The sequence below is a fragment of the Paramacrobiotus metropolitanus genome, unplaced genomic scaffold (assembly GCF_019649055.1).
Source record: "Paramacrobiotus metropolitanus isolate TYO unplaced genomic scaffold, Prichtersi_v1.0 Parri_scaffold0000120, whole genome shotgun sequence".
NCBI lineage: Eukaryota > Metazoa > Tardigrada > Eutardigrada > Parachela > Macrobiotidae > Paramacrobiotus > Paramacrobiotus metropolitanus.
The window spans coordinates 19,034-79,981 of NW_026570340.1; the positions used below are offsets into that span (position 1 = coordinate 19,034).

A 60,948-nucleotide genomic window follows, 5' to 3' on the forward strand; every position below is an offset into this window, starting at 1 on the left:
CTTGTTACATGTAGTTCACCTTTACCTGATACAGCAGCAACTGAAATGCATTAAATACAAATGCACCACTTCAAGTATCGTTGTTCTACATCCGCATTGCTCCTCCTGTTTGTACATCAGGATGTAAATCCCTGTGTATTTTACTTTTACACTAAAAAAGTGTAAAAATAAAAGCAAAACCGGGTTGGAAATACTTGTAATTTATTTTTAAAACTGCACCAACTTGACCGCCCAGGGCTGTATATACCCAGACTTCATCAGCAGTGCCGGCCGGTGGTACCAACCGGAAACGAATGGTGGATGATTTTAAAGCTTTACATAACTCTAGATGTGGCTATAGACGCCACTTGGTTTTTTGTGCATAATGCGCAGGAGATAACGACTGGTAACGTGTGTCATCACGATCCGGAACTTTACGCTCCGAATGGTCAAAACAACCATACCGCACGTATTCAAGATACCGCGCTGCACAGCTCCGTTTTTTAACATACCCGTTCTTATCTCTATGAATCATAACTTACGCACCATAGTTCGCTGCACTGGCCGTATACCAGCCAACAGAGAAAGATGCCTGACTTTTCGTATTGTTGTTTCCCAAAAAATTCCGGATTTTTTATTTGGTTTTTATGAGTGTTTTTGGTTAAAATTGTGGGCTGCATGACACGTTGTAACGATAAAAGCCGGTTAACTTTTAAATGTAGCTCACATACCGCTCTTTCAGAAACAAAAATGATCCAGATCAGCTTTTAATGCGCTAGTCAGAAATATGGCCTCATTTACTATGCTTGCGGAATGCACGAGAATTACTCGTGCGGAGTTTCAGTTATTCCGTGCACTGGCCAAATACGGTTGCTAGAATATGGATGTTCCTTACTGTTAAAAAAGGAGAAACTCTATCCGAAACGGTAACGTTTTTTTCCACCTATGTTCTTAATTTCGCATCACCGCTTTCAGAAGGTTGGCCATTTTTTGTGCTTAACATTGGCTATTATGCTTCATGGTCGTAAGTTCATAACAACTGTGCAATTGATAATAATTATAACAATGACGATGCAGTGCTATGGTTACATAACGCAATATCACAGTATTTTTAAAATGGGTACCTGTAAGTAATAAAGATGGTGTAAAAAGGGGTGCTTATGTAGCTAAAATAATTAACAAACCTGGGCGGGAGGGGTGCATATAACCGTTGCTGTTTCACATCGCCCTCACTCTCAGTATTACATAGTATGTTTATGGTTACGCGCGCGAGCCTCCCGCGCTATGAGTTTCGGCTACGCGCGAGAGCATCTCGCGCTATGAGTATTGACTACGCGCGGGAGTTTTTCCCCGCACAAAAAACTACTAACAAAAAGTTTGAATTGTGTATCCAATACGACAGGGCAACTAACAATTACGGCAAGGTCACCTTTTAGTGATGTAAAACCAAAATCTGACCTTACCGGCGTTTCACATTTTTTGATAATTTGACTTTTCACAACTCTCAGCCGTTATGGCGTCAGAACTTAAAGTGGGAAACAGTGGAGCAAAGGAGCCAGCGAACACATCAAGTGCATCAAGTCGTTATAAATCCTGGCGGCAATGCCAAAGCATCAACGACGCATCCGCTTCATGACACGTTCCCGGGGAAGGCTTTCTTGTGGATAGTAGTCATACTACCATCCTTACGTTCCGCCTACAGCTCAGTGAAGCCGGTGTGAAAGAAAGCTGGCGCTTACCGCCCACACCGGCGGAATTCAATTCCCACAAAGAAAAAGCATTACGATAACCCTGAAAAGTTACTGCCAGGCGATGGTGCGTCTTAAGCTTGTGGATGGCGTGATGGATGTCACCAGGGCAGCCGAACATTCCCGAAGCCGCAGCAGAAGCCGATTTGCCAGAGCCAGAGCATCCTACTGTAAGCAACGTTTTCGCCCCTGATTTTACGACGTTCAGAGTCAGACCTCGCGGAACCATTAAGCCCCGCTGTCGGCCGTCGAAAGAAAGGCGCCATGAACGGTTCAATCAGACAGCCCAAACGTCATCGCAACCAGTCCAAGCCATGCCCCAGCCTGCCGACACACCGGTTCCCGCTTACTCAAACAGTCCCTCCGCAGAAAGGAACGATACGAGCATGGCGAAAACAAGCGGCTCGGATTTGCAGCTAAGACTCCTTAACGCATGGATCTATCTGCTGCTCAATCTAATTTCCTCAGAAAGGCGGCCTAGAACTTCCTGCAGAGTTGGATCTGTACCAAAATAACGACCTGTGCTTCCCAAGGCCACGTTTCCACATGCGGATGCATGGAGAAAACCTTGTGCAGTCCACGTTTAACGGTTTAACGGATTGTTTAACGCACCACTATGTTTGCGCGTTGTACAGCTGTGACATCCCCGGTCTTGTCCGGATCTACTATTCAACGGGTCAAATGCCCAGACTTGCTGAAACTACAGTGGCATTTCCTGTTTGCCCATCTGGCATCTGGAGAGCAAGGGTCAGATCAGCATCGAGTACGACCCAGTTTACGGGCAATCACCTGGAGGAAATAAGTGCCTAATATGACTGTATGCTCGTTTTGCCTATGACCTGTTATTGGGAAAGCAGATTCAAAACGCCAACTACGCCCGGGAGGACGAACTGCGCCACTGGTTTTTAACCATGATCGAAACCGGCACATTGGCGCCTCCTCCCAGATCGCGGGGTCGTAATCCGTGAATGTAAACCACGCTGAGAGGTCATAACTGCACAGCAAAAGCAGCACATACGGTGGAAGTACGCCGGCGGTTGCATCTGCCCAGCGGATACAGATCAGTTTCGCTGTGAATATTGCTCTGTAACTAAACGATACAATAACTGTCGGTTCTGTTTCTTAAATTCACCATCTCAAGAAATGATGAATTCGACGTACGTAGACGTATGTTCGAGAAATGAACTGAAAAACCGTACAATTTCCAGTTTTTGCCATAACTAGTGGTCGAAAGTATTCTGCAAGATATTCTCGCGCAGTCTACTGTAAGATAATCATGACTCCAGTCTATTCTGTTAGTATTAATTAAATTTCAAAGAAATCGAAATCCAGAAAAGTCACGTTTAAATTCCGAATATTCGGATTTTATTTTACCGCAGTTTAAATTTCGAATACTCGGAATTCATATTGCCCCATTTTGAATTTCGAGTAATCGGAATTCAAATTGCGGCCTTTTAAATTTCAAATATTGTATTTGAAAATCTAAAAAAATATTTTTAGATTACTTGGAATTGCAAATACTTGAATTTGAATTCCGAGTACTCGGAATTGGTATCGGAATTCTTTCGCATGCAATTTCGAGCACTTGCGGCAACACTACTAAAAAGTCTAAACCTAAAACAACATGGTCCCTGTCGAAGGTGGAACTCACCAGTATTGCGTGTTCAAAGGCCATCCCAAATTCATGGATTGTGACAACAACCGAAAGCGGTTCGATTAACTGTCTTCCCTGGTAGGCCGTGTGAACGACTCTGCCTTTAATGTGATCGGGGCACCGGTGAATATTTAATTTCAAATCATTTGCCATCTTTAATGACATAACAGAAATGCTAGAACCGGTATCTAACATTGTTTTCACCTTCTGATAGTTTATATCAATTACAGAGTACCAAGCTTGTGCATCCAGCGTCGGCAACAAACATACATGATCTGCCAACGGATACTGCGAAAAGTCCTGGACTTCCATTTTGTGGCATTGTGGCGTCGGCGACGATAGGCCTGCCGGTAAATCTAGCTCCATCATATTTATCTGTTGTTGCGGATTATTGTATCGAGCTAACAATTCTGCAGAAGGTTCATACTGACGAGGAAGTGCGAACTGATTCGTACAACCTGCTGCAGGATGTAATCCGTGGCAGCGGAAGCAAATTTCAATCCCACGATTTGTTCGCCATTTTTCTTTCTGGATATTCCGCTCGTCAAAAGGGGGCTGGCTACTAGCCTGCTGATTTTGTCGGTAATTCTGATTCTGATTTTGATTTTGTTGACGATTATTATAACCACCACGTTGGTTATTGTTTCCACGACAATTATTATTTGGGCGGTAATTCCCACGATTATAACCGCCGTTATTATTATTATTTACAGGACCATCCTGCTGATACTGCGGATCGAAATTCTGGACCGGCTGCTGAAATTGCGGCTGCATAACCGGCATCATCGGATTCATCATCTGTACAGGGACTGGCATAGCAGCTTGCATCGGAATGGGCTGCTGGAACGTCTGCGCAAATTGCACTGGATGATGCTCGACAAATTGCGGTTGCTGATATACCGGGACCGGGACGAACTGTGGCTGGGGCACACTCAGGACAGGCTGCACTGGAGCCGCGGAATTTTGTTGCTGTGGAATCACCGTTTCAGTGTATGAACGGGAATATCCTCCGCGGGTATTCCCATAATTTCCACGACCTCCCCGATTCGAGTAATAATTTCCTCTTTGGAACGAGCCACCGCGGCCGCCTCTATTTTCATAATTCGAATTGTTATTATTACTGCCCGCACTTCTCGGTTCTGTGAATGCACTTTTCTGCGTCGATTCCGGGGCTTTCTTATCTTTATTCATTCGCTTCCACAGTTTCTCACAGTCTTGGAGTTTCTTTTCAAATTCTGAATAATTCTTTGGTGATGCGTTGTAGATCTCGCGGAACCATGCTGGCCGGTGATCTTGTACACCCTCCAAGAGCGCTTCAACCTGCTCTTCGTCTGAAATTTTTAGCTCCTCGAACCATGGGAGGAAACTATCCAGGTAAGCACGAACCGGCTCGTAAAGATCCAGCTTACAATTATTCATTTTTCTGCGAATATCAGCTTTAGACAATGAGCCGTTAAAATGCTCAATAATTGCCGGTTTGAAAAAATCAGACCATGATTTGCCTTTATTGTCCTTCCAGAACTTTTCGAACCACTGAAAGGATGCTCCGGAGAAAGCACCGGTTACTCTACGACAAGTGACCTCATCATTCCAGTTATTTGTGGTTCGACATTGCTCCACGTTCATGAGCCACTTCTGGATTTTTTCTGGATGAGAATCATCGAAGGTAAGTAATTTCATACTGCCTTCAGTTTTATCATTTCCTTTTTCCGCAAGCTTCGAGATTAATTCGACAACGCATTCTTGTGTAAGCGCTGCTCTATCCGATATTTGCGTTTGCTTGATTAACCATTCTTCCAATTGTGCACTTCTGGATGTGGATTCGTCACTGGCTGTGCTACTAGGACGACGGTGTTCGTCATCGGCTAGTATATCATCCATCAGATCGTTTTCGATATCAGAACCGTCCCTATTTTCAGATCTGCGCGCATGACGAGTAACGTCATCGGACGTCCTTTTAAATATCTCTTGGCGCAAGTCTGCTGACCGGTTTTTCTTTTGAGTGGTCGGCGCGGTTTCTTTTGGAATCTGACTTTCAGAAGACGAACGAGGCGTAGCGTGAGCTTCCGAAAATTCGACCCGTGATTCCTGTCTGGGCTTCCGAAGGATGCCAGCCGGATTGGTTACGACAGCTGAAGGATGTTCATTGGATGTGGAGAAGTTCTGGGGATCAAACAGAGAAAGAGGAGTGGACCGCAACACATCACCTGTCGCTACCGGCGCCTCTCTTTCAAAATGTCTTTGACCTCCTCCAAGAGCAAGACCAGAATTTCTGAACTGGAGAAGTTCGTTGCACGCTTGCTTAAATTCATCCTCCAATTTGGTGAGTTGATCTTGTTTTTCGTACCATTCATCACGAAGCTGTTTGTTTTCTTCATATAAACGGTTACAATTTTGATCTTTCTCGAAGGCGGCAGCTTGTGCTTCCTTTTTCGCTTTAATCGCTAATTCACAATTAGCGCATTTTTTATCATTCTTAATGTCGCTCAGTTCCTTCTGGACTTTGCGATTATTTTCCTTTTCAGCATCCAGTAATCCTTCGAGCCGTTCAATTTCTTTTTGAGACTGCTCGTCCTTTTCCTTAGGAATATGCATCGGGCCAACCGTAGACAATTTATTAAGCTGTACATTGGCTTTAGTTAGATCCCGCTGCAGGGTATCCTCTTTATCTTTAGCGCGCTTCTTTTCATCGTCTAGGTCCTTAGAAAGCTTTTGGGACAGATTTTGCGCAACCGCTAAATTTTTACTGGTCAATTTATGCGCGTCTTTTTCCGCATTCAGGTCCAGCTGGGCTTTTGATAATTTCTGGTCTAAATCTGCAACCTGCTTCGCCGTATCAGGGAGTGTTTGGGCTTTAAAGCCGTCGATAGTAGTTCTCGCTGCCGACAGCTCTCTGTGCTTCCTCTAATTGTTTTTCCAAATGCCGATTTGCATCCTTTAATCCGTCACGCTCATCTTTCATAGCATTAAGGGCATTTTGTGCGTTCCTGCCAACATCTCTTGATTGAGACAAATTGTCGGCCGCAATGCGCAATTCATTTACTAACCGGTCATTCTCGGTTTGTTCGTTTTCAAATTTAATGCGCATTTCATTGTAATCTGATTGGAATTTTAATTTCAGATTACGTTCTGCATCCACACGAGCGTCCAGGGACATGGAGTTCCCCATTTCATCGACTTTTAATTTCGTAGTCGCTATCCATGTCCGCAGACCCTGGAGCAGCACGGGCATCGTCTTCCGGGCGACTAATCCCACATCTTGATCGGTTTGTGTAAGGGCTAGAAGCTCATCAACTTCCTTCGCCTTAGTTAGGAACTCTTCGTCAGGATGTTCGAAGTCTTTTTCCGAAACAAAGGCGTGTAATTTCAATTGAGACGGGTGGAAGGACATTGCGCCACCCATGATGCTTTTCTTTCTTGCAGATGCTTCCAAAGCTATCTCCGTATTTTCGCCAAACGCCATGTGAATAGGCGTATCATCCTCTGAATGGCTATCCAACTCGTCCATACTGAAGTTTGGAAGAGGTTGTTGCTTATCAAGGAGACTTTCCTCTGAAAGTGGTTCTACGAGCTTAAGTGGCTCTGAATTTGGTTCACTACGAGTAGCTTGTTCTGGTTTCTCGTTAGTTTTCGGCTTTGCCGCTACCGCTCGTTTGGGTCGATCGTCAGAAACGGACTCCTTGGTTTTTACTCCAACTTTTGCAGCTGCCTCAAGCGCAATAAGAGCCGCTTGTCTACGATCTTCCACATTCTTCTTATACTCGGGTAACCACTTATAAGCCTTTTTTACTGCTTCGTTAAACTGTTCATCGGTAATATCCAGATAGGCTTCCGGAATGCACCGTTCAGTCTCATACCATCCATTATAATAGAAGGGAGCCTTTTTGTTTGGATCCACTGACTTCCCCAATTCTTGGAAATCTACCCACGCCTTACCACAGTAAGCTCTGGTTTGGTTGGGTGCCTCCAAGTTCAAGGCGAAGTACATTAACCCCAATGGAATTTCATCCGGTTTGAATTTAAATCTGGTTTGTGTCGCTGCTGCTTCATATGGGCCGATTATGACCTTATCTTCGGGAACCTGGCTTGACGCCTTGTTCCTATTTCCTGGATTAGACATTCTTACGGTGCGTTCAGTAACTATTGTGCTACTGACTATCATAAGTTTCAAAAATTGCGATTGTGCAATTTAATTTCGCTAAACAGTCCTCCTTTAAGGTTTGAACTGTTCCGCGAAAGACTTAAACACAGCCGACCTTTGCGGTTCGACTGAAGAACTAAATGCTAAAATTACTTTACCGCACTTTGCGTGCTGCCGTAATTTTAGCTTACAGGTCAATCACCGTTTGCCGGTGTTTACCTTTTCACGGTCACCTATCTCTAGCTGCTGATTTTTGGCTACCGCTTGCGGCTTGCCTTTATCGAACTGCTAGAGATACAGTACTACAGTACCGAACTAACTAATTACTACTGTCGACCTTTGCGGTTTCGACTATAGTACTTAATTTATTAAAATCAATCCGCTGCACTTTGCGTGCTGCAGTGATTTTAATTTATATTTTCCACACAGGTCAGTCACCGACTGTCTGTGTTTACGTTTATCCGGACAACTATCTCTGGCTGCTGATTTTGGCTACCGCTTGCGGCTTGCCTTTATTCAGCTACCAAAGATCCTTATCTCTCCAAGCCACTAACAATGGCCCAATGCTCACTATCTGATCTATCTGCTGGCCAGGTACACTGACACAACAGTTCACAGTTTATTCGCCGCGGTTACTGCTTTGCGCAGACAACCCGGAAATTACCCACAAAACACCACTCAATTCACACAGTCAACCTTTAAGGTTTCGACTGTTTTCCCTACGGTCCGATTAAATTAAATTTAAATTTAATTGGCGAGGAAGCTCACCAGTGAGGAAGCTCACGATTGCGAGGAAGCTCGCCAAAATAAATTAACTAGGCCAGGTCAGGAACGCTGACCTCCTTCGGCGCACCTTTGCGGTTCGACGCCTTTCCTATACGGACCACTTTTACTGTAAATTACCACCAAACTTTCCACCAATAATTTTCTGTTACATCGGGAAAATTAAAAGACACCGGTGGGCGCCATGTCGTGTATAAGCGTTCACACCGGTTAAGGTTCCATGAACAATCTTTACTCTTCCACGCCTGTAATGCTCAATCGGTAGGCAACTCTCATCTCAACTGTAACAGATCCTTATGGTGGAAATGACGGACGAATCAGGAACACGAGAACTCAGGAATCCCTAAGCAGGAACGGTCTAACCACAACTTCCGGTCGTAAGTCCTGTGAGGATCGGCAAGAGCTAGGACGATTGTGTCGCGAGCAAACCTGTGTACTAAGCGATAATCCGGGAACGACTATGCACTTCCGTAGGAACAAGTATTGCTGCCTCTTTAATCCAATTCACAACACAGTTCACAACGCTAGGAAATCGTAATTAGAAAACAGTCTCAGAAGTCAAGTTAGCGACTGCTGAACCACTCGTGCCGATATTAGTGACAACCAGAACTTATATAGACCTCGCGTTATGACATCATATACACCGCTAGTGAAAGAGAACAGCAAATCACAGTAGAGATTGACTAGATTATCTGTTATGTTGCAGGTGGAAGGCGGACAGTCAGCATCCGTACGTACATCCCGGCGTGTGATCCTACTCCCACACGTCAGTGTTGTATTTGCACTTGTAATAAACATATTAAGAGCGATATTATCGTTGTAAGTGTTCTGCGCCTGATTGTCCCAAAACCAAATTTCCGAAAACGAAATTTCCTCGCGACGAAATGTCCTAAAACAACATTTCTCAAAACGAGATGCCCGCGCGACGAAAAGTCAGAAGAACGCGAAATGTCCTCGCGTCTGGATGTCCTGCGACGAATTGTCCCACGGCGTAAAGTCGCACTACCACTTGGGCGTTTGGGCACTTGTCCGTGTGCGGTACAAGCACTCGTAGTAGTACTCTGTCCAAATGCAACGGGAAAAAGCCATCCAAAAAGCGATATGTGTTATGGGTACAATCCCCGAGCAGGATATCATTGAACAAGTGTTTTGCTATAGATCTCGTTTTTTTAGTACTCAGTTTGTACTTACATGTGCTGCTCATTAAAGACCATGCAGCGTTTGTCCATCGTGAAAAAGCATACAAAAATATGTAATGTATGCGATAGAATAAGCAGGGAAGCCAAAAAGCGGTAGGCGGAGCCTTTACTAACTATCTGTTCTACATTGTCATTGAAGCTTTTTCATTGCTATGTCAACTAAACACACATCAGTTTTCTAGTATTTAGTACTAGTAAAGCACGTAACAACTCACATGGTAACCAGTATTAATTACCATCGTCAACATCACAAAAACGCAATTCATTGGTAAAAGCTCTGGAAAAGCTGCAGAATTCAAACGACACTGCATCATTTTGTTTCCGTCGTTTTGTTTTCAAAATGAGATCAGTCGAGTGAAGGAACGGAAAGAGTACAACGGGAGTGTATTAGACCATCCTGTATTTTAAGATATTCGAGCACATGGGTGAACAATGTAGGCCCGCGCAACGAGAAACTGCGGGAGCTGCCACTAGGCTCTCAGACGCGGTAGATTTCGTTGATGCCGTAGATGGCCATGCGGCTGAGTGTGCGTACATCCAGTTGGCGCAAGTCCACATGCTTCCACATGTCCACATTCCCCTCCGCGTCAAACCCGCTGAACCTGCAATGCAAATAGACGCAGGTCTAATTTCAAGCGCTACCAACGAGTAGCCGCACCGTCTATAGGGCACTCACAGGATGATGTAGGTGTGGATAGATCCCCACTCCTCGGGATACTTGAGAGTGCGCACCCAGCGCGCGTGCACCGCCGTGACCTTTGTCAGCATCTCCTCCGTGACCGGCGGGAAGTGGACGTTCAGCGCCTGCATGAGCGCGCCGACATCTTTTCGCGGACTTCGCTGCATTTCAGAAGCAGCCGCGGAATGGTGATTTGCAGTTTGTCAATGTCCAGCGCGTGGGACTCTGTCGCCAGGGGCAGCATGAGGTCCTTCTCGCGGGCACGCAGGAGATGAGCGGGTTTCGGATTCGTCAGGTGCGGATCGCACTCGAAGGCGTGAAACATCGCCCGGCCAAAAAGGTCGCTGACGGTCCAATTGATCAGCAGAATGGCGTCACACAAGTGTTCATACTCTATTGCAATGCCCGCTGCCGGATGCTGCGAGAACCCTGTCGGGGAAATGCAGGAAATGGTGACCGGTTTGTCGCTAGTGCGGTCTTTGAAGACGATAAATTGCAGATGGGTTTCGCTGTCGTTCAGCCAGGGCAACACCAAAATGAAATGTTGTCGAACGAGCACTGGCAGAAAGGTGAGAGTGAGGGTGGCGGAAGTGATGGAGCGGCTCAAGAGAAGGGCCGCTTTGAAGCAGTTGTCCGCGTCGGATTGCAGGTCGCAACAGCTTTCCAAGGAGATGCTGACGTGCTCCGCCACGCGGGCGTCGCTCAGCAAAAAGTGCCACAACGCGCAGACCCTGTCGCAACAGTCACCACCATCAGGCATCAGTCACATGCGAGAGGCCTTAATTATCTTTTAGCACGTGGTACGTTTCTTTTGTAAATGCCGTTTTGTTCTGGTGCATAGTTTGTACTTTGTACTCGTACCATGATACTTATTAAAGGTGCTTCTAGTTATAAAAAACGTAACACGACATTTCATAACTCGACATTTCACAACGTAACGTTTCACAACGTACATTTGATGACCGTAACATTTCATGACCACAACATTTCGCAACCACAACATTGTGGTTGCGAAAAGTCCAGGTTGTGAAATGTTACGCCATGAAACGTTACGTCTCGAAAGCTATTTTATTGCTGTACGAAATAGATTTTGTAATTTTTGGATGTAAGTGGATTAACAGGTATTTGAGAGGGCTTTTCAGAAATAATAGTAGTACCTACCATAATCTCCGTATTTGTACTGTCAAATATTAATTTTTTTATGTGTGGACAGCATGGTTAGGCAAAAAAAATTAACTTTATTGATTCTACCATTTGCCAAAAGCAGTAAAGATAATGTTGTTTTCTGCACTACGCAAAGTGCACTATTCTTTAATTGCGGAATAGAAGTTCCGGCTTGGTCATGAAATGTTTCGGTTGTGAAAAGTCCAGGTTGTGAAATGTTACGCCATGAAACGTTACGTCTTGAAATGTCGGGTTGTGAAAAGTTAAACAATCATAAAAAAAGTACGTTAATAATCGACAAACTTCAGTAGTTATTTAATTAGTGTTACCGTTTGGTCCTCATTCGGGAATGCACATCGAGATGACCCAAGATTTCGCTCTGCAAACACGGCGGCAAATAGCCAATTCCCGCAAACGACCACTCAGCATCGCTGCTCAGATCTGCAGAGACGACAGGCAACGCATACCAACTGTCACAAATAACAACATACGAGCCAGGTTACTGACCGGCATCCGGTGGGCGGGCGTCTCGCCAGCTAATCGGCGGCAGACTATCCCGGCTCTGCAAATGCGTCCGCAGTACTTCGGCCAACGTTTCCTCCGTCTTGTGGGCCGTCTCCGCGTCCTTTGCGTAACTGGCGACGATGAACGTGCAACCGTCCTTCTCAACGCGCATGTGGAAGCGACAACGGTCGAGGAGGAAGTAGGGCCCACTGGACGCGTGTTGCCGCTTGAAAGCGTCGCGCAGATGCTTGACAACGCGGAATTTGTCGGAGGCGTCGCTGAGGACATTTTGCGCTTGTTCCAAGGGAATAAAGTGTTTGGTGAAGAGCAGGTCACTATCCCGCTCCAACAACGACGGACCCGGCGGCGGCCAGAGACCGGCAAGTTGACCTTTGTGTACTGGTTGAAAGAACTGGATTGTGTGGTGTTCGAGACAGAGGTGGTGTGCCTGACAGTCGGCGCAGTTGGCAACCAGCCGCGTGGTGATGTGGAACATTTGACAGGATCTGGCACAACCATTAACACAGCACCGCCAGGAGGCGCGTCGGAAGCAGAACGGTCCGTCAACTTCGTGACGCAGCGCCACGTAGCATTTCTGGTTGCCGTTGGCGGTGCCTGCCTCGCTCTCCCGGTAGAAGGGAAACGGCCAGATAGTGCCCATGTGGATCCACTCGGGCGGTGTCGTCGTGGAGTTGAAGTGGATGAGTGCGTGGTTGAAGTGGATGTGGGCGTGGTCGACTTCAATGTCTTGAATGTATCCCAGCCACCAAGTGTCGTCGTCCCTCTTCACCGCCACCGTGTTCTGGTAGCTCATCCAGTAATCCTCCGCCAGTAACGGCCGATACATCCCCATTTCGGGTTGATTCATTAATTGTCGATCTGCAACAGCAAAGCGTTCTACTTTGCATTTTACGCTGCACCAAAATATGCTAAATACGGACCTTTACGAAATAATCTGCGAAGCAATCTCGCATTACCTTCCCGCCTGAAAATATCGAGAATACCGGGGTATCTGTAACTACTGTATTGTTTTCTCTCGATGTTTTGGTAAGACAATGCCAGGTTGTGGGTTCGGTAAAATATTATTCAGTGGACAAATATTATTCCCCGGTTTCTAATAGGGTTCCAAAGGAGTCAAGTCAGTCAACGTCCTTTATAAGCGGAAAAGGTAGGTATCAGGCGTACGAGCCTGCGCCTGGTGCTCCGCCCATACTTGGCGTACTTGCACTCACTTACATGCCGTATTCGCTTCTCTTATGTACGTACGTGTGCTGCTGCACTGCACTCATCCGCTACCGCGTGTGCCACACTGACCCGTGAGCTGTACCGTAGGGCGCGATTCAAGTATTACGTAACAAAAATTTTCAACTTTTTCGACCACCCCCCACCCTTTTGTGACCTTTATCCATGTATTACTTATGGGCGGGTAACGCCAGTCGGACCCACCCCCCACCCCCTGAGCCGTTACGTAATATTTGAATCGCGCCTAGTCAAGCTGAACAGACAGAGCTACTTTTATAACTCTCTCTGTGCTCTATCGCTCTGTCTGTTCAGCTTGACTACGGCTGTACTTGCTCTCTCGTCCCTCTCTAGCAGCACCACTCAGCGTTCATATGCTCGCGTTGGATAGAGTCCAGTCTGCGCAGCACACAGCTGATACGTCTGGCCGCGACATGCCGCCAGCACTATTCCACGCTTCGACAGACGCTCAAGAACACTCTCGCGGACACATCGCATTTTCAAGATATTAGGCCACACTGGCATCTTTGTTCTTCTTCCCGCAATCACGCGGTATTTGTTCAAAAAAGACATTTCGTGAGCTCCCTGCGCTTGCCTGTTACATAGGACTGGCGGTAATCTCCGTTGGCGCAACACTGAGTAATTAAGGTTTCTGCTGACGGCAAAAGATTAAGTTTAAGAGTTTCATTGTCGCTACATCAGCGCGACGGAGTTGTCTCCCTAAACTGTTGCTTACAGACACCGATTGGAGTTTGGTTGGCTTCGCCAACAAAACTTCGCCTCGTACTTGCACACTTCTACTCGCACTCTCGGAAAACACAGAGGCCGCGCCGTTTGTGAACGGCGCGCCACAATACCCTCAAATAGAACACTCATAGCCGGGTGCTGACTTCGCACTCAGGACCGGAAGTCCTGAATGTACGCATGCACAAGGTGTGTAGCCGGCATGGCCGGTTACCACACATCCTTAAGGAAAATTGGTCAAGTACATGCATGGCGTCAAAAATGGGAAACATGCGCCAAAACTTTCGCTTTCGCGCACTCCGAAATCGCTTTTGCAGTATTAATTTTTGTGTCATTTTAAAGCTACATAATTTGTATACATTGTTCGGAATATCTTTGTGCGCACAACATCCGGTTGCCGAGATATGGCGTACTAAAACAGGCCAAAAATTTAAATAACGCTGCCGCTCTTCTAATATTATTTTTATTTATGAATCTGCAAAGCCATCGTACTGTTTTGAATTTCGCAAAGTCATGTACAGTGTTCTGCTTGTTTTTTCTAGGTATTACCAAAGAAGAGTTGTTCAGCAGAAAATTTTTAAGCTAAACAGTTGCCAATCGTTACACTTTTTAGCTGCACCGGTAAAATTTCTCACTCCGTTTTCTGCAAAAGCAAATTGTGTCCCACGTTATAGCTCCTGCTTACTTTGTTTCCTTCCTTATTCATTAAGATTGCCGACCATCACTTTCGGCCTGCTCGTCAAGCACGAAGGGGTAGTACGTTAACGTAGTAGTATTATTGGGCTGTGTTTCGGTTCTGTCAGTAATGCGTGTCAATGCATGTCACCGCCAATAATGAATGTCCTACACTTACGTACCGAACAAGAACTGTTGACGTGTCCGTTCCATAATTTTTAGATTATCCGAGAAACAGAGACCTGGCTAGCATCGCAGCTACAGAGTACTACCTTCCATAACAGGTTATGAAGCAAGTTCCAGGGTCCACCTTGGATCGGCAGTCAGACTCTCCTGGCGCGCGTAAATCAAAAGGATTTTCAAGGGATTTATTAACAAGCACATCATCTGCGAATCTGGCATTTCACTTGATCACCGCTGGACTGTTGCGCTGCAGTAGAAAAGCGGTGATCTACTGATTCTACTTTCTCCGGTTTTCACCCGAATGAAACGTCCTCACTCACCTTCACGCACTGTCCTTAACTCTGCTGTTAACATACTCGTACATACAGTACACGGTGTGTGCGAGTGACTAGAGCGCTGCTTCGCATGCGCTACTTGTGTACAACACTACACATCAACCGGCGCATAGGCTCCTCTGCGATCCATCGATGGATGTGGATGTCAATGTGAATGTGGGAAGTTGGATGTCTCCGCCATTTTGCCTCCCAGTTATCCGTAAAACTCGTACAATACGCTTGGTTTCCATGTGTATCTAGCTCTGTGTGTGTGTGCATGTTGTTATTTGCAGCTGGCGACTGGATGCACCTGCGATCGATATCGTCTACCAATTTAATCACATTGCCATCCGAGGAAACGGCCATAATTACTAATTACCACAACCTCCCAGCGGCAGCCGATCAATTCTATTACATTTTAGCAGAACAAGAAGCCGAAATAAAAATAGATATGAGGCATTTTTCTGAAATAATATTAGTAGCTTGACGAGTGCATCGGCTTTGGAAGATGAGAATTGAAGACGCAACAATTTCCAATCAACCCCATTAATGCGCAAGGGCCAATTGTACGCACAATTCCCAAAAACAGCGTCAATTTCCCGTGTAGAAACATACCAATCATACTCGTATGCATCGCACTATCGGCTCCAGCACTGCGCACAGCACTTGTGTCGTTTCCTGAATCATCCCACGTTTTTAACCGCAGCGTTATCGACATCACAGCTCCGGCTGCCGCACGCCGAGATCACTTCTGCCTGGCTGCTGGCGGGCGGCGGCCCGTAAAGCGGCGGCCAGAGTATGTTGCTTTCATCTACCCACCCACCAGCTATACATGTTACATTCAGTACATATTACATACATATACATGTTACATGGCGCCCAGGAAGAGGAGGGTATACGTAACTATGTATCTCCTAGAGCATAGAAAGGTTATGCATGAATATCTGTACAATAGGTGGGTGCTAATACTATACGGTAGATGCATAAGTGGTACAGTCTGCACATGCACACTACTTCGAAGTTCGGGATTTGTATATTGTTCATTCACCTTGCAAATAACCTCTGCACAGGCACCGATGGCGCCATCACTACCTGGCGCCGCTGGGCGTTAACAACGCTTCCGCTCGTTCCGGATAGCCGCTCCAGCAGGGGCAGCAGGAGCCAACACAAACGAAATGCTACTTCCACGTTGAGCGAAAACGTTCTTTGATGCACGACTAACGGCCACTGCCCAACTTGACCTGAAGTCAACATAACCACACTGTCCACATTTGCCTTCAGAATCAATTATGTACAAGACCGAATCAATTTCCGTCCGCCTGATATTCTCAGTAAGTAATTACTTTTTTAGTAGACACGCGCAGATTGCTCCAAGCAAAGCGACTAAAACCAAATCACGTATGTACAGTACTTTAATAGGCTTTTTAGCTTATAACTAAAAGCCAAAACAGATTGTTTTACAGGCTACTGGCAACTTTATTAAGACGTATCTTAATGTTTTTGTTACGCTTTAAGTAATTATGAAGTTTATATTGAACCGGTTGACAGTACACAATAAACCTACTCGTGCCATTCGTTCAGTTGGCCATCCATAGTAAGTGAATGGGCGATAGTGGTACAAAATGCGGCCACCAGTTATTTCAAATTCCACTACCGGTTCACAATTTAGCATAGCATACTTCACACGTAGTACTTTCAATTTTTAAAAAAAACTTGAACCGTTTTCTTGCCACTGCGCCATTAAAAAAACAGTGACGGGACACTTAAGCCATGCAACCCAAGCCACTGCGCCACACCATGAATACTGCAGTCTCGCACTTCCAGACACTAGCAAAATCATTTTGCTCTTTGAAATTAGATTGAATATCGTAACAGGTTGCTATGCCAAAGAATTCATGCGTTATAACCAACATGCTCCATAATTACCGAATTTTCACCTTAACTGAAATTGCACTTCCATCGAAATATTTGTTGGCAAAGCTCGTACACGTGCGTATTGCAAGTTAAAAGGTAACGCTACGTGTAGTCGGTGCGAGTACAGGATGCCGGTTTGCGACACACCGATGTTTTTTTTGTCAGTAGCGATGCGCTACTGCCGCTTGTGCTATTCAGGTGCGAGGACCCAAGTGAATCCTTAATCAAATGCGCGATTAATGCCAGTTAATGGAGCTGCTTCTGCCGGAACCGTACTCCGAGTACTTCTACTGCATATGCAGTATTTATTACCAGTAATTAGGTCGGATATCCGACCTAATTTAATTACTGGTAATAAATATTGTCTCCCGAATTTGCCAATGGCGCATTTACGAGGTATAAGACATTTCGCTAAACACACAGCCACAGTGTAGGAGTACAAACTCTTCATTTATCTGTACTGTACATGCATCACTAGACCATACATTACTAATACATTACTAGTAGTATTATAACGCAGTCTTCAGATTCGTAGTTGCCGTTCCTGGCGGTAGCGGTGAAAACATCGTCGATCGTCGACAATATCAAGCGAAGAGTATCAGTATATACAGTAGTTAACGTGCCCATGATGTCCAGAATGCCGGCGCAGTACATCATACACATCGTCCACCGAGCCCTCCTGCATTAGACCGGTTCCTTAAGGATTTTCTGAAAGGTCACCATAAGCAGCACATCGCCCAGCCCAATAGATACCGCAGTGCGTGTTATAACCGCGTGCTTTACGTACATATAATTATGGGAATTAAGTTGGATACGAAAGCGGATGAATGTTGTCTAAGCGGTTCACCATGTGTGACTAAATGTTCTGCCCAGCGGCAGCTTGCCATGAGCGTGACTAGACACATTCATCGGAAGCTATTTAATTTTAAACCTGATTTTAGTTTTCGTTCTTCCCGTTCGTACGCGACGTTCTAATAAATTAGCGCGGTGATCTGATCACAAAGTGAACTGGTGTTTTTCGATTCTGGTAATTGTAATCATAGCTGCTTCGTGACCTCGCACCCTTTTCCAACCTGAACAGTCGCAAGCTTCCTCGAAGCGCTGAATAACAATTTGAGTTGAGATGCTTTAAGAGCAGCGTTTTATTATCAAGCTAACAAAAAGCTCTGTACAGGAGAAGACCATACAATTATTAAACAAAATGAGTGTATTACGTAATGTATGTCCCCGTAACATAGCGGACGCGGTGTTTAGTTGTCCTGCATGGCGCCGGCGCGGTCATCCGCCTTGAGCAGCCACTGCACCGCGGCTTCCAGTTTGACTAGTCGGTTCTGCGCCTGCTGGAGGAGGCGGTGGTGGGCGTGGAGATGGCAGGCCATGTAGGCGAGAAGTCCCAGCAGCACCGTGACGCAACCGGTCACCATGCCCAGCACGAAGGCCAGCAGTCCCGGCGTGTCCATACCCTTCACGAACTGCACAACATAACCAATTACACAGGGACACTCCGTGCCGCTGACGGCCGTCCAGCCGTCGCCCGCTGACTGCACCGCACTGGTATTCATGGCCAGGAACGGAAGAAAAAGACAACAGCCTGATGAATAAACGGAATCCAAACGCGGTTTTCTGCAGTATGCGTTAAAAACGATGCAGCGATTTATTTGGTTGGGTTGTCACGGCACAATTCGTGGGTTATAAACGGCAACCGAGACCTGGTCGCTATCTTCTATTCTGTTCGTTTGTTCTGCTTGCTGGATCTGTATGTATTCGTTGTACTGTATATTTCTGCACTTAATGCAGTCGGCGGAAAATACTCCGCGAAAACACATGACAGGTGTCAGTAGAATTGCCGGTTTTCTGAATGCTACAAGCCGGTGCGATTGCTGGTGTGTAATAGTCAATTACAAAGCGGAAACGGCGAATTGCCAACTTCCTCGAACTGCTCTCATTACAGACGTTTAATGTTGTCAGGAAACAATACTTTCCCTGCTGGCAATTGGCAAAGTGAAGGGAAACTGCATTTCCATCGAAATAGAAATTAATGTGGATGTACAGCTTCCGTATTATATTGCACGAATATAAATTAATGCAAGATTCCATATGATGCCGGTTTGCGGAATCCTTACAGTAACAATTTACATAAAGATTTTGCAGCATCATTAACAAGAATATGTTTCATATTAGCGGATGTTAGCTGATTGTTGTACAACAATGAATTCAAGTACAAAACCAAAAATATAGCAAGTTATGATTTAGTGGAATATGCTACAAATTAGAATATACTCGTGGAATTGTACATAAACATACACTGTGCAGATGGCCACTGACTGACTCATATTGACTCATATACACTGATACACTGACACTGACTCATATACACTGACTCATATTGTCACAGCGTGGCCATTTTTTCAACTACGTATATTATGCAAGCTGCATTATACAATTTGTAATATTATGCCGGGTTTACCGCATGGCTTCGGCCTGCGTGTGTAGGTCCAGATGCTGCAGCATCTCCGTTAGGAAGATAGATGGCAGCCGGTAAGTGACGCAAACCAGCTGTCCGACAACTTGTTCCGGCATCCGTGAGCGGCTTTCACTTCCTATGCAGCGTTCCACGCCTGAAAATACAGCGGACAACCGGTTCAGAACACAACTGGAAGGGAGAAATCCTGCGACATTTACAAGTCTCTTCCCAAGAGGCGGGACGTAAAACGCAAATTTGTGTAAGGGTCGCTTTCACGCTGGTCTTAGAGTGCAAGCGTTTTGTTATGATTCTAAAATAAATCTAAAAAAATAATTAGGAATTCTTTTTACAAGTCAAAAAACATATGCAACAGTGGTTGGGTTAAGGACCATGGCCCGGTACATAGTGTCAAAAATGGTATACATACACTAAAGCTATCGCTTTCGCGCACTCCGAATCACTTTTTCATAATACTTTATGTCATTTTAAAGCTAAATGATTTGTATACGTTGTTTCGAAAACCGTTTGCGCGCGCACCATCCGGTTGCCGAGATATGGCGCATTAAAATTGGTGAAAAGTTTAAATGCATTCTTGTGTATCAGAAGTCTAGTTATTACCCGATCTTGAGACTCGGCTGTAAAAGACATATGGCCATAAAGCCAGAAGTGAACCAATAGCAGATCCATGGAATTTTTTCAGATGTAAAAATGAATTTTAAAATTTTTTCAATTCATTTTAAAATCGGAAAAAAAGCTATGGATCTGATACTGGTTCACTTTCGACTCCAAGGCGATGTGACGCTCCTAGCAAAGTTCAAGAAAATCGGGTAATAACCAAATGTTCGGTACACAACAATGCATTTAAGCTTTTCGCCCATTTCATTTCGTCATATCTCGGCAACCGGATGTTACGCGCGCAAACGATTTTCAGAGCAATGTGTACAGAGTACAAATCGTTAAGCTTCAGAATGACATGAAGTATTACATAAAAGTGCTTCGTAGTGCGCGAACGCGAAAGGTTTATTACATGTACCGGGCCATTTTCCTTCGCTATGTACGTTATGTACCGCGCCAAGACCATGTTCGTGGAATCGTACATCTTTTGTACGTCGTATTGCAAGGAAGGCTCCCTTCTATCTGTACAAGGCACAAGCACAAAATCAGTGCACACAGGCTATAACAACAGACTACCTGTACACCACAGGTGACGTGCCCAGCGGAAGTAGGCCTGTCGCTAAAACGCTTTACGTTCTCCCACAATGCCGCTAAATACTAGTACTGTCTGCTTGTCAGAAGTTATCGATCACTGTTTTCACAGAAAGAACAGTTTTCACTGATAAAAATGTACATACAACTCTTTCGAGGTTACGAAATTTCTGTGCAGCTATTCACTGACGCAAAATGGATGCGCGAATACACTTTGGTTAAATAAGCGTCTTCTTTAGTCAAATGTAGTTCCGCAGACCAAAGCCAAAAGCCAAACTGCGCTGACAAGATCCACCCGATACGGAACGGCTCGCCTTCACAGCAGCTGCGACCAGCCCACCGTCATTCCGGTCACAGCTGGCCCTGCAGATGCCGGCTCAGCCGACTGCAGGTTGGTCAGCTGCAGTCCATCCATCGGCAGTTGGATCGGTTGTACATCCTGCATTTTTAAACTAGTCGGGAGCCGGTTATGGCATCGAACTGAAAGGAGAGCCGGAATATGGAATTTGTCAAAGTATACCATAATCATTAACACCGGCCTTGTCACAGCAGCGCGGCGTCGGTGTGCGAGCGGAGGACGAGACGGCGCGTTCCGCACATGACGCCGAAGCCGGCCGCCAGTCAACCGGGCAGATGTGCGCCTGTGGGCTGTAGCAGCGTGCCCGGCTTGGTTGATGGTTAGGTGCACGTGCAGACGCAGCAGCCAAATCAGGCTGCCAGCGATACTGCCACCGGCATCGCACTGCTGCTGCACCGGCACATGAGCTGTCCATGACGAAGATAAGGATGCTGATGCACCACTACCAATGGGAAGCCTCATCAGCCAAGAAACCCCGTATACTGTCAGGTGGGCAATTGCGCATACAGTGTTATCGACCTCTGATTATGTCACGTGTTATGTCAATAATGATTGTGGTAATGGGGACCAGCAGTGGCAGTCTAGATCTGGGTTGACTTGTTAATTTTGAATCATTTTAGTTAGCTCTACCAGCGCAGGCTTATACTTGCTTAGATAAATGTGGATAATTGTGGTAATGCCAAGCGTGAACTGTTTATATATCACAGTGTAATATGCGCTAACACTCACTGGGCGACGCGAGGTGAGAGCTGGGCGTGGTCCGGCCCGAGCTGCCGGACGCATGCACACCCGGTCGGCGGCATCCGCATTGCGAGAGTGGCGGTTGGAAGGGGCGCTACATGCCCGTCGGGCAGCCGGGAGGTCGGTACTGGCAGGCGCTTCTGAAATCCCGGCGGTCCGATGGGAGATTTCGGTGGTTTAATTAATGTGTGACAGCGCCACTGTGTCTATACATGTCACGGCCCACGCGAGACCCATTCCTATGTCGTGCAGTCGTCGCACAGGGGATTTCTTGTTGGTGGTCCTTTGCTCTACACCATAGGCATGATGTGGGCCAAGTCTTCGAACCATTAAAACCTTTAAAACTGTTATTCTTACTACACTACCCTCGAGAACTCGAATCGGACATTCCGCGTTTTTCGGCTATTGTGACTGATTTGACGTAAGAGATACGTTTAGCTTATTAGTTATTATGTAGTTTTATTAATTTTGCGCTTCCGGTATAGAAGTTTCTATACTCCTCAAGTGAATTTTCCTTATTCGTAAATGGTGAAATTTTGCTCATAGTTTCACGGATGAGCACGCTTTCTTTCCCACTTGCAACGATAGATAATGTAGTGCACTGGGCTTGCATATAGTGGCCATCTTCTAACAGTAAGCGCAAACATTGCGCGAATTATGCATTAGACGGATCTTTACGTGTCAAATAACAAACTTGTCCCGTAATTTCTAACGTAAAGACTACAGGTATTTAACATTTAGTACGCATGTAACGCGAAGCTTGGGGTACGAGCGATCGCCACTAATCTGAAACGATATAGTAATAAAGCTAATAAATACTGCAAATCATTTTAATCATCAATAAATTTATCCTTACTGTCACGTATTACAAATAGGGATTTTAATACCACATGAACGCTGGCCAGTCAGTATGAGAACTGAACACCAAACAGCAGGAAATACGACTACCACAAAGCAACTGTTGCTAAGTACAACATGACAACACTACACTTACTGCAGTGCGAAGTCCACTGATCACCTGAAAATAATTACAGATGCTTGTATATAAGTTGGTAAATTTGTGTGTACAAGTTTGCACATGCGTTTGTTTATATTATTTTATTTGCACAAATTGTACTGTATAGAAGTCTGTATATAAGTTTTTAAATTATTTTGTTGTATATATGTACGTCGGTGTTGTGCTAGTCGCGACGGGTCTTTAAAATTTGGTTTTCTTTGTACTGCTCCAGTCAATCTCGTGGTTGAGCAAGGGTTTTAAAATGATTCAGTAACACCTGTAAATGCTGTACCTGTAGGTATATGTTTCTGTACCGTGTAAGGTGTAGGTTCGGTTGCATTTTACTGTGCGTCGCGCAGGAGAATCCTTGGAAGCTTTGAGACGTCTGAATGTTCACGAATCAGGTTGAAAACGGCACCTAGCTCTGCCACCTGCAATGATTTCTATAATTTGTTCTCTATTTTTCACCCGAAGTTGTGCAGAAGCAGCCCCTTTTTCGCACGAAAATCAAATTCAAAACGGAAGATTTCGAAAACTGCCAAATGTGAACCAAATCACGGTGCCATACCGGGCGGTGCCACCTGCGTTATGCGCCGGAAGTCCCTGAGATTCGTTACTGTACAACGTTTAGCTTTGAGCTCTTCGTGAAGTCTTAATGTAATCAACCAGCAAATAGATATTTGCAGGAGTACAGGACAACTTGAAGGCAATCACTCATACGCATTTCGAATTACGCATGTTAAAGCGAATCAACAATAAAAAAATACGCAACACCTGTGCGGCCGACTGCTGTACATATCTACGTATTTGTTTGACGATGTGTGTAAGAGCTTGTCTACCGGCTATGGTGGCCTCTAATAATTAAAATGTTCCTCTAGCGTTCTGAATAAATGCAGTCAAAATGATTCACTTGATTAATGTTCTTTATTTTGGCTTCTGGTTTCCACATTTTTACGGGATAACTCCGAAACTTCGACTAGGCTTGTATTGGTCGTTGACGTTTCCTAAAAGATTAACTTTTATCATAGGTTTTGATTGCGGATAGAGGAAAAAAATCAATCACGTTTCGGCGGCAAGGTTTAGGGTCCCCTGGGGGTCCCCTCCTGCCCGCTTTCAAATTCGAGGGAAGTGTACTACTCTTACTAGCGTTAACGCAGATGCCGTGCGCTATCTTATGCTTACTACAAATACAGTAAGGAACTTCGGTACTCGTACAGTAACTAATGGTAACGGTACCAGACATCCACTACCGTTTTCGGTAACGGTTTATTTTTATGTACTTTAAAATGGATGATGTTCTCTTATATTGTTCTCTTGTAGGCATGACTCCATTTTTTCAGTGATTTATATTTGCTTGCCGATAGAAAATGAGAAATAGAGCGCTATAATACTGGTTAGTACCCTGGTGTTTTATGTGTGTATGTACAGTAGGTGCTTCGCAATTCGCCTAGAATATAATACAAAATTTCTCCTGAATACGTTTGCTGACGGTCTTTACTACGTATTACACAAACTCATATTCCGCGGTACCCATTTTTGTGGGCGGTCATATTACCAGTTATCCTTAGAGTTAAAGTGCCTCCTAATGCAGGCAGCAGTATCAAAAAGAGACCAGCAATTATGTAGATCTGATTATAAATTGTGATGCAGGAGCAAGATAAAAGCGTAATAATAATCGCTTGTTGTCAACACTGCACCAGTGCCAGGAACATGTACCAGTTCAAACGCTTCTTTAACCAATTACAGATAGAAAGTTTCTTACGTTGTACTAACATCGTCTGCTGACACGCTCGTTTTTGTAGTAATACGTGCCAGCGCTATTAAGAGCATGTGGACAGCTGCATTAAATCAGCTTGCTGTTGTTGTTGAGTGTCGATTTCGCTGATAAGTTGCCGTGCACAATGTATAGATATCTTGTCAACAGCCTGCTATTTTTTTGCTGCGCCGCCGGACTCATTAATCGTAATAACAATATTATCGCGGCGAGCTCGGTGAAGACCTCGGCCTTGGTCCGGCAGCTCCTCGCCGCAGACGACGTCCACGTGCCGCCCAACGCCGACCAGCCCGGTCAGCCGGTGCGCGTCAACGTCGGCCTTCAGGTTGCCGGTGTACAACATGATGTAGGTACAGACAGAATAGCGGTGGCACTGCACTTACAGGATTTCCGCTGGCTTTTCACAATTTTTAACTCGGCCTGGGGTGGCTGGCATTTTACAATTTCTCTTTTCGAGCGATATGTATGTACGTTTACTTAAAAGAACACGCCCGGTTTGTAAATTTTTTGCGCAAAAATACACGATTCATGGGTAACGCTACGAGTAGGATACCACCGCCCGCTATGTACAAGCGTGTACACCCTTTATAATTATGCGTTATTAGTGCATTCGGCATGGCTGATGTACCCAAATATTGATTTCGCATAAACAGATTTATCGTAAAATCGAAGAATCGGTTGAAATTATTTATTATCTAATTCGTCGTAGAATACAATCCATCATTGCTATAATTGTAGCATCGTGGTAAGTGTTCTGTGCACAGTCCCGTCTCATGTTAAGGGATTTGGCCCGGTACATAGCACCAAATTTGTGTACATCCACGGCAACTTTCGCTGTCGCGCGCTCCCAAACCCATTTTTTTGCATTGCTTTATGATATTTTGTAGCCAAAGGATTCATATACATAGGCGAAAAAACCGTTTGTGCGCGCAACATGCGGTTCGGGAGTTATTAGTGAAACAGAATTCCAAAAGTTAAAACGCGCGAGGTGTACCAAAAGTCTCATTATGAACCGATACTCTTCAAATTTTGCACGAAAATGCACATTACTATGAAGATCGTTTGGTACCGAACCAGCTTTCTATCATTTTTTTCAAATTTTAAATTAATTTTTAAAATTTTTGAAATTCATTTTAAAATTTGAAAAAAATGGTAGAAAGCTGGTTCGGTACCAAAACGATCTTCGTAGTAAGATGTGTTTTCGTGAAACCTTTGGAATTCTGCTTCATTAGTAACTCCCGAAACGGATGTTGCGCGCGCAAACGGATTTCACGCCTACGTTAATTACAAATCCTTTGGCTATAAAATGTCATAAAGCAATGCAAAAAAATTGTGTAGGATTGCGCGACAGCGAAAGTTCGCGTGTACAATATGTACCCGAATTTGGTACTATGTACCGGGCCAAATCCCTTAATTGGGACAAATTCTTCATCTGAGTCTTTTGATTGAACGAAGCTCGTCAATGTGCATATTGCAATTAAAGTAACACATAGCGGTTATTTTCTAAGCGTTTAATTGAATGTACAAAATGTGTTTACGCAAGTTTTCACGCTGTATGGCACTTGTTGGGTCTGTTCTAGCGCTCGGAGTCGGATTTGTTGATACTGCACGGCTTTCTAGACCTGCGCTGGGAAAACAGCCGTTTGGCGTGGGACCCGCTGCAGCACCACAATATCACTGCCGTACGGCTTCCGGCCGACCGTGTCTGGGTGCCCGACATGACACTGTATAACAGGTAAATATTGATTACTGGCGTACATGCTAATAAACCATCAACGGCAACGCAGAGTTCATTTATATCTATATGTCTTCTCTTCCTTTGAGTCTATGTTGGTGCATTCTTGAACAGCTACGATGCACGCAGTGGAGTGTTGCCGGCAGACAGGACGCTGGTGTTGGTGTATGCCAGTGGTAATGTCCTGTGGATACCGCGCGTGGCCTTCCCGCTGAGCTGCAATACAACGCAGAACACAGCCGGTGATAAAGTGCACTGTGCTATTAAACTAGGTACGTGCAGAAGAATCTGCCGTTTGTTGAGACTAAAATACACATAGTAATACGGTGGTTTTAATGACGCAGCTTCGTGGATGTATGACGCTTCGCTGTACGCGTATCGCGTATCGCGTATCGCTGGTGGATGTTGAGTTGCTCACCGACAGAATCGAAACAGCCGGTAGTGTGCCTACGTACAGTATCTGCAGAATAAGCTTGTACAAAACCTTATGCAATGCTACAGTACAGTGTACTGTTTATTGCAGCCTATTCACATCTGTACAGTGGTTCCCGCTACCGTATAATCGACAGCAAGATAGAACGCAACGTCGTCTCATACGCCTGCTGCCCCGAGTCCTACCCGTCCATCGACATGACCTTTACCGCCCAACGAGCAGCGGCATCGTAACAGCGACTCGCTTGGGCGGCGTTCATACTCAACTCGCTGCTGATACTACTACACTAATGCGCTGGGCTATTCGTCGTCCTAATTACTTTTTACTTATCGTTAATAAAATTGTAATAATATGTGTGTAATCTGTATGAGAATCGGCTTAAACTTATTAGCGCCGCGGTGTCTGTCCATAAAAGCGCTACCATCTCGGCACAGAACCACGTTGGCCTTGTAACGCAGAAGATTAAATTGCCGATAGCGACCCGTGACGGTATCGTCCTCCGAAATGTTTTATGCAGAATGTGGGGATAAGAGCGACATTAGTTCACTCATTTACACATAAAAGACCGTAATGCGATCTATTTGCAAGTTGCATACGTAATCGCGTTACCGACATGCACTGGTACCGAGTACAGATACAACACATTATTTTTTTTTATTTAAAGGTACTGTAATCCATTAATCCAGCTACACGTTAAGGAAAATGTAATGTAAGTACAGATTCCTGCCGTGTGCATGTATATGTACGATTATGTACGGTGTAGGTATGAACGTATGAGCAGCATGTACAATACTCGTATATGCGGATTGATATGGTGCACATTGCACATTATCAGTAACTGCTGTACTCTGTATTCCGATGTATCTGAACGTTCTCCTATGTAGCGGGAGTATTTTCCAGTCCAGATAATTTTCTTAGGTTTCCTAGTGAATTGAATTCAAAGTGCATTAAGGATACGGCAGTGATAAAAACAGTTGAAAATCTGGAGGATTCGTGAAGGATATTAGAGGATTCTGTGGATACAAATCAAAATACGTGCCCGGAAACATTTAACGTGTACTATCCAAGCCATAGGCGATTTGTGTATCCGGTAATAGGCAATTTTACTTTCTTTCTGCTGGACCTGTAAGAGGGATCAAATCTTCAGTAGCTTCAAGGCAGATGGAAAAACGGCACTTTTCAACATGAAGTACCATCACATAGCCATGGCCTTAATTAGAATTTTTTGGAAGTTAAATTTTTGCCAGCCAGAACCGTAAAAGCTACTTGAGTGTATTATAAAAACCCTTAATTTTAACGTCAAATTGCGCAGAAGTGCCTGAAAATTTCAGAGTAAAGAAAACTGAAATGGTATAAGAAAAATTCTCTTGCTTATTTGAGAGTAAAAAACTACAGCCTCAACGAAATTCCCGGACTATTCCAAAGTAAGAAAATATAGCCAGAGATACAACGAACAGCAAGAAACAAAGAATTCACCAAGTATCTGTATGTACGTACATACACGCATTTAGCTAACCGCTACGCTTTGCGCTTATCATTAGTTATAAGGAATGATCTTATAACACACTTGGTACACTTTTAGACGATGCTGCGCTACGAATCGCTGTTGCGTTACGGATGGGAGCTCCGGTCTGTAAGCAGCATAAATGCCGATGCGGTGAAATGGTTGATGAAAAGGTCTGCACGGTTTGTCATGTTTGAAAAGCCAGGGGAGATTCAGGCGTCATGCAAGTCTGAACAGCCTAATTCAGCAAAGCCTGGGTTCAGCAAAAGTTCCAGCTATTCTGAGCCACCTGGATTGTGCAGGTCAAATGGCAAGCGGCCGGACGGTTTATCACTTTTCCCCTGGAAGAACGGCCTCCCTTTGATCTGGGATGTAACAGTGTGCGACACGTTTGCTATGTCGTACATCGCCGGCTCATCAGAAGTATCGGGATCGGCAGCAGAGGATGCAGAAGAACGAAAGCGGCGTAATTATGAAGAACTCACCGATCGTTATTTTTTCCAACCTCTGGCCTTCGAAACTGCGGAAAGTTGCGGCGTCAGTACTCGTCAGTTCGTCAATGACGTTGGTCGACGCATAAAAGAACAACAGGAGAGGCGTTTTTGTGGCAGCGCATAAGTGTTGAAATTCAACGTGGAAATGCCGCTTCTGTTCTTGGAACTGTTGGTTGTTTAAAAGAGCTAGAGGAGTTGTTTTATTTGTTCTAGCTTTTGGTTACTTGAGTCTAAGTTTTTAAAGGGCATTTTCTTATACAATTTTGAAATAAAAAAATATTTAAAAAACAAGATCTTATAACAATAACTATAATAACTGATAAATAAAAAGAAAGTTATTGAAATGATATTGTAAATACTGCACGTTGCTTAAAAATCAACTGATGGGAAATTAACTGATTCCCTTTACAAGCGACGCATAGAAAAATACGACGTAAATCCAACGTGATATATACAGGGCGAATGTAAATGGTTACTAACAACCATTTACAGAATATTGCAGTAGGGCAATTCCCAGCGTCTCTGTTCTGAATTGGCTTAATTATCCTTACAATTAGCGCTCCCAATTAAGCAATAGATATCATGCAGAATCGCTTATGACTTGCGATGCCAGAGCTAGATAAGAGCGTAATAATGGATTGCCGCCAAGATTACACTGTAGAGATGGGCATCGGATAGGAATATCCGATTTTATCCTATCCGAATCCGAATTTCGGATAGGATAAAGGATAATTATCCGAACCGTTCGGATAGGATTAGGATAAGGATAATGCCCCGTAGCCTACGGATAGGTTCGGATAATGGGTGCTTGTCCGAACTTTATCCGAGAATCGAAATAAATTATTTGCGCTGTTAGACTACAAGAACCACAAGCGGTAGCAGTGACACTGCAACATTAAAGATTGTCGCAGCAACAAGAAGCAGTTGTTCTTTTGTGCTATGCTGCATAATTAACCGTAACTGCAGCTTTCGTTTCGCTTTTTGTACGGAGCAAGCAACATGATTTACGCATTTGCACCAGTTTATTATTCCATCGGTTTAACGTAGGATCGGAACACAACCGTGTCGAAGGCAATGAAGTTTTGATCATCGTTATTGTTAAGGAGAAAATCTTTTTGACTCGGTATATTAATGGCGGCGATGTAACTTAATCGATAACGTTATTAACTTTGTCGATAGTAACTTTTTTTAAATTAAAAAAAACTATGCGCTGAATGTCGAGTCTGAATTTTTGGTTTTTTGTTAAAAATTGTGTTTTTGGACAATTATCCGGTTATACTCGGATATCCGAGGGTCGGATAAGGATAGGATAAGTATAAAGAAATAAAAAAAATTCGGATAAAAGGTCGGATAAGGATAATTTTAAAAAGTGTCGGAGAGGATAAGGATAAAGAAACCTTATCCGATGCCCATCTCTATTACACTGCACTAGTTCCGTAGTTCGCGAGGTACATAATTATAATGTATGTACTGCGAACGCTTTTTAGCAATCAAGATAAAACTGCATATACACCAGATAGCTGTCACATTCGTTCTTGCAGCAATACGAGCCTTCGCTATTAAAAGACTGTGTAAATCTGGATTAAGTGGAGGCCCTTAACACTGCTGTTTTGCTGACTATCGACTCCGCCGATAATTGGCCGACAATGTACATCCACAGCCTGATATTTCTTTGCTGCAGCGCCGGGCTAATTTTCCATAATGGCAATATCATCGCGGCCAGCTCGGAGAAGACGTCGGCCTTGGTACGGCAGCTAATCGCCGCTGACGACATCCACGTGCCGCCCAACGCCGACCAGCCCGGGCAGCCGGTGACCGTCACCGTCAGCCTTAGCGCTGCCGGCATACAACATGACGTAGGTGCAGGCTGTGCAGCTCACTATGACCCTGCGCTCACAAAATTTTGTTGAATTTTTGCAGCTCTTAACTTCGTCAGTTTGTATGTTCCTGTCACGTACTTTGTAAATACATTTTATCAGTTTACGAGCCCGGTGGTTAATTTTGTGCGTAAACGCACCGCGAAAAATGCAGATTCATGGGTTAAGGTGATCTCCATACTCTTTAAAAGACATGGACATTTATGGAAAATCCGCTCACCGTTGAAGAGTTATGGGGAGTGCGAGTTGCGCTATTCAAACGCAACTCGCACTCCTCATAACAAACCGAGTTGTGAGCTATACCACGTTACGCTATCATAGACCGTATATATAACGTTCATGAGTGTTACGTACCTTAGCGTAAAGTTTTCCTTGGTAGCGAGTTCACCCGTGGTCGTACACCTATGGTTATGTGTGTGTTCACCTATGGCCCTATGGTCACAGTCCACGCTTTCGCCTTTCTCATGCCCTTGTTAGCCATCTGTATAGACAACGAGAAATTATCAAATACTTAGTCGATTCCTTTGATGTCTTGTTATTTCCGGCTCAGGTCGCTGTCTAAGCTCATGTTTGTTTTGTTGTTCATTTAGTTCTCAGTTGAGTATTAATTACTGAACAGGCTGAAACTTTATAGTGTATTGCGCACTTTAATACGGATGCTGCACGCGTATCGGTATCACTAATAACTCGGGGTAAACAAAAATAGTTAAGTTACATATAACTGCCAAGGTTTGGTCCGTACTCCATACCAAGGCTCGCCACGCCCCACTGTACGCGATCCGTTACAATGTCCGTGCAACTGGCAGGGCTGGTGCACGACAAATATAGATGTCGTATAAACATATATACCGCAAATCGACGAATTACAGTTACTCGAAGACTTTTTCCATCGAATTTGTTTTTTATAATAAATCATCGTAAAACTGAATTTATTATTGCTATACTTAATGTACATCTGTGTTCTAGAGCGCCAGCATTGCGCTTAATACGCACTACTCTACATGTACTTTTATGGAAGGAATTACTGTAATCACTTAGCTTCCAAATACTATAGAAAGGCGTGACAAAAAACGCTCTTCGTGGCATCTCGCGCGCGGTATTAGGATCTCACTGTGTTCGGTGCAAACTACTATAATTATACCGGTAATTTTCCCGCTTTGGCGCCAGCATTCATGTTGTACTTGTTTCTGTCTGCTTTAAGCGTCGGCAGCCGGATGTGGTCATACTGCACGGAACCCTGGAGCTGCAATGGAAGAACAGCCGTCTGACGTGGGAACCGCAGCAGCACAACAATATTACCCTCGTACAGCTCCCTGTCGAACATGTCTGGCTACCCGACATTACGCTGTATAACAGGTTAATTAGTATTGTACGTCATATGATCAACTGCAACGTCAGGCGCATTTCTACGTTGTGTTTCTAGAGCTTCTGCTAGTGCGTCCTCTAGCTGCGACGATGCCCGCAGTCAAGTGTACCCGGCGAACCGGAGGATGCTCTCGGTGCATTCGGAGGGCTCGGTCACGTGGATAGCGCCAGTGTCCTTCCCGCTCAGCTGTAATAACACAGTCGGCGGTGGTGAAGTGCACTGCGCCATTAAACTAGGTATGTACATTCATCGGCAGCGCAAGTTGCGAATTCGTCGTTTGTCGCGAGTACATTAAATGATTTGGTTGTTTTTAATGTAGCTTCGTGGACGTACCATGGTTTGCTGATTGACTTGAAGGCCGGCAGTGACAAAATTCAGGCAATCGGTAGTTGATTTTAGTAGTCTCGAGATATACAGTACATACAGCACGATGTCTATAATGCGGTAAATATTACGGGGCACTGTACACTGTACTGTGCATTGGTGATAGCAGACTATGTCGATTCTTCCCCGCTCGGGTCAAACTACCGTATAACCAACAGCACGGTAGTCCGCAACGTCGTCTTCTACGCCTGCTGCCCAGAATTATTCCCGTCCATCGACATGACCTTTACAGCCAAAAGAGCAGCAGCGTCGTAGCTACGTCTCGGTCCGGGTGTCTTCATACTCAGCTCGCTGCTACTAGTGGCACGCTAATACTTTAATGCATTCCCAGCTGATTCGTCATGCCCTTACGTTCTGTTAACATTAACGCCGCTGGTACACGAAAGTACTGCTCTGTACGGAATTATTATAAAAGCGGAGGAATGTTGTCAAAGGGTTTCTTAAAAATCTTGTCTAATCTCGCCAATTTCGTTGCGCTGTGGTGTGTAAGTGCTTGGTTGTCTTTACAGCACAGAATATAACAAATACAACTTTACATTTTTAATACAAATTTAACAATTTTAATCAGTGTGAACCTACGGAAGCATACGATATGTGCATTCTCTGTTGCCTATTAGAATATGGAGACTTTAGATCTTCTTGCCTAACATAGAAGAGGATGGTGTGTGAGCATGGAGTTTTACGTTTCAAAATTCAAATGTATATATACTTACGCTTTAATTATTATCTTGTTCTTTCTGCTTCTTAAACAATATCCTAATCCAGATTCAGATCTATATTGCCACGAATGGGATACACCAGAGCCGGCAACCAGAAAAGACTGACCAAAACCAATATTATAATATGAAAGCCCGTAGTCGAAAACCCGGCCAGATAGTATTAATTTCTTTCAAAACCTCTTCCGCTTCGAACGCCAAAGCGGAAGAGTTTTGACTACCTTCACCAAATGTAACTAAATTATTATAATAATCATTGTCATCGTGCTATTTTTAATCAGGCAGTGTTGCCACGTAAACCAACTAAAATATACTTAAGTATTTCCCACTACTTAAAATAGCAGAATGAATTTAATTAGCAGACCGTTATTACGACAAGAACGGCTACATATCTAACGTCCGTCTGTTCAATCAGTGATAGAGCGAACTACCGCCACTATTCAGTGCACAAACCCGTTATTTCAGGGAGTGACCGAAATACCACTATATTCTAGTTAAAATAGCCCGCTAAGCCAGTGATCGACCGAACTACCACTATGGATATCTATGTGAGCGGTTGACTGAGCTGTCATTACCGTCCGATGCACCAAGCCCAGTGGGTGAGCGGGTGACCGAGCTACCACTGCCCTCCATGCGCAGAGCCCGGTAGGTGAGCGGGTGAAAAGCCCGATAGGGAACGAGTGACCGAGCTTTCATTATTGTAGAGTGTACGTGAGTGACCGAACTACCAGTCTACCACTGTGGTCCAGTTGACAGAGCCAAAAGGTACGAATAAAAACGATTAAAACAGAAATTCAAATCGATCGCCCCTGTCTACAAAAAAAGCGAAGGCGAAGCCGAGGTGACCGAGCTATCACTACTATACCGTGCACAGAGTCCGCTAGGTAAACGAGTGCACAGAGCCCGATAGGTGAGCGGGTGACCGAGCTACCACTGCTGTCCGGCGCAGAAACCCGTTAGGTGAACTAGTGACCGAGCCACCACTACTGTCCATGCAGAGCCCGGTCGGTGAGCGGGTGACCGAGCTGTCACTACTGTTCAGTGTACAGAGCCCGTTAGGTGAAACGAGTGACCGAGCTCCACTACTGTCCGGCGCAGAAAGTCCGTTAGGTGAGCGGGTGACCGAGTTCCCACTACTGTCCGGTGCAGAGAGTCTGTTAGGTGAGCAAGCGACCGAGCTACCACTACTGTCCATCAAACAGAACCGTTAGGTGCGCAAGTAATCTAGGTACCACTACTGACCAGACATGCACTACCGGGCTCACACCACTTTCCAGTGAAAAGAGCAAACGAAGTGACGAGTCACCGAACTAGTGATCCAGTGCACTATCACTGTTTCGAATTGCATACCTTATAAACTGACATTTCGGCTTTCTTTTCGGGTAGGGGATATCGTAAAAATTATCTGTACCAGACTGTATGTACATTGTACAGCCAGAGGGAATGCTTTCAAGGTTGAGAGAATCATGAGCTGATTTTTATATAAAATTCGTGTTTGCCCTATTGCTTGTACCGATCATGTTTCGTTTCGTTTCATGTTATTCCAATAAATATTCATTCAAATTCAAATAAAATGGCCATGGACCACAAGAAACGCGGAGGCGAAGCCGAGGCTGTTTCTTGTTCAGATCTATATAGCCACGAATGGGATACACCAGAGCCGGCAAACCAGAAAAGACTGACCCAAACCAGTATTATACTCTGAAGCCCGTATTCGAAAACCCGGCCAGATAGTATTCATTTCTTTCAAAACCAAAGCGGAAGAGTTTTGACTAGCTTCACCGAATGCAACTAAATTATTATCAGATTCCTTATATTCATACAATCTTGCCGTCCAAAACGTAACTAAATTTGTTTTTTATGGATTCGTCAACGCGTGGTCAGTTTAAGTCAAGCTTGGTCTTGAGAAACTCCATATTTTTCGTAGGGTGTCATCCTGAATTTTAATTTTTTTTAAAACGTTCTGGTCAGAAAATTTTTCAAACGGTTCTGAAGTATAGGAAAACGTAAGGAGTACTTAAGAATACTTAAGCATTCATAAGGAAAGATTACGTACTGTACTGTAACCATGGATATGTGTTTATTAGTAAATAAGTATGTAAGTAAAATTCTGAAAGAATTAGCCGAATAAAACGATCACAAAGTACGGCTGTGTATTTTTGCCGTCCAACCCGTAAGACGTAAGTGGTCATAGGAAGCAAGTAAAAGAATCGTAGAGCAGTCAGATATTTGAATCCGTCCAAGAGGGTAGTGCCGAGCGCGGAGCGCGAGGCATACCTTGTAACCATTATTATACAAACGTTGTGTGCGATACTTTACTGTTTGATGTACTCGTACTTGGTTGCATTTTCAAACTGCAAAGTTCTTTGGCAGTGTACGAAACGTGGCAGCTTTGTGTCAAGGTACACCATAGCATCGCTAACCGTATCGTGATAAGTTGTGGACCTCTTTTTGCTCATTGGCGTACCCCATTGTATCCTTACAGTATTCTTTACGTATCCCTCAGGTATCCCATTATGAATTATAAGATATCCTACGAAAACCTAGAAAAACCTACGAATACTTGACGGAAGTGACCCAGTACATGGTACAAATTCGTGTACGTGCATGAAAACTTTAACGTTTTTTGTTTAATTTTTTTGAGTTTTCTTTCAGCCATAACTAACGAACCGGATTTTGCACGCATAAGCGGTTTGTTCGGGAATGCGCGACAGTTGATTTTTGCATGCTCGTACACCAATTTGGTACCATGTGCCACTCCCTTAAAAAAATACCGTGTCACTCCCTTAAACAAATTAACGGGATACATGAAGCATACACGAAGGATGTTGTAGAATACGCAGGTTAAAAAGAGTGACAGCATTAGCAATATTCGCAATACGTGCAGAATGCAGAATACTACGTTATGTTTGCATGCGTACCACACTATCCTCCACCTACCTTCAAATATCCTGCGGAATACAGCTTTGGTAGTTACGAATAACTGTTACCATCGTATCCCAAGGCATATGTTTGCCGTATCCTCAATGTATCCGTCAAGTATTCCGATAAGTATCCGTCAAGTATTCCGGTAATTATCCGTCAAATATCCGGGGCATCTCTCAAGTATCCCGATAATATTCTGAGATTTTTCAGTGGAAAGCTTTCGGAATGTGTAATGGAGACTGGAGAGATACGGTGGGATACGGCAGTGGTTAAAAAAAGCATAAAATTTAGAAGATACATGGAGCATACGTAGAGGATACTGTGGATACAAATCAAAGCACATGCCTGGAAAAATTAAACGTTTACTAACCATGTCCTGTATTACGCGACGCATAGGCAGTTATATACCTTCCTGCTTCCGGATATCGTAGTCCGGCGGCGTGCAATGCCGTACATGCCCGGTTTCTACCGGTGCGTGTTCGGGCAGGATTTGCGTGCCCGTCGACATCCTAGCAGCCTTTGACGGTCCCCTCTGGCCGCCACCCGGGGCCACCAGGTCCCACTGCCGTGTCCTATCCGTTCCGTCCCTCCTGGAAAGCCTCCTCCTGACCACGTACAACTACTGGATGTGGCGCCACCACCGTGGGTTTATCCGTGGGTTCCCCCGGAGCTTTTATAATGCCCGCTGCACGGGTACCGACCACGTGACGTCTAACCCGAATCGGTGGTGATCAGCGAGTGCGCCAGGAGTCCCGGCCGCGCTACATCCGGGATAATACATCCACTCGCGGCCGGTATTGAGAACTGCGCTGTCCGTCGTGATGTCTATCGTTCGGCGCCAGTACAGGGGAACATGCAACGGCCGCCCAGCTGTTTGTTATTCGGCATCGTCTCCGCCGCGAGCAAAGTGTCCTTACGTGGCGGATGCTGCCGGAAACATTTTATTGTTGCTGCTCCTAATGTTTTTATTTGGAGTATGCAAAATGTACAGGCGTTTTGATGTGGCGCACGCTCACAGATGGCGCCATGTACGCACGGTAGTTTGCATCGCATTCGCAACCGGCAACAGTCCAGTCAGTGCACTCCGGAATATACGTAGTTAGTATTGTAGTAGGCAATTCCAAAATGTTTGAATGTTTGTCCTTCGTAATTTTTTTTAACTGACGATTAATTAGTAGCTGGAATCAAAATGTCAAGACAGTAAAATGCCGCAGGGTTAGTTTGTGCTGAAGCTTTTCAAAACCGAGAATTCAAAACCGACTGAAAATCATACAGACTTCGACGCTGGAAAAGGTCACGACCGCCCGGGGTGGCAGCGTGATGCGGTTTTGTACTGAAAACAATTTCGGTCGCATGTAGACTTGATTAAGAACTGCGATGCAGGAGCTGCTCGGGTAGGTAAAAACGTTATATGCGAGTACATATCGCCAGTTGTACACTGCACCAATTCGCAAGGTGCATTGCATGTACGAGCGCGAACGCTTTTTTAATGCGAATCAAGATACAAAGTGCATGAAATGGTACGAAATTGATCTTATACCAGATAGCGGCCACATTCATTCCTGTAATTGCAGTATAATCGCGGAACATGGGTAAAGCTGGATTAGTTCTTGGCCATTAACGTTGCCGTTGTTGTTGACTGTTGATTCCGCTAATACATAATCTGCCCACAATGTACCCCAGTAGCATATTATTTTTTTGCTGCAGCGCCGGACTAATTTGCCATAAAAATATAATCGCGGCCAGCTCGGTGAAGACGTCGGCCTTGGTCCGCCAACTTATCGCCGCTGAAGACGTCCACGTGCCGCCCAACGCCGACCAGCCCGGTCAGCCCGTGCTCGTCGAAGTCAGTCTCCAAGTTACCGGTGTACAACATGATGTAGGTACAGGTGCAGTGACGCTGACACTGCGCTTAAGCGCACAAATTTGCTTGTATTTGAAACTCCCACGTTCTTCGATTTTTATATTCAACGTATTCGATTTCAGTATATTGTGAATCGATAGTTACCTGTAATAACAGATTGTGTATATTTACCCCCATACTTTTCATCGAGCACGCGTTCACTTAACATAAAAATACTGTGGACAGCGTCACTCATCACGTGTTCGTGGCGCCTGGCAGATGTGTGCTAATCAGCTTCATCTTTTATTAGCTACATTATCAATAGATTCATATATCCTTACGTCCTTATTTTTTGGAAATTATCTCCTAAAGCAAGATTAATTTTTTCAATAAGTTGATAATTTTATAAAATAGAGCATCGCACAAACGTTCCTACCTTTATCTTCAAAAAAGTGTTAAGTTTTGGAGAAGGTTTACCTCTGATTTTTTGAGCCTCCAGAGTTTCGAAATTTTAAAAATATCTGGAAACCTGAGTGCCTCAAGATCTCACGGTCTAAATTGTCTAATTTATATGTGATTTCTAAATACCTAAAAGCTGGCCCGCGGCCCGTATACCGCATTCATTCACGTAGCGGCTCTTTGATACTGGTGGTAGCTTGGGCATTCACCAACCTTGAAACCTAATTAATATGTGTTTAATTTATTTTAATAAATACTGAATAGCTTGACTGCATGGCTGAAAATCTTACAATTAATAGCTAAAGATGCAGCCTGCGACGTCACCTTGGACAACCGTTGATTGTTTCCCACAGGTTTCCATTAATTCTGCGCTGAAATACCGGCTGAATGGCTTTTTATGGGCATCCTGTAAATGATCTCACTCCATCCATTTTATCACCGTTTAAATATTATCTGTCGTGCCAAAAAATTCAAGTTCTCAGTTCGTTAGATCGGCAATATAAAGTTACATCAAAAACATGAAAACAAACCGTGAAAAAAGCAAACAAGAAGAAAATTACGGAGGCTTTCACAGTTGTTATGAAACTGGTCCAATTTAACCGGAAAGGTAGATAACTGTCCGCATTTCTACATGTTTAAAATATTTTCGTAGCTAGCCTCGCTGGGGTTTTATATTAGAAATATTTCTCAAAATCTTTTTTATTGCTCTACGAAGTATATTTTGCGTTTCTTTCATTCTTCCATACCTCAAACACAACTGGTGGCGCCCTAGCGCGACCGATACTTGTAGTTACATTACATATGTTCTGTTATGGTTATATATTTGCATCTGCCTGCGTTCGGTGTACACTAATTTATGTGTACAAGTACACCGAGCACGCTTCTGTCTGATCAGCTATGTATCTGTGACTCCGTAGCGTCCGGAGTCGGATCTGGTCATAGTGCTGGGATTTCTGGACCTGAACTGGAGGGACAGCCGGCTGACGTGGGAACCTCAGGAGCACCACAATATTACTGCCGTACACCTCCCCGCCGACCGCGTCTGGCTGCCGGATATTACGCTGTATAACAGGTTAGAATTAGCGGACTGCAGTCTATCTTCTGACTGTACATACGGACGATACGATCAACTGTTTTCTCTGGGCCTTTTCTCTGCGTCTAGTGCATTCATTAACAGCTACGATACGCGCAGTCGAGCTGTGTTCCCCGGCGAAAGACAGCTGGTGTCGGTGCGTTCGGACGGCACTGTCATGTGGATCCCGCGCGTGACCTTCCCGTTGAGCTGTAATAGCACGCGGAATGCAGCCGGTGATGAAGTGCATTGTGCTATCAAACTAGGTACAGTATATGCATCGGCAGTTGAACTGCGGATTGGCCGTTTGTTAAAAATAAATGATAATGATTTAATTGGTTACGATGTAGCTTCGTGGACGTACGACGCTTCGCAGATCGACCTTCGGACGTGGGGCGACATAACTCACAGACACGGTAGTGTGTCTGTATATTATAGAATATGAGTGAAGCTGTATTGCACAACAGCGCATGTTGACTATTGCAGACTACTCAAATCTGTATTCCTCCCGTGATTCCAGCTACCGTATAATCGACAGCACGGCAGTCCGCAACGAGGTCTCCTACTCTTGCTGCCCACAAGCCTACCCGTCCATCGACATAACCTTTACGGCAAGAAGTGCAGCAGTATCGCCACTGCGACTCGCTTGGGCTGCTTTCATACTCAACTCGCTGCTAATAATAATACGGTAATACCACTTAAATACAAGTAATAATGCGGTTGGATGTGCACCGGTACTTTGTTCTGCTACTATACATGTATAATAATGCCGCTGGCAAATTCTGTATAATAAAATTAATGAGAGTCCTGTGCACCGAATGTTGGCCTTGTAATGCAGTGCAGGCGTTTAACTGCAGATAACGCTCAGTGCCACTATCGTCAGGGAATCGTCAGAAACGTTTTATCATTCAACTTTTATGCAAGATTTGCGATAAGAGCGATGTTAGTCTACAGGCCAAACCCTACACGACAAAACAGTAAAACCAGCACGTTGAAAAGTAAGTATAAAATTTAAAGAAGACCGGTTTGTAAAGAGGAATTTGGTACATTTGTCTGCATGGAAAAATTTTGGAATCTTATTGTAATAATATCTCCCGAACACCAATAGTGTATACAAAATTCGGCTACACAATGTATCGTAAACAACGTAAAAAAGTGTAGAGGAGGATGTTTTGGTGCGTCGACCCGAGCTTAGCGCCATGTAGCGCTTTCGTAATGAATCACATGCGGTGTTCGTAAATCCAAGCCTTCAATAAAGTTCTACAGTAATCTTCTTCGCTATCTTCGCCTGTCGGCCTCGGTCACGCTGAGCTCCTTCCTGTGCGCACGATACCGTTCCAATACGGTTATAATCGGCCGCCGGCCGTTCATAAAAATTTTAAGGTCTGATCTCTGTACAGTGCAAATGTCTATGTCATATATATATATATATATATAAGAGGGGATATCAGTGGCTCACCTTGATGATCCCTGTACTTGCTGGCGTCATCCGGCTGGAGCACGCCGTTGTGGCTATACATGGTGCTTACGTACCGCGCCTGATTTAGCCATATGTCTGCCGTAACGTCACACTCCAGGCGGGTGACGACAGCAAAACAGGGGATTATCAAGGTGCGTTACTGACATCCCCTCGTATATATATATGCCCGTGGTTATATTAAAATATTTATGGTGCGTTTGTACCTTATGATAAAATTAATAGCAGAATACCACGGGGTGTCGCATTCTGAAGGTGTGTGTTAAATTGTTATTGCCGGCGGTTAAAGTACATTTGTGTAGTGCTAATAATTTTATTATTGTAATGGCGTCGCATTAATTTCAATGCGGACATGGGACTTCTGTCTCCGGAATTGCAGTTGTTGGTGGTTCTAAAGAGCTTTCTGAAAAAAATGAATATGGAAGCGGAAATAATGCCTTGGTTGGTGGATAACTGAACTCCAGTACGCATATTGCATCAGGTATGTTACTGTTTAGCGTAATTCGAATTGCTTGTACAATCTTAAAATATAAATGGATTTGTATGTATAAGAGTAAGTGTGATCCTTGTTAGAAAATAATAATATTATGTGGAGAATATACTATAAGGTACGGGAACGGAAACCGGAAGCATCGCACACTGGTGTCGGTTCTGTTATGTTCTGTTGTTCACCGTTATACAAGCAGAACTGCTTTAATGGCACTAGATACATTCTTTGCACCTACCTTAACCATTTTTAATGATTAAATTATTAACCAATCAAGCCCCAAGAAGTGCTTTACTTCGTAATAACTTAAATATTCGTAATAACTTAAGTATTCGCATATTAACCGTCCCATGGGTATAGATTATTATGCGGCGCGTAGGCCTTATTGTACAACGTGACACCGGTTTCTCCCCTTACGCCACAAGTTCTCCACAAATTTAACTCTAATTTATTTTAACTGAAATCGCATCTGAGCGGGTAGCCCATTTCCGGATACGGTGACAGTCTAGCATGGGATAAAAAAATTATCATCATACGAGAAATTCTTACGGAGTACACTCGCACACTATGAGCAGCTAAAAAAAACCTGGACAGCGGTCATTTAATTAAAACATCAGGCCGTGTACAATGTATTTTCAAAACAGCAAAGGGAATCCATGACAAGGAGCCTTATCGTTTCCGGCAGGTCAGTCGCGAGAAACGCTCGTAGCGGCAACTTACAACTTAATTATGTAAGGTACGTAATTATAGGCGCTACCGTTGAGAGAAGATATGCGGGCGTTGTGACAGTGTCGGCATGTGCGGATGGAGGAGCGTGATCGTCTTCCTTTCTACTCCCGGATATATAACCGATAGCTGCTACTGGTATATATCCGGGATAATAACAACCAGTCGCGGCCGGTGTTGCAAATCACTTTACAATAAACATTCAAATGACTTTACCTGCATTCCTCTCTTGCAACAAACGATAATATCATAGGTTAGAAATATGTACGTTGTTCACTGGTTTGGAACTGTGGAAGCACAGGGATGCAGTATGTTGTCGACCGGCCGAATTATGGCGAGCTCATCCGGCGGCTGCAAAAACTTGCAAGTTGTAAAAACATCGGCAGCGACGCTGTAGTGTTACCTATCCTAAAAGGTACAGCGGTGCCGATTCCTTATTATGCGATCAATATTATGCAGACTTGATTGAAAACATCGATGCAGGAGCCACGTACAAAGGTAATATGGGAGTGTCGCCAGTGCAGGGCAGTGTATTGTACATACTGCACCAGTTCGCTAAGTACAGTACATTACACTACATGTAAGAGCGCGAGCGCTACTTACTCTGTATCAATCAAGATAAAGAAAATTCAAATGGTGCGAAATCGATCTAATAACAGATTGCTGTCACGTTCATTCCTGTTATTTTGTAGTATAAACGCCGAGCCTGTGTAAAATTGGATTAATTCTTGGCCGTTAACGCTCCCGTGCTTGTTGACTGTTGATTCCGCTGATAAGTTGCCGTGCACGATGTATGTTAATAGTCTGATATTTCTGTGCTGCAGTGCCGGACTAATTGGACATCATAACAATATCATCGCGGCCAGCTCGGTGAAGACCTCGGCCTTGGTCCGGCAACTCCTCGCCGCTGAAGACGTCCACGCGCCGCCCAACGCCGACCAGCCGCGCGAACCGGTGGTCGTCGACGTTAGCCTACAGGCTACCGGGATACAACATGATGTAGGTACAGTAACGGCATACGTAACGGTAAACAAGGTTTCCTGGTATGCGGCTCTCATGGTACTTCCATTTTAACTCCAACGTATTTCTCAAAAGGATGTTCAACCGATAACTAATTAAAATAATACAAAGAGCCTTCCAAAAGTAACTTTCCCTATTTTATATCTCTCTCCACAGATGCATTCAGCTCTTCATACAGATATTTTTATGAACGTCATCCATCGTTTAGTCAAAGTAAAATATTATCTAGGCTAATTGGGACTGCATTACTAAATACACTAAAACTTTAGCTTTCGCTCACTCTCAATCACAGTTTTGTAAATAATGTCCTTCTAAAGCTGAATGATTTGTATACACACACGATTAAATTCATTGTTGTGAAAACCGTTTGCCGCGCAACATCCGGTTCATAGCACTTTTCCATAATTTTCAAATGAATTTTAAAATTTTTGAATTCATTTTAAAGTCGGAAAAAAATGCTATGGATCTGGTATTGGTTCATTTTCGACTTTTTGGTCATGTGTCTTCTGCAGCAAAGTTTCAAGAAGATCGGATAATAACCATAGAAGTACTTGTGGTACACAACAATTCATTAATTAAATTTTTCGTCCATGTTCTGCGCGCAAAACGTTTTTTTCAGAACAATGTATACAAATCATTTAGCTTTTGAAGGACATCAAGTATCATTACAAAATTGATTCGGAGTGCCCGAAAGCGAAAGGTTTTGTGTATGTATCCAATTTTTGACACCATGTACATTTTGATACGGGCTATTTCCCTTTAGTAGTGGAATTTGAAATTTCATTGTGTTCGGTTAAAATGAATTTTCTATATACCTGTCATTTTCCCGCTTGTAATGAATTATACCACAAGCCTTCACGGTGTACTTGTCAAGTTGTTCCGTCTCGTCTGCTACGTGGCCATAGCGTCGGGAGTCGGATTTGGTAATCTTCCTCGGATTTCTGGATCTGAGCTGGACGAACAGCCGGCTGACATGGGACCCGCTGCAGCACCACAACATCACCGCCGTACGCCTTCCGGCCGACCGTGTCTGGCTGCCCGACATCACGCTGTATAACAGGTTATTATTGATTAGTAGCGGACGGGCGTCCGTCTTCTGACTGTAGGTTCATAGATACGATCAATGGCAATGCCGGGCGCATGTCTCCTCTGTTTTCTTTTCGTCTAGTGCGTTCATTAACAGCTACGATACGCGCAGTCGCGCTGTGTTCCCCGAAGAAAAACAGTTGGTCTCGGTGCGTTCGGACGGCGCTGTCACGTGGATACCGCGCGTGACCTTCCCGTTGAGCTGTAATAGCACGCGGAATACAGCCGGTGATGAAGTGCATTGTGTTATCAAACTAGGTACAAGTACAGTATATAAGGGGCAAAACTAGGCACCTTCCACCGCTCCCCTGTACTGCTGCGTCACCCGCCTGGAGTTTGACGTTGCGGCAATACATTTGGCTAAATCTGGCGCGGTACATAAGCGCCATGTTCAGCCCCAACGTCAAACTCCAGTCGGGTGATGGCAGCAGTACAGGGGAGCGGTGGAAGATGCTTGGTTTTGCCCCATATATTCATCAGCAGATTAAGGGAAATCACCCGGTACATGGTGTCAAAAACGGGATACATACACTAAAACGTTTTCTTTCGCGCACTCCGAATAACGTTTTGTAAGTAATACTTTATGTCATTCTAAAGCTAAATGATTTGTATATCGAAATCCAACGAGGAAATGCGGCATCGATCTTGGGGGCAGCGCCGATGGGAGCGAATTCAGATCAAATTTTCTCTGTGATTAGGCCGCATCTATCGATTGATGCTTATTGAGTGATTGATTATTGTGAGAATGTGTAGCGTTTCCCTTACTAACTAATAATAAAAATTTGCAAGAAATATTTGTATACATTGTTCTGTGTTTATAACCTTTAATAAGTATCATGGTACGAGTACAAACTATGCACCACAACAAAACGGCGTTTACAAAAGAAACACTTCCTCTATGCTATCCTGATCGGGGATCGTACCCATTACACAAATCGCGTTTCCCCGTTGTATTTGCATAGATATTCACTGTTTAAAGAACTCTTTCGCCCGCTTTTGTCCAGTTGAAGTCGCTATACCGTTTCCAACCGTTTCTACCAGCTTTTTAGTACCGTCTCCAAAAGGTCCGTAAATTTTGAAGGCTGCAGCAACGAAATCGTATCTTGTTTGCATCCATTGTTCTGAAAACCGTTTGTGCGCGCAACATCCGGTTGCCGAGATATGGCATACTAAACTGGCGAAAAGTTCAAATGCATTGCTGTGTACCAAAAGTCTGGTTATTTTACGATTAGAACAAGACTAGCGACTGTACAGGCAACCCTCGCTCAGGGGTGTTTTTGCGCCAAAAAATCGGTATCGAGATTCAGCGAGGAAATGCAGTTTCTGTTCTCGTACATTCAGTGACATGGTTGAGCGGGAAGATGTGTATTTTGCCTTTAAATTAGCTGAACGTGAATGATGTCGCGGATTTTTGTTATTGTTACTTGTATAATACGCAATATGGTTGAAATTTTATGTATTATGTGAACACTAAAGTGACTGAACAGAAAATTTTAGAACAATGTATACAAATCATTTAGCTTTAGAATGACATAAAGTATTACAAAAAAGTGATTCGGAGTGCGCGAAAGCGAAAGTTTTAGTGTATATGTATCCCATTTTTGACGCTACGCACAAGGCCATTTTCCTTAAGGGATTTGGCACCCCTGGCGGTACATGGCGCTGAATGTGGATTTGGCGGTACATGGCGCTAAATTCGTGCACATCCACGGGAACTTTCGCTATCGCGCACACCCAGACAATTTTTTGCATTGCTTTGTGGTATTTTGTAGCCAAAGGATTTGTACACCTAAGCGTAATATCCAATCGCAAGCGCAACGTCCGGTTGGGGAGTTATCGGTAAAATAAAATACCAAAAGTTTAGCCGCACGAACGTGTACTAAAAGGTCTCTCTATAAACCGATTCTCTTCAAATTCTGCACAAAAACGCACATATATATGAAGATTGTTTTACATCCAACCAGAATTGCACCATTTTTTCAAATTTTAAAACGAATTAAAGAAGCTTTGAAATTCATATTGAAATTTAAAAAAAGTTGTTCAACTTTGGTTTGCTGTAAAGCGATCTTTATACTAATGTGCATTTGCATGCAAAATTTGGGAGGATCGTTTTATAATGAGGCTTTTAATGTATTTAAACTTTTCGGAATTTTGATTCACTTATAACTTTCCAACCGGATGTGCGAAAGTCTCAATATGGATCGATCTCTTTAAATTATGCACGAAAACTCACGTTAGCATTAAGATAGGTTTTACACCGAATCCGGTGTCCACCATATTTTTAAAATTTAGAAATGAATTTCAAAAATTTTGCAAATTATTTTAAAATTTGTAAGAAGATCGCTTCGGTGTAAAAGCGATCCTCATGCAAGTGCGCGTTTTTACACAAAATTTCAAGAAAATCGGTTGATAATGAGACTGGTACGCCGCCGTGCGTTTAAACTTTTTGGAACTTCCTTGCGGCCCTTACTGTGCATTGGTGCAACCGGATGTTGCGCGCACAAACGGCTTTCACGCCCATATATGTATACAAATTACCTGGCTACAGAATGCCAGAAAACAGTGCAGAAAAGTGTTTGGGAGCGTGCGAAACTGAAAGCTTTTGCCACCATAAAAGAACTGGGGAAGAGATTACGTTCCCATTCAGGAGAAGCCCGATCGCACGAATTTCTTCGACAACGTCTGTCTATAGAGATACAACATGGTAACGCGGTTTCTGTTTTGGGCACGGTGGAGAAAGCGGATATGTTTACCGAGCTGTTGTTTTTGTAACTGTTTCCTGAACACGTGTTTAAGTGATGGTTTGAAATAAAATCGCTATCACTAAAGCTTTTGTGTGCGTAAACAAATTTGGTGGCACGCACTGGGGGACTTTCCTCAAATCGCTTGTGGCGAATAAATGATAATAATTTGATTGGGCTTGTTGTAGCTTCGTGGATGTATGACGGTTGGCTGGTGGATTTTCAGGCGTCATCGGGCGACATAATTCACAGAACCGGTAGTGTATGTGTAGTAACCTCTACATAATATATCCATGGTGAACCAAGCTGTATTATACAGCGGCGTATTTTGACCACTGCAGACTATGCATATTCCCAGCGCGGTTCCCGCTACCGTATAGTCGACAGCAAGGTACGCCGCAACGTCGTCTTCTACCCCTGCTGCATAGAGCCCTACCCGTCCATCGACATGACCTTTACAGCACGAAGTGCAGCAGCATCGCCACTAAGGCTCGCTTAGGCCGCTCTCATACTCAATTCCCTGCTAATAAAATGCGCTAGACTGTGGACTATGCACCGTTAATTCGTCGGGCCAGCAACGGTAATGCCGCGGCCCGCCGGCATCTGTACATTACTCCTACAAATGAATACATACCAGTGCTAGCCGCTCTGCACGGAATAATCATTCTTTACTCAGTTTGCTGCTAATAATAGTAATAATTCGCTAGTGCGGTGGGTTGTGCTAAACTGTTAATTATTTATTGCTGTTGCTGTCTGTTAGTGTTCGGCCTGTGTTACGCCGCGCCCCTTCCAGTGTATACCATCCGGTTCCAATATTTTATTGCAGTCGGCCGTCGCCCGTTTATTAATGTCCGAAATGGCGCCAATTCCGTTGTTGTTACGCTGTATAAGAGCATACGTGCTTGCCTCTACCGCACAGATGTGTAATAAAGAACATTATTTTCTTATGCACACAACACGGAAGCGGTTGGTGGTGTACATAAGAGCATAGATTTAATGTCCTGCGTCTGACGGCCGTATAATAATCATACGCACAATGTAACTGGTAGGTTTTATGTTTTCCACGATATTACTGCATTCGTAATCTCAAAGGAAGCAAAAACTATCAAGCTCCTAACTTTATTTAACTTTCCTGGCCTCTTAAACAGTAATCATAGATTAATTCTGATAAATAACTAGTGTACACGGTACATATAGTTACAAGTTAATAACACGTACAAAATTAAATACATTTTGGTTTTTCTGGATACCGTACATATATTATAGGTTTTTATATGTAGCTGCCAGGTGAAGTTGTCCAGCAGCGTTTGCGAGAGTCTGACTCAATCAAGGGCAGCGCCCAGGGTCCGCTGTCCCTGATTGAGCTTCACGTGTGAGCCAGGACAATCAAAAACACACTTCCGGTCCGGCGAAAGTCAAATAGTGGCATGGGCAGCTGATCCTATGCTGGTAGGTAACTGGCTCCTCTAATACGTGGGTTTACCAATATAGAAAGACAGTCCGTGCTGTATCTTTATTGATGGTTCATGATGACTGTACGCGGATGGTACAAGCACACAGACGATGAGATGCCTCTTTGTAGATGACATGCCGATGGTACAACATTGTATAGCTTATATAGGTACAGAGAGGAGGAAGTGGACGTAAATACCTTGCAAGTATTCCGGGTCGCATAGACGTTGGTCATAGACCAATATGCTTAGATCGTGAGCGTGTGACCACAACAAGATCTCATCATGTTCTGCACAAGGCACTCCCCTGGTACAGAACGACATGTGGGGAGAAGCGGTGTAACCGGTGTTGACCGGAGCCGTCGGATCGGACCGTCCAGCGGTCACCTTTCTTAATAGCAGCGCTGTACATAAAACGCTGTCTAGCCACACCGTAAACCACCCACTGCTGGCATCAGCAGTAGCCGGAAACGGTGGAACACGTCTAGTTTGCCCCTATATAGAATAACCATAATGCCGCTGGTATAGTTTTACTGTACAGGTAAGACATGAAGGTGCTAGCCTTGCACAAAATGTTGACCTTGTAATGCACCGCATGAGATTGAAATGCCGATAGGGTTCACGCCGTTCAGTATCGCCATCGTAGGAAAGCCGGCAGAAAAGGTCTATGCAAGATTTTGCGATAGAAGGACAGTAATACCAGTGTGTTCAAAAGTACTGCTATACAAATTACAGAAAACGCTTCGTCAAGATAATTTTGGCCTTTTTTGCATTGAAATTTTCGGAAGATTATTTTTTCGAAAACTCCCGAACCGGCTGTTACGTGCATCCAGAATTACAAATCATTCGGCTATAAAACGATGTGTCAAAAGCGATGCAAAATTGGGGAGAAAGTTCTCGTGCTCGCTTTCCGAACTTTGTACCTTGTACCACTTTCGTAACGAATCACCTGTTCATACAGATTTAATCATCTTTGCTCGCTGTCGGCCTCGGTCGCGCTGCGCAGTGTATCATGCCGCTCGGCCGCCGGCCGTCAAAAATTATTAATTCCAATTTGCACTTTTAAGCGCGCCCTTTCGTTTGCTGTATAAGTGCTCATCAGTCTTGGTACCGTGATTTATCATTACAATTTACACATACATACACAACGTCGCATATGTAGGGAAAGCGGCGACGTTAATTTTTCGAACAGAAACCGCTGGTTATCTACAGATACAGTACTCGTGCTTACGACAAGAGGAGAACAGCGCCGACTGAAATGCTGGATAAAGGCCAGGCATTTATTTCTGGTCCCGCAGCTGACAACACCCCAATAAAACAGATGCGGACCCGGCAGCTGGGCCTGACTGAAGACCATTAATTTTTATGTCGATAAAAGCCAAAACTGCCAAAGATTACCGGCTGATTTGCGGCAGCTACTGCTGTTTCCGTCTCGTGGTCAGCTTGCAAGATACCACGTTACTTCTATGATTATTCGGGTAAACCGTCCGTAATTTGTTGATGTCTGGGGGCGTCAGCGTCGTCCTTCCTGCTGTCGATGGCCAACAACACCGGCCGCTGGTCCGCCGGTGTCCGCTTTCCGGCGGTGTTCGGGGAGGATGCGACGCATGCCGGGCGACACCACGGCTGCCTCCGACACCCCGGATCGGAAAATCTTGCAACGGCTTCCGGCAGACATTCTCGTCAACATGTTCGACTACTGGATATGACGCCCTGACGACCGCATTGTCGCAGGTCGCTAGAACGCTTCCTAGGGCTGTAACAATGCGGTTGTACGGGCCGGGCCTGTACCGTCCCTGTCGCTTTACCTCTTGGCTTGGTACACGCGCCTGCCGATATCCTCTTATGTTAAAAGGTTCGTTTATACCGTACGTTTAAAATGAATAATACGTTTATGGAATATTACTAGTGATAATTAAACTGTTAGTAATGCTTGGAATTAAACATTTTACTTAATTCAATTAAAATTATGGCAGTTTTAATTATGCTGGAGCAGAATTAAAATTGCGTAATTTTAATTAAGCTTGAGCATAATTAAAATGGGTCATTTTTAATTATACTGAAGCTTAATTATACCTGGATAATTTTGCTTAAGCAAAATTAATTAAGCTTAAGTAAAATTGCCTGAATTTTTATTGATGAAACAGTTGGGTGCTGTTTTGAATGCCTCAGATTTATAACTTCAACTTGCAATCACTACTATTCAGTAAGGCGTATAAGACATGCAATTTTCTTAGAAAAATAATATTATATTACCAGCCACCAGGTGTCGCATTCTGAAATCCAGCACTAGCCAGCGAGTACATTGCTGCATACTACATCCGGGATAGTAATATCAATCGCGGCCGCTATTGTGGACACTCGCCGTCCGTCAGGATATCGCTCGGCTGCTCGGCTCCTGGTTGCTGAGCATCGCCCCCGCCATTATACCGGCATTTTGTTCAAAAGCGCTACTGAGAACCCGGGAACCCAAAGGATGGTAAGCTACCCGCGCTATAATTGTTTCGACGTTTTTCAAAAGTAATTTGAACCGGTTCAGTTTTTGCCGGTAAAGCAAAGAGCCGTGTTAGCAACTACAACAGTCGCCTATTTCCACGCCACGCCGATGAGCGGACTTTGCTGCAAAATTGTTCGAAACGTAAAAAGTTATTATTATAGTAAAAAATTATTATCCGACAGCCGTAACGACAACCATACTCTATACAGAAAGAAATAAACTTTTGAAAATTTTACGAGGCAAAACCGCATTGCATTGCCACACCGGGCGGTTGGCGGCGGAAAAAAAGCCTTCTTTTTTAGTTTCAAGTTTGAAGTCTTCAGTACAATTTGAGTGACGTTAGTTGGAAAACATACGCCGTCTAATGGTACGCTTCCCGCCCAAGCGATTTAAATTCGCCTATGGTGTGGTTTAGTAGTTGCTTTCTATTTTTCATGTATTTATTATGTACAATTTTTGCGCTTAATTTCTAACGCAGTAACGGAGTGACAAAACAAAATTCAAGTTTTACGCCAAACTGTATGCTCGTGCCACTCGTGACCATTTACGCTCTACATGCACTTGGATAAATATCGAACTATGTAAATTACTATGTATCCATATGAATTAATCCATGCTTGAATATGTACCATAAATTAATCCATGCTTGCTATTCAAATTACGATCCATATAAATTAAATCATGTACGTACATATCGAGCACAGATGCCCATATACAGATACAATATCTACTGTAGTAAATCCATATAAATATCAAGTATGAACTATTTTAGTGCCAAACAACTTCGGATTGAGCAGAAGAAAGATTTAACCAACGCAAATCTATTATCTTAGAAAGTGAGAGTGATTCCTTTTGCTTAAATGGCGGTTCTGACATCTTTATAGGCCACTCCATTCAGCAGTACAGAGTGTGTACGTGCTGCAGCACGTATGGCACGGCTAGCATACATTATAATTATTTTTTAGGGCATGCGTTAATTTTGACTTGTATCCACAGTATCCCACAGGATTCTCTATGTATCCTCTTGTACATCCTTTGAATTTCAGCTTTTTCCAGTTAATGTTTTGTCCTACCGTATCTCTGCAGCATCCTTCAGGCATCCCGAGCGTATTCCACAAGAGAACCCAAGAAAATTATCCGCGTACCTGAAAGACATTCGCCGGATGTTAAGCTGCATGCAGCCGGATACATGAAGAGAAACACATGCCTGGAAAACTTTAACATAATTATACGAAGAAGTCCATATGATCTATGCTTGGGCAAGTGGTCGTGGTCAGCAGTGCGAGCAAGCAGCGCTTACCGACGGCGGGCGGGGGCGCGGAGGGACTGCACGCAGCCTCGGGGTCGCATGGTCACATTTGGAGTCTCCAAACGTGACTATACGAACCTAAGCCTCCGGCAGCGAGATATACATGCGCTCAATAAAAGGCCACGCACACTGCGTACACGGCGCGCCGACCGTGCCTGCGACATTCCAGCACTATCCCCGGGCTGCACCTCCCAAACGCTGTACGGCAACATGCCGTACACATAATACAAGATCATTAATTAAAGTTTTCCTAACCGGGATATTAGCAACTTCGGCTAGCGGCATTTAAATTTACTATGTTCAAGTATTATGTTTTCTGGCAGAATGCATTCGGTACGTGCCTGTTCACAGCGACTGCAGCAAGCGCCGGAAATAAGTGATAAGAACTAAATCAGATCGCTTCTCGCATGAGTTGAAAGTAAATTTCACGCAATATAAGGCTCAGGTTCATCTTGATAGAATAATACTTCTACCGATGGAGCAATGTACTTGTGGCGTACGGTGAAAGCCGGTCGGAAATCAAAACGAGAAATCGCCACGTTACTTCCTTATTGGTAAGTCCTTTTTGTGCCGTTTCTCTAGCTTCCTGCCAACATATAAAAATAGAAACATTACGAATCGTCGGTACGGAGATGAGAAATATAACTAATAATCCTTAGTTTAGCCCATAGGGATGATTGCGCATGCGTGCCTATGGGTAGTACCTAACTACCTGGACTCTCTAAGTTGTTAGTCTACGGGTAGTTCATGTGCGACCAACAGCACAACACTGGGCCAGGTCAATTGCATCTGGGTAACCACTGCGTGTCGGGTAACGGAGAAACGCGTAAAAATCTGTCCATGACTCAGCGAAAAATTTATCGTCCAATCGTAAGTCGAGTACGCTTCCGTGGCAAGAAAGAATTGAACAACTGAAAAACTGAAGTGGAACCGAAAATTTTATTTTTGATGCTTTAATGTGGTAATACGTCAAAAAGTTATTTCTGAGTTTACGAGTGTGAATCTGGGTCGCTGGATGCACTTTTGATTCAAACAAACAAAATTTTGTTCATCTTTGCAGGAGAGTACGAGTTACTCGTAGTTTGGGTAACGGTTGCGCTTCGATTTCGAAGCGCAACGGTTACACGCACGGGTAAGCTGAAAACCCATCCCAGAATTCTGGTTTACCAATCAAATCGTTTACCTGCTTACGCGCCCTGACGTCATGATTTTTTACCCGACTGCCGCTTGCGCGTCGCGTAAGACTTACACAGAGCAATTGACCTAGCCCACTAGACCTCTACAATTCTATCTACTCGTACAATACTACTCACAAATTGTGATTAGGATACATACAACACCGTGTAATTTATTTACAAGGTGTTGTATGTATCCGTGTACCTATAACCCTTGTGTGTACACACAAGGGCTATAGGTACACGGATACATACAACACCTTGTAAATATGCCCTATATAATAATATAATAATAATTGTGTGTACACACAAGGGCTATAGGTACACGGATACATACAACACCTTGTAAATATGCCCTATATAATAATATAATAATAATTGTGTGTACACACAAGGGCTATAGGTACACGGATACATACAACACCTTGTAAATATGCCCTATATAATAATACAAGTGCTGAAAATATCAAGAGCTATAGGTACACGGATACATACAACACCTTGTAAATATGCCCTATATAATAATACAAGTGCTGAAAATATCAAGATGCATATTAATTTAATATAGGCCAAGCGATTTCCTTATAAAAACACCACAGTCTACAGTATAAGTAAAGCTGAAGTTAACGATGCAAAAACAATATTAAAAGCAACTTTTCTCACTTTTTAGCGTGGTTTATCACAAACTGACCAATTTTCGGTTTATCTGTAAAGTTGAATCTCATGTTAAGCGAGACAGTCAGCTGCTGACAACTGCAATTCAACATACAGCATTTAATTAACGGCAGCGATACCACAGATTTGTCAGTTATAAAAAAACTGTACATAGACAGTTTGCTCCTTCCGGCGAATAGTTGGGTCAACAAAGTACAATTTCTAATTCCGTAGGGCGGAAACCCGGAATTTTTTATCGACACAAAAAGAAACGGGCCACTGTTGTAAAGCCAAAAAAACCGATAACGAAAATTAAAACTAGAGAAGCACGATTACTCATTGCTTTCGTTAATTAGCCGACACTGCGCAGTGGAAGTTGCTAACCTACTCTGTACTGTAATTACATATCGATCCTGTACCAGAATTAGGCGCCTAAAGCACAAAAGCTGTGGGAGAAGGTTGTGCAGCTGACACCAACTCATTCAAGCCGAGGTGATTGGCTCGCTTACATGATGTGAATGTTAAGAAGACGTTATACCATGCCGGGTAACAAAAATTTTATTTTTCCGAATTTACTCAGAATTTGTTTGCAGTTTTGCGAATCTTTTTACACGGTACTCCTGTCATAAATAAACAATGTCGAGGAAACCCTGAGCAGAAAAAACAAACCTCTTTGGAAACTTTCGCTTCCGCGCACTGAATCACTTTATGTCACCCTAAAGCCAGTTAATTTGTAAACATTGTTCTAGAAACCGTTTGCGCTAGGGTTGTTGATACCAGCCACTGAGGAGCGTTAGTGGTATTGGTATTGTGGTATACCAGTTTATACCAGTGGTATACCAGTTAGTACCACTCGTATTATCAATAATACCTGGTATTTTATTTTACGCTGTGGTATTGGCTTTTTGCTAGCGTTTGAATACCATGCTAAGTTACCACAAAGCAAATCCACTTTATTACACATTCTTACCTCCAAACAAATCACTGAGAGAGTAAAAATCAGTCACTGAATCATTAATCTCGTCATCCGTACATTCCTCAAATTCTAGGAGAGCTTCTAACACCGAGTTGAACTGACTCGAAGCGCTTGCATCATCTTGAATTTCCGAATCTGAAACTGTACTGCAGTCATTATTGTTGCTGGAGATTATCTGAATATCTCCATCTTCATCCATCTCGACTACTGTACCCGAACTTTTCTTGTTTGTTTGAAGGTCGACCTTCAGCGATTCTTTTAGAGCTGCGACTCGCTGCGCTTCCCGTTTTGCCATAATATCCTCTTTCTGAAATTTCATTCGCATTGCCACCATTCCCGTAGCTAAATCCAGTTTTAAGTTAGATCGATTGTCATCATGCACGAATCCTAACTGACTCCAAGCGCGCTCCAAACTCGCTGCATGCACGACGACGTGCCAAAGTTCCAAAACCAAGCTGGCTAGCTCTTTGTGCTCATATTGTACGTATTTCCAATAACGTTCCACAGAAGAAAGATTCGATGCAACTTCATCTCCAAATATGCCTTTGTTCTCAATGTAATCCATGAGGGAGCTAATCACCCGCATTCCATCAGCTTCAAATAAGCGGACATACCATCCTTTTGCCCAACGCAGCACAACCCCAAAATTGAAACGCCCAGACGTGCGGAATGGTTTCATTTTGGACGTTGGGTCCAGTATCAAAGCCAAAACAAACAGTGACGGATCATAAAATTTCTGCCAGCGTTTTTCTAGGGTCGACCCTAACACCCCCGCTAAATCATCATCTTCCAGTGCGGTGAACACGTGGTAAATTTTCGCAAACTGAGTGATAACATCCGCTAAAGTGCATCCATCCGTCTCTGTGATTCCTTGAGCGACAGTGACAGGATCCAGTATTTGGACAACATTCTTTAGGCCACTCCAAAATGCTGCATCTTCAATAGTGACTTTAAGTTTTGCAAGTCCTTCGGTCTTGGATCGCTCGTCTGCTAGCCGCGCGACCATGCCCTGTCAAATTTTCATGCTTCACAATACGGAAAACACAATTGTAGGTCGACCTACAAACCTGGAGGGGTAGCTGCGATTTCGCGATCGCGCGGAACATGTTATTATAGCTGTACCATCGAGTGTCGCAAAGTTTGCTTATTGCTGTCGTGCTGCCATTGTATTTCATTTGCTCTTCTCGAAGAACGGCTAATGCTTTCGTGCGCGTGGCTAGTAGCGAAACAATGTCGACCGCTTTCTTGCAAATTGCTGAAAATTTCGGGACAGATGTCAAGACATCTTTCACAATCAGGTTGATTTGGTGGGCGCTGCAAGGCAGAAATATCTTGCTTGGATACTTCTCCTTCATTAACCGCCTCGCTTTCACGTGGGCGGCATCTGAGTCGCACGTCACCGTCCGAGCACAAGCCTTGAATTTTTGCTCCAACATCGTAAAACTGCCTTCGATCTTTTCCATGACATCTTCAGCCCGAGATGATTGAGAAGAAATAATTTCAGTCGAAAGAAAATGGTTCTCCACCCCTTGACTGTTTTTGACAGTAGCCATAATACCTAAAAAGTAGATTTTTGTAGGTCGACCTACACTTCAATTTAAACAACACCAAAATTACTCGTTCACTTAGCATCCCCAAACCACCGTTTTCCACTTACCAAGAACTTTATCATGCTTCGCATTTTTGTAACCGTCCAGCGTCACAGTAACAGACAGTTGCGATGACAAAGCTTTGACTGTGTTGCTTTCAACAGACTTGATGCGCTGTGGGATGATGCGAGTCGATAACACGAATCGACTTGGTGGCTTCACCGCTGGTCGCATAAATTTCCAAAACCGAATAAATCGAGGATCCTCCACGGCTCGAAAGGAGAAGTTCCCCGAGACAAACATATCGGCAAGAAGACGCTCAAAATCCCCCAGCTCGTTTTTCGCCAGTGGCCGATCAAAAAACGCTTCCGTGTTCGCCTGCTTTTTTGCAGCGCTTCCACCTGGAACCGCAGACGACAGCAATGGCACAACGTGTGCTCCTTCGTTTGTTTTTGAGTCGACCCAAACAGAAACTTCCTTGCGGTATGCATCCTTAGCTGACTGTGGAATGAATTCACACTTATAAAAATGGTTTTCCAGATGCACTTTTTCGCCGCGCAGGGCCTTCGGAGACGGCAGATTAGCAGCGCACTCTTTGCAAATCGCCTCCCAAAAATTAGAATGAGCAACCTGTTTGGTGCCACGGTCGAAATACCGCCAGATGGGTAAACGACCTGTTCGCATACGCTTTGCCCCTACAAAACGTTCAAGTAAATCAAACACCTCCTCTAATGAAATAGTAACAGAATGCGGGTCGACCCGCAAATAGCAAAAGAAACTCACCTGAGTCTGACTATCTTCAGTGGGTGCAGGATCCTTGCCTGAACTGGCCGAATTACTTGTTGGATTCATGATACGAGCTCGTAAGGATAGCAATTAAGGATTATTCTCAAACAAAAACGATGGTTCCTTACAGAAATAATTGTGGGGAAAAAATAAATGCTGCCTTGCTTGCAGAAAGCAAAAAATGCAACGTTAAGCGATTTGCGCTAAAGTTGCTGAACGGTGAGGTGAAGTAGCACACGAAACGCCGTAACGGCGTATTACGACGTTTTAAAAGCCATCTTCGGCCTCTTACTTTTCTGCACAACGAACAAAATGATTTTTTGGTATTACCATAGGCATTCTGGTATATCAGATCTTATTTGGTATATCTGGTAGTAAATCTTACCATTTGACGCCTGCCTGATATACCATTTAGCAATGGTATATCAGCCGTACCACAATACCATATACCATTTGGTATCAACAACCCTAGTTTGCGCGCGCAACATCCGGCTGCCGAGATATGGCGAACTAAAACGGGCGAAAAGTTTAAACGCATTGTTGTGTGCCAAATATCTGGTTATGACCCGATCTTCTTGAAACTTTGCTGTAAAAGACACACGTCCATAAAGTCGAAAGTGAACCAATATCGGATTTAGAGTATTTTTTTTCAAATTTTAAAACGAATATCAAGAATTTTTAAATTCATTTAAAATTATGGGTCAGTCAGTGCTCACGCTCACGTATAACTGCACCGGCGTGATTTGAACTGAATTATACGGAGCGCACAACGCCGTACAGTTCACCGCCAGTTAATGCTTCGCCGGACAGTATCCTTACATTTACGCATATAAGTTACAATGTTGTATTATAACGAACGAAAAATATAGGTATCCGCAATTGCGACTACATTTGTGTTGCTGCCTACTATTTTGCTTTAATTCGTCGTCAGTCTACTAGTTTATCCGATACCTACATAAGTTAATCCGCTACCGGCCGGATTTTCTTCGAACTTATAAATTAACCACATATTTAAAACAATTTTTTCGCTATAATTAAAAAAGAATAACTTTACAAAAAATATTTTTCGGGTGTGCCCGGGTTTACCGAATTCAGAAACTGTTATTGGTAAAAAGCCTGATTTTGCAGCTTGTTTTTATTAATGACTGTATGGGCGTTGAGAAGGGACTTAACGGGAGTCGCATAATAAATTTGCTTAAGTGTCAGAATTTTGGCATGCCAATCCCCGCAAATCTCCTAAAGCCGGTCATTTTCCAATGATACCGGCCTGTATGGATTCCAAAAAATTAATTAAGCGTAACTTTACGCCTTCCAAAAACCCCTGCGGTAAATTAATGAATGAATCAGAGTTTTTTTGGTCGAGCTTAGTGCTGTGATTGGCACAAAAAATTTTAAGAAAGACAGTCCGCGGAAATCGGCCACATTTACCTCATGCAAGAAAAGGTGCCCGCGTGACATGAGCATTCTGCAGTTGAAGAGCTATGCTATTTGTATATAAGCGTAAGAAATAAGCATTTTTTTAGCAGTCTGCAGTATTCTCTTTTTTCAGTTATCTGAGCACAGTCTGGAATACAGTAGCAACGCTACCGCTGTCTGTTTCTTCGTTGACTTGTGCCCTCTGCAACTGCCCAACATGCATACGCGCGCTTTCCTCATCCTCACCATCACCATTCTGCTCCTGGCCGCCTACTCCGGCCCGGTGGCTGGCCAGTGCAACTTATGCTCGTGTAGTATGACTTCTTGCAGGAAGATGTGCCAACTTCAGTGCTCGCGCCCCTTGCGTGTTGCTCGTGCCGCTGAACTGCCAAGCCTTATGGAAATGACCCTCAAAAAGATTAAGAAAAGCCCGGGTCCTTTGCATAAAATTAGGAAGCACCCGGGTCTTGCTGACTAACGGGCCCTGGCCACAACATCCGATTCCTGTTAAGGATGTCCATTATCTGTCAACTAGCTGACGCAAAAAAATATCTGCGCGCCTTTGACGCTTTTGCATGTACAGATAGAACATACTTTTCAGACTACAGTCTGATGCTAAAGCGAATGAATGTTGTCTAAGCGGTTTACCTTGATGCGACTAGGTGTTCTGACCCGCTTGCCATAAAATTTCGCACTTGTATCGGAAGTTGTTTTCAAGTACTTAATGTGATTTCCGCTTTGCTTTTTTTCTTATGTAATGGACGATCCAATAAACTGGGCCTCCGATCCGTCGCTTCTCCCTCATTAAGCGCTGTATAAGTACATAGTTCAAATAAATGATCCTGTACGCGTATGTAAAATAAGGTATCGGCTGGATGGTGTTTTGTAATTCGAATCCCCGGTGCTTAATCATGTATGGCCGAATGAATCAGCGCAGCCATTAACTTTCTGCTTTAGAAGTTATGACGAGTAAGCTGTCTACAACGAAAGACCTTTTTCAGAAAACACAGGAAAATTGCAAACGTACAGGATCATTATAACAGGATAAGTAAATGCTTCTAGATATCTTTAATTGATTATTCTAACGTATGATTTCAACAGAGCGATTTTCTTGCATACACAGTGCAGATGCATAAACGGTTTAAACACGCTTTCTTAACGTGAGTTGCCGCAAATGACTGCTCTGGGGCAAAATTAAACCTCTTGTTAAGCGAGACAGTCAGCGGCTAACCAGACGAAACGCATTATTGTAATGCCAACGATGCAGCTACAAATTTTGCCAGTAAAAAATCTTTTATACAAGTTACTCCACCAAGCGAACAATTTGCTGATCAAAAACATCGAATTTTTAATTCCATAGGGGCAAAATCCGCAGAGCTTTTGATCTGCACAAAATGGACAGCAACTGCAGAGCTGACAAACCAACAAAAAACAGAACTAAAACTAGACACTCATCACTGCTCATTGCTTCCGTTGATTGCCCGACACCGGGTAGTTAATGTGGCCAACCCTGATAATTAATAACCCGGTAACAGAATTAGGCGCCTAAAACAGCAAGATGTCCGAGAACTTCGTGCAGCTGACACAAAATCATTAGCAGAGGTGATTGTCTCGCTTACATACAAGATATAAACCGGTAACACCTTTATCATTATTATGAGTTTGTTCGTGTGTATAGCAGCGGAATGAGTTACGATGAAATTGACTCTAACGTTCACATCAGATCAGAACTGTATGCAAAGAATTACTTACACTGTACCGGTTGTTACTCACTTTTTCGACAATGGGAAGATACCCATGGCGTGGCATGCAGTACAACTGCGCCGATGGGATTATGATAGAACCGCCATACAAGCACAGCGACACAAAGGTCACCGTCAATTAAATATTTCACCCGCATGCGGCCGGAGCAAATACACGCCCTGAAGCAATACTCTTATAATAAGAATTGTAATTCTTGTGTAATGCGTAAAAGCAAGGTATGGTTTTAAAATTACTTGGAAACATTTCTAATTCGATTCCCGAACAATATAAACGCCAACAATTTGAAAACATAACTCGAAATCTTCTCTAGAATTCTAAAATTATTACCTGAAGATTATTTCAGTTCTGATAATATATTACGAAACTGCTGTACGAAACTTGGCAGTTTTTGTACTGGTACACAGGAAATTAAATGTAGTGGCCGTGAATCAAAAGAAACGCGGAGGCAAAGCCGAGACTGTTTCTTGTATATATACATAATAAATATAACCAGGACCTACTGTATACAGGCCTAATAAGACGCTTG

At 43.8% G+C, this 60,948-nt stretch overlaps 4 protein-coding genes across 10 annotated transcripts; 3 read left to right on the forward strand and 1 right to left on the reverse strand.

Moving 5' to 3' along the window:
• The first annotated feature begins 24,483 nt into the window (after window positions 1-24,483).
• Window positions 24,484-40,034, forward strand: LOC129598345 (acetylcholine receptor subunit alpha-type acr-16-like). 6 transcript variants are annotated; one of them, XM_055496204.1, is made up of 5 exons: window positions 24,484-24,806; window positions 26,041-26,195; window positions 26,310-26,467; window positions 39,619-39,684; window positions 39,755-40,034. In XM_055496204.1, the coding sequence occupies exons 1-5, from the start codon at window positions 24,588-24,590 to the stop codon at window positions 39,958-39,960; spliced, it is 804 nt and encodes a 267-aa protein (XP_055352179.1). In that variant the 5' UTR covers window positions 24,484-24,587; the 3' UTR covers window positions 39,961-40,034. The 6 variants fall into 6 exon arrangements, with proteins under 6 accessions (XP_055352179.1, XP_055352176.1, XP_055352181.1 ...); XM_055496201.1 differs by lacking the exon at window positions 26,310-26,467 and adding an exon at window positions 39,359-39,534; XM_055496207.1 differs by lacking the exons at window positions 39,619-39,684; window positions 39,755-40,034 and adding exons at window positions 26,540-26,633; window positions 26,719-27,108 and having other exon boundaries at window positions 24,495-24,806.
• LOC129598362 (acetylcholine receptor subunit alpha-like) lies at window positions 30,196-32,875 on the forward strand. The gene is made up of 5 exons (XM_055496232.1): window positions 30,196-30,482; window positions 31,705-31,859; window positions 31,927-32,105; window positions 32,189-32,254; window positions 32,363-32,875. The coding sequence occupies exons 1-5, from the start codon at window positions 30,273-30,275 to the stop codon at window positions 32,506-32,508; spliced, it is 756 nt and encodes a 251-aa protein (XP_055352207.1). The 5' UTR covers window positions 30,196-30,272; the 3' UTR covers window positions 32,509-32,875.
• A 2,628-nt stretch (window positions 40,035-42,662) lies between the features above and the next one.
• Window positions 42,663-47,754, forward strand: LOC129598361 (acetylcholine receptor subunit alpha-type acr-16-like). Of its 2 annotated transcripts, none has more exons than XM_055496229.1 (5): window positions 42,663-42,957; window positions 43,884-44,038; window positions 44,147-44,322; window positions 46,994-47,062; window positions 47,147-47,754. In XM_055496229.1, the coding sequence occupies exons 1-5, from the start codon at window positions 42,748-42,750 to the stop codon at window positions 47,302-47,304; spliced, it is 768 nt and encodes a 255-aa protein (XP_055352204.1). In that variant the 5' UTR covers window positions 42,663-42,747; the 3' UTR covers window positions 47,305-47,754. The 2 variants fall into 2 exon arrangements, with proteins under 2 accessions (XP_055352204.1, XP_055352205.1); XM_055496230.1 differs by having other exon boundaries at window positions 46,994-47,067; window positions 47,147-47,279.
• A 6,222-nt stretch (window positions 47,755-53,976) lies between these two features.
• LOC129598367 (uncharacterized) lies at window positions 53,977-57,308 on the reverse strand. The gene is made up of 5 exons (XM_055496237.1): window positions 57,240-57,308; window positions 56,525-56,957; window positions 55,935-56,425; window positions 54,862-55,876; window positions 53,977-53,990 (listed from the first exon to the last, which is right to left on the reverse strand). The coding sequence occupies exons 1-5, from the start codon at window positions 57,306-57,308 to the stop codon at window positions 53,977-53,979; spliced, it is 2,022 nt and encodes a 673-aa protein (XP_055352212.1).
• Between the last annotated feature and the right edge of the window lie 3,640 nt (window positions 57,309-60,948).

Excerpts from the sequence above, each read along its gene's own strand:
- LOC129598361 (XM_055496229.1), top strand. The coding sequence starts at position 42,748 with ATGTATGTTAATAGTCTGATATTTCTGTGCTGCAGTGCCGGACTAATT. Across the intron at positions 42,958-43,883 it reads CTACCGGGATACAACATGAT|CGTCGGGAGTCGGATTTGGT; the intron begins GTAGGTACAGTA and ends ACGTGGCCATAG. Across the intron at positions 44,323-46,993 it reads GCATTGTGTTATCAAACTAG|CTTCGTGGATGTATGACGGT; the intron begins GTACAAGTACAG and ends GGCTTGTTGTAG.
- LOC129598367 (XM_055496237.1), bottom strand. The coding sequence starts at position 57,308 with ATGAATCCAACAAGTAATTCGGCCAGTTCAGGCAAGGATCCTGCACCC. Across the intron at positions 56,958-57,239 it reads CTGAAGATAGTCAGACTCAG|TCAGCTAAGGATGCATACCG; the intron begins GTGAGTTTCTTT and ends TTCATTCCACAG. Across the intron at positions 56,426-56,524 it reads GAAGCATGATAAAGTTCTTG|GTATTATGGCTACTGTCAAA; the intron begins GTAAGTGGAAAA and ends TCTACTTTTTAG.
- LOC129598345 (XM_055496201.1), top strand. The coding sequence starts at position 24,588 with ATGTATAGATATCTTGTCAACAGCCTGCTATTTTTTTGCTGCGCCGCC. Across the intron at positions 24,807-26,040 it reads TTGCCGGTGTACAACATGAT|CGCTCGGAGTCGGATTTGTT; the intron begins GTAGGTACAGAC and ends GGTCTGTTCTAG. Across the intron at positions 39,685-39,754 it reads CGACATAACTCACAGACACG|ACTACTCAAATCTGTATTCC; the intron begins GTAGTGTGTCTG and ends TGACTATTGCAG.
- LOC129598362 (XM_055496232.1), top strand. The coding sequence starts at position 30,273 with ATGTACATCCACAGCCTGATATTTCTTTGCTGCAGCGCCGGGCTAATT. Across the intron at positions 31,860-31,926 it reads GACATTACGCTGTATAACAG|AGCTTCTGCTAGTGCGTCCT; the intron begins GTTAATTAGTAT and ends TTGTGTTTCTAG. Across the intron at positions 32,255-32,362 it reads TGACAAAATTCAGGCAATCG|ACTATGTCGATTCTTCCCCG; the intron begins GTAGTTGATTTT and ends TGGTGATAGCAG.